This window comes from Cinclus cinclus, chromosome 3 (genome assembly GCF_963662255.1).
Source record: "Cinclus cinclus chromosome 3, bCinCin1.1, whole genome shotgun sequence".
Classification (NCBI taxonomy): Eukaryota; Metazoa; Chordata; class Aves; order Passeriformes; family Cinclidae; genus Cinclus; species Cinclus cinclus.
Genome location: NC_085048.1, coordinates 45,056,711 through 45,117,279, shown reverse-complemented (window position 1 = coordinate 45,117,279; position 60,569 = coordinate 45,056,711). Strand labels below are relative to the sequence as shown.

General features: G+C 43.4%; 1 protein-coding gene across 1 annotated transcript; it reads left to right on the top strand.

Annotated features, from left to right (window-relative positions):
* Window positions 1-8,457: 8,457 nt before the first annotated feature.
* Window positions 8,458-52,554, top strand: METTL24 (methyltransferase like 24). Its single transcript, XM_062488733.1, has 5 exons — window positions 8,458-8,757; window positions 27,886-27,984; window positions 31,757-31,896; window positions 37,543-37,771; window positions 52,240-52,554. Exons 1-5 carry the CDS (start codon window positions 8,458-8,460, stop codon window positions 52,552-52,554), a joined length of 1,083 nt encoding a protein of 360 aa, XP_062344717.1.
* Window positions 52,555-60,569: the final 8,015 nt, after the last annotated feature.

The following is a 60,569-nucleotide window of genomic DNA, read 5'->3' as shown; positions in this document are numbered from 1 at the left end:
ACTTAAGCCATTGATATATTTTCATCCTGCAATCTGGGTTAGTTATTACTGGAATTTTTGAAATTCCAGTGAGGATGGTACTGTTCCACTTGAGCTACATTTCAGATAAGGAACATTCCAAGGCTGTCAGGGGATGACTGATTATTCCTGCAGTCATCTCCCACCTTGGTAAGGCAGCAGGAGTTCCTGGTACAATCAGTACTGCCCTCCACCCTAGCTTTCCAAGAGTTCCCAGTATGATCAACCACCAGTCTCCTGTGGAAAGGCCTGAGCAGGCCAGAGGAGAGTGGGGAGGGATGAACCAACACACTCACACTTGCTTTTCTCCTTGCCAAACAAGTGCATGATTTGGCTTCAAGGAAATGAAGCCTCTCCTCTGCACAGACCTTGCAGCCTGGTGAATCAAATGATTTCTTGGTCAGTGGGATAGCTGGTCTCCTTTGAGCATTCAAAGAACTGGATTTGGGCTTCTCACATCCCATATTGCTGTGTCTACAAGAAAAGCAACCCCATTTTTATGTGTGTTTCCAATTAAAAATCTCTAAGGATATTTTTGGAATAATGGAGTTGAGGCAGCTGAACTCCAGGGAAAGACTCCAAGAAACAGCCCACTTCTCTACAGTGCTAAGGATCCTGAGAAGCACTGACTACCCTGCTTCTGAAAATCCCTCCGTAATCCTGGGTGGGCTCCTTTTTGCTGTGTGGTGAGTGTATCTGCACAGTGTCAGCACTCCAGGAATAATCACAGGACAAATTGACACAGAGATTTGCAGCAGGATAATTGCCTCAAACAGAAGGATAAATAGCTTTTTCTGGCATTTAATGGGCCTCTTAAGTGAATGGCAATAAACTCCATGCAAACAGATGTTTTCTCTCTTTTTCATCCTTTTGCATCTCATCCATAATTATGCACTAAAATGTTCTTGTCTGGGTTGCTGAGAGCAATCTTGTTGCTGTTTGTCTTTGCAGTGTAAGACTGAGCACTTCTGCACAAAGATTGAGTAAAAAGCCCTGGATTCCTAAAGGTTCCTGCCACTATATATCAGTGATAATCTTCTTTGCTTCGTGTTAAGCCTGAGGGAGGAATGAGAAGTTAAGGGGAAAATTTGTCTCTTCTAGCTGCTGCTCCAAATGTCCCAGTGTTGGGGTGTCCCCATCTTGGTACCCTGGGCTCCAGCTAGGAGGTTCCTTTGCTTGCCTGGCTTCAGGCATTGACCCAGCTACAGTTCAGGAGAAGCCATAGCTTCACCTTTGCCTTGCAGGGGAGGTAAGTGTCCTGTGAGACACTCCTCCCCACTCTGTTGACTGGACCATGAGGAGATGGCAGAGCAGGCTTTTCTCTGTTGCTGCTGGTTCTACCTCCAGCCTTGCCAACAGGAGACCAAAAGGAACTAAGCAACCCCTGCAAAAAAGCCTTTATGCTTTCAGAAACATGTACTTTATCTCCTGATAGAGTACAGAGAAACAACCTTGATCCCGAGGAAATTCAATACATTCTGGTGAAGGGACCTCCTCCTAAGAAGGAGCCTGTGAGCAAGCCAGGAGCTGGGGCACAGCCACAAGCATTAGCCCAGCTGATGTTCCTCACTGGGAGCAATGCTGGTAGAGGCGCCTGCATTGTCACAAACCCACTGCCCTTCCCAGCACATCTTGAAACATCTGACTGGCCTTTGCTTCCCACATCCATAGCTGAGGATGGAGGCAGACACGCTGCAGGGAGGCACATGGCAAAAGGATGAGCCCTGTGGTAGCACCTAACCTACATACAAACTCTTGGCTGAGGAGGTTATTCCACTTCAGATCAATACGGGTGTCCCTGCATCACTGATACTGCTCCACATGACATTGAGGGCAAACTGCTTGGAAAAGAGCCTGCGGGAAGAACACTGAGTTTTATCCTCACCGTCTGCTCCTAGACAGGCTGCTCAGCTGCAGGGGAGCTGTGGTATCTTTTCTGCTAAGGGCAGACCATTTCTCTCCTTCTTGTTAGGAGTCTATCTAAGACTTCAAAATGCAACCAGATGGAAGAGAGGACTGGCTGACCACATGGTAATAGCTCAGAAAAACAAACTTTTGGTACAGATAAAGACTGAATTTAGTGTCCAAAAAAAAAAAAAATAGATGCTTTCCAGAATGTGGGTGAAACCTTTATTAAAGGTGGATCCATATTATAAAATTGGCATGCATACTGGTCCAGAATATTTTGGAAAGCCTCTTATCCTAGGAAAGCTGCTTTTCACCCATCAGGTCTCAAGGATGCTGCCAGCCACTCCCAGATTTTATTGTTTCCTATTGCCTTTAATTATGCATAAATTGTACAGACACACCAGTATATCAAACAACATTGAAAGACAGACCATAGAAAAAGAGCACAGTGCATTAATTATGGGTCTTAATTTATTTGTGAATCTTCTACCTGAAACATTTTGCAGCTGTTCTTCTCCCTGTCAGCCCCAGTGCTTTGGCTTGCACCTCATCCCCTCTTGGAGACCCCTTTTCCATGAGTGAAAGATCTGGAAAAGAAGGAAAGACCTTCCTTGCAGATGAAGGAAGGTCTCTGTCAGTGATGTCTGCTTGATTGTTCCAGAACTGTTGCCATCCCCTACATAAACACTTTGGCATTTGTACTGTTCTATGTAAGCCCATTAAAAACATGTAATAAAAAAGCTTATATAATTTCTTAAAGCCATCATTACTACTCCAGCTGTGGTGTTTTGTCAAATTCTGACAGTTATAGATTAATCCCTATGTCAAATTATACTTCTTAATGAAAGATATTAATCCTTGTGCTTGGAGTGTAAAAATATAAGTGAAATTTATTGCATCCAAAAAAAGGCAGAGAGCTGAAGCCAGAATAACACTAAGGTAAACTTTAAAACATACAGAAAATAGGATTTTTAGTAGAAACAAGGGTAATTTCTAAGAATATATGGACATCTGCCTGGGATTACAGTATAGATACAGGGGAAATCAGATGATGAACTGATATCACAAAAATCTTTGTGCAACAGTACGTGAACTACATGTGAGCCATCACTACTTAATTCCTGTAAACTGGAATGTCTTTCTTTTATAATGGCAACACATTTTCAATTTTTATACTCATATATCTTCAATAAAATTTCCAGCCCTTATTTTAAAAAGCGGGCAGAATTTTGCTTGTTCAGAATGATTGGACAATTTAGTAAAAGGTAGACTGTAAAAGCACTGGTTTTCATCTCCAGGACTAAAACACAGCTAAACCCAAGGATTAGGGTTAAATCAATAAAGTTGAGGTCCAGGAGTAGCAGAGAGTTGCAGAGTATCTTCTCCCAAAGGGCCATCTCATTCATCTTCTCCTTCCTGCAGTGAATGTGTGTGCATAGGTACAGGTATGTATGAGTGCAAATGCACAAGGATGTGACTCACAGGTAAACCTTTAGCTATAATCCCCTCTCCAGGCCAATAATTATCAACTGTCTCTTTCATCAAATTTGGAGCACGCGGCAAGGCTGTGCTGTTCGATTCCCCCTGTAGCTGGAGGGAAAAACAGCTTCTGCCTGTGCCTCGTGCTGTGCTGCTGAACAGCAAGATCAATCTTGTGTTAAGCTGCCTAAATGGTCCACGAGTTTGAGAAGAGCTAATGGGAGACTGCATGAACATATATTTTTTCATTGTTGTCTTCAGACTTACCAGTGGCGAGCTGAGAAGCAGTTTTAATGATTCACACAGCTGAGCTTTTGCCTTGACAGCTGTTCAGATGTATATTTCTCAGCAGCGGTAAGTGGGTAATAGACCAATACAGCCAATTTACTTCTCTGTTGCTAACATTTAGAAGATAACACAAAGAGATACTTTCATGGTTTACAGTGGGATTTAAGGCATGGGAAGGAGTAAGGGCTGTACCTACCTGGCAGAGCTGTTTGCAGGCTCCACAGAGGTCTGCCACTTGGTATATAAAGAAATACTTCCAGGGTTTTGAGCTGCAATTGTAAGGAACAGAACTGAAACCAGGCTTGCACAAAAACCATCACCAAGAAGTCACCCAGGGAACTACAGATTTTTAATTCCATGTTCCTCAGGGCTATGGCAGAGCTTTTGCACATAAATGTGCAAGGCACATTAAACTGGTCCTGGACCAAAACTCTGACTGCTGCAGACTCAGGATCTGAGGCACACACATCTTCTGTGGGAAGGACACACCATGCTTGTGAAATTCTACACAGAACATCTCTGTTTTCAAGTGCACAGAACAGCGTCACTCTGATTTTTGAAGCATTAGTCAGGAGTGTAGGAGAAAGTAGAGGAAAAAAACTCTTCCTTTGCTCTGTCCTGTAGATTTTGGCAAATAGCTCATATCAGGTCCAGAGCACAGAGTCAAAAAGAGTATTTTTATTCATTTACTCATTTTATAGGAGGAATGTTTGACTTGTATTAACAGCCCTTGGAGAATCATAGGGAATCCTAGTGGCGTTTTTCCTGCCTGGGGTTTAATGTTGCACAGGGATCGGGGCAGATGTTTTAACTAACCAGAAGATAAACAGAAGCCCTGACAGTGGGTGGAGGCAGAAGATGAATGGGGTAGGCAAGGTGTTTGAACGGAAAATGGCCATAAGAGGGAGAAATATTAAATAACTGCTGCAAAGGAGAGATTTCACTACCAACAATATCCCAGGCAAGAGGTAATTTGTAAGCAGCAAAGATAGCACTGAAGCAATGAAATTTCATTTTTGTTAAACCTTTTCCTTCTCGAGGTTTAGCACTGTGCTCTTACTACAAAAGCACAGTGCTAAAATTTGCAAATCTACAAATTTGTAAATGAGAGAGGAATTTTAACAATTTAAAGACTTTTCCTGGAGAAACTGAGGAAGCTGTAGCTCTGTGGTACCTACATAAAAAGTAGATAATGTAAAACCAATATATGATTTTGGTTATCAGGACACGAAGCTCACTGTTCTCAGCAGATATTGCATGCACACATTCAGAGTTGCTGTTCCAGTTACTCCTTATGTGTCATGGTGGCAGTTTGTGCTCAGCTGGATCCAGCTTGATGAATGTTCCTCTAACACCATCCATCTTGCTTTAGGAGAGCAAGGAGGGGAGGTTATTTGCAGCCTGACTCAACAAGAGAGCATGTTTTGCAAAATATATGAAACTTTGCAGAAGCTGTATTTCCCAGCAATCACCTCAAAAAGGCTCATCCTCCTGCTGGACTGGAGTTTCATGCATTATGCTAAAATTTTAATTTGCTCTTCTTCTCAACACAGGCTTTACTCACAGACATATCTTTGCAGCCAGTTCCTGGGGGAGGAATTGATTTATAATACACTTGTTAAAATGAAGAAGTGAGACTGTTTAAGGGACTATCTTAATTCTCACTGATTCTCATGCTAAGCCTGATAAGATTTCTCATTGTCCCTGAGATTTCCTGAGATTGTTCTCTACCATTTTTTTAAATTCTCTATCTTTAGAAACCCTCTGTTGTGTTTTTAGCAGGCAGACTTACATTCATAAGAAATTGCAGGGCAGGGAGGTGGGGAGGAAGCACATGAAATTAAATTGTTTGTTAAAACACAAAAGGAAAATGAAAACACTGATTTAAATTAGTGAACTGTTCTTTATCAGGACCACTCCTATTGTGCCCACAAACTGGGGCTTATCAGCTTTGTAAGGAAGAGAATTTTTTGTACAAGGTCAGCACTTACAGGTACAATTCAGTGATGACAAGAAGAATGGCTGGATTCAAGTATTTGAGGTTTTTGCTGAAACTACACAATGAGAGAAGAACAACAAATGAAACTCTGATGCTAAAACCAAGAAAGACCTTGTGGTTTCTATTCTGCTCAGGTAGACCTCTTTTATCTGAGAATGAATTGTTCAAGCTTTTAGGAAAGCTTTGATTTCTCAAGAAATCAAATAAACTTAAGAGAGAGTTTTAAAATGTATTTCTGCACTTACTTCTGGAGTCGACCTGCCTTCAAGATTTCCTCCATAACCATACACTCACAAACTTGTATTTTAATAGGATCTTCACATACCATTATTTATTGACTAGGTGCTGATAGAATTTAAATGCTGATAGATTGAAACAATATTTGTGCTAAGAATTTAGTGAAATAATACCCCTGCATTAAATGTTCTTGAGGTATGTCTAAAACCTCTCTCTTCCCTGAGCAGCAGCATTACTTTTGTCCTCCTTATGAATGTTGCCATTTCACAGAGGACCAAAGTGGTGCCCACGAATGGAGCCAGGTACATGTCTCTTAAGTTGATGTCAGTCATGATTGATTGCAGTTGCACTCTCCCTTTGCCCTCATAAATGTGTTCCTTCCTTGCACGAGAACCAGGACTTATCCAATCCATTTATTAGCCACTTAAGTGAGGGTGGGGTGTGAGGGGGTAACAGGAAAAGTGTGTGGTTGTCAGAAATATCCACTGCCAGAGCCAACTCATTTCCCTGCGGCAAACACCTGAGGCTGTCCCATGTTGGCTGTAAGCTAATCAAAAGATAGGATAATATCAACAAATGTGTTCAGATCTATTAGGAAACTGCTCCAGATAGGGTTTGAGTTAGTTGTCATCCGTATCAGGCCCTGTTTTGACTTTATGGCAAAGCAGCCACCCCTCTGCTACAGGAAAGGCAGGTAGGACTGACACACCCTTCCGAGAGGGGCCTACATTTACGGTGTTTTAAAACAACCATAGAATTTCTTTAACCTAATTCAGGAGAGTTTGCCTGAAAAAATAGAGAACAGCAATGTTTAAATGGCAGGAATCAGCCACCTCACCTGCCAGTGCATCTGTGCTTGGAGCCGCACAGAAATTCCACTTCTCCAAACAGATCATTGCTCCCTTCCTTATCTTTCTACATGCAGCTCCTCCACCTTGCTGCCAGAAGGTCAGGTTGCTTGGCTGCTGCCATGGTCCACTTCTGCCAGTGCTCCTCCCTGACCTGCTGCCCCAGCAGCAGCCAGCTCTGGCTCTGCTGCAGGCTGTGAAGAGACAGGAGAGGTCAGAGAGGAGTAGTGCAGCCTGCTGCCCAGGAGACAATACCAGAAGGAGTTTAGTGCAGCAAGCCTCTTCCTCGCCAGCAGACAAGGCAGGGGCACTGGAAGCACAGTCCTGCTCACAGGAGACAAGAGTCACAGCCCCTCTTCCCTACTTGGCAAAGAAATCAGGAGTAGTCATGTATCCATGTCCTGCATATCCCATCTGGGAAATATTCATTACTCACTGAGCTGCAAATTGATTGCTACTGCCTGGTCCCTGTTCCCACAGAGCTTGCCTCCTGTCATTGACCCTGCTCCCCACCTGTGCTCCTCCTACAGAAAATCCCACCAACCACTGCTCCCTGCTCATGCCTTAGCCATGGGTTACTGTTGTGCCTTAGGACCAAAGCCCTCCTGAGAGCTTCATAGTTCTTCATAATGTGTCTCCATTGCAAAACAAATGCAGAGCCTCCTGTGCTCCCACTGACATGAGCAGGACACCTGTCCCCTGCACAGCTTCTCAGCTGATGTAGATCCATTCCTTCACACATGAAACCAACGAAGTGTCATGAAAGTCAGCAGAATGAGGTGACTGTCCAGGAGAGAGGCTAGGAGGCAAAGTATAAACTTAAAAGAGTTACTCATAAGCATGAGGTGTTGCAGCCAAATTAGGGTACCACAATTGATGTTTCACAAAGGCTTCTCACACCCTTCCAGAGCTCAGGACCAACATGTTTTAACAGGTCACTAACAGCCCCATCACTGGTTATTAATCATAGTAAAACTTTCCAAAGCAGGTCTATTTTTGCAGCATTCTTGCTGCTTGTCTATTGATCCAGATGTCCCTGCAGTCAACCTTGCTAGACTTAGCATATGAAGAAGTGGGTAGATGGGGGGGTTTCAAAGATATGTCAGAGGAACTAGGATTTTGGTGTTACCTTGGCTGTCCAAAATCCTTTACCCTTGACAGGCAGCTCTAACCTTACAAGAAGCCAAGTCCTTACTTACAGGGACAGGCTGTCCTTTTGTCCTTTTGACTTCGACAGAAACAATCCCTAAGTCTCCAATAAAATTTCACTACCTCGTGACATCACAATGAACATCTGAACTTAACAAGTTAGCACACTTTCATGCTACAGATACAATAGTTATCTATAGGGCTGATACAATTGTTGGACAGGGGGGTTGTGTCCTCCCTCAGGCCCGCTGACACGCACCTGTGGCTGCACAGCGGCGCGGCCCCACGTTGGTACCGGGCACTGCTCCCGCCGAGGCGCGGAGCATCCCTCGGGCCGCCTGCGGCCGAGCACCGCTGCGTCCCGCAGCCCCCGCCGGGCCGGGACGGGGCATCCCGGCCCCTCCCCGTCCGGCCCCGCTCGGGGCGGGGACTCCCAAGTTTCGGCGGCGGCGGCCGCGGGGCCGGGCCCGCCGGCGGCATGAGCCCTGCGGCGGGGCGGCAGCGCCGGGCAGGGCAGCACCCCCCGACGCCATGCCCAAGGAGCGGCCGCTCTGGCGGGGCGCCGCTTTCCGCCTCTGCCTGCTCTCCGCCGCGCTCTTCCTCTGCCTGCAGCTGGGCATCAGGCGGTCCTGGTGTCCGGAGGAGAAGTCCCGGGACGCGGCGGCGGTGGCTCGGGCGCCCGCCCCGTCGCGCGGAGCGGAGCAGCGCCCGGGCGCGGTGGCGGTGGCCGGGGGTGGCCGTCGGAGGGTCACCTACGTGCGGAGCGGGCGGCGGGGCAGCGCCGTGCCCGCCTGCTGCGCCCCGCAGCCCCCGGGCAGCCACCGCAGGAAGGTAGGGCGGGCTCGGGGAGAGCGGCCCCCGTGTCGCGACAGGCGACCCCGGCTCCCCGCGAGGGGCTGAGGGTGAGCGGGTACCCAGAGCGGAGGTGGGGCTGGTACCGGAGAAGAGGCGGCCGGGAGGGCGGTGGTGAAGCGAGGTGGTGTGGTGTGGTGTCGACTTCTTGGGAAGTGGTCAAGCGACTTTTTGAGCAGTGCTGCTCGGCTGCAGGGAAGCGGGAGCGTGCTGGAGCGGGGCTGGACAAGGTGAGAGCTCGGTCTGAGAAGGTGACGGTGACCCCGAGTCAAGGTGAGGTCCGCAGGCTGACGCATCCCCAACAGGATCAGACTTTGGCAAAGACCATGGCTCTTGGCGTCCGCATGCCATTGCATTCGCGGAAGGCCATCAGGAAATGGTTCTAAGACCTGGTCTGCGTGAGAATTGGCGAGTTCGCGAACGAGCTGGTAAATGAACCTGTAACTGGGGTCCTACGCGGCAGTGACTGTAAAGCGTTTTGGGGGAGTGAGGACCCTTATTGGGCTGTGGAGCTCAGCGAGAGCGAGGAGTGCCCGTGCTCCCTCCACGCCCAGTCCAGCTGCGCGTGTGGCCAGTAGCAGGATGCTGCCTTCTTCAGTGATCTCCGTGCCGTCCTTGGTTCTGGCAGATGCCATGCTCTCAGGAACTGCATAGAGATTCAAATAATTATTTTGTGGACTTTTCTTTGCAGCCTTTCAGGGGGAGAGAAGCCAGCTTGGAGGGCGGCGAAGGAGTAGTTTGTCTTGTACTTTGAGGTCCTTCTGTCAGGGTGCAGTAGTGATGGTCTGTGCAGAGATGTGCAGGTTCTCAAAGAACCTGGAATGATTATGAGGAGGAGCACATGGGGTTTTCCAAGAGATAAGACCACCTTTGTGGTCAAAGTAAATAACTGTTTCTGATCTTTGCCCCAACAAGAATAAAACCCATTTTTCTGTGGAATTTCTAAAGTTTATCCTTACTGTCTTGATGAAAAGACTACTTGCTAACATCCAAACCACCATCGGACCAGATGTCCTGTGATCTCTCACAGGTCATACATATGGTCTCAACTGCAAATCTGCTTTCTTTTCTTCACCTATTCCACCCCAATAATTCATTTTTAGTTCACAAGAAGATGGACAGTGATCTCATACATAGATTGACTACTAGGTTTGGCTCATCTTCTGTGGGAAACTGTGATGCAAAAAATAAACTGCTACTTTCTGCCTCTGGTTTCCTGAAAGGTTTAGAAGAAATTAGATAATCCTTCACCATGCTTCCTTCACCACCGGCAGCGATGAGAACAACTTTGCACATAGTTGTTCAGAATAATAACTGTGTTCTTTTGTGCTGTGGTATTAATATCACTTTGAGGTACCTAGGTCTTGCGTCAATTTTTGTGACTTTTGTTGTTGATGCTCTGTTACTTGGCATTATTCTAAAGCACAACTTTTAAGTGATTCTAATTATGGAAGAATTTCAGCATTAATGGAGTTTAAAAAAGCCTGTAATCCTCTGGATTCAGAGAGTTTCTTGAAAATATGCCAAGAATGGCATTAAAAAAAACAAGAGGCAAAAGTAAAACACATCCTAATTTAATTAATGATTTTTGAGGAAATCCTAGTGGGGAAGTAGAAGAGAGGCTGCTCATTTTACCTGAGAACTGGCAGCACCTTGTGGTGTTGGAGAGCTTGAGGCTCTGGAAAGATCAAGTGTGTTTTGGTGCATCTCCAGATAAGTGTGTGAAAGAAACGTCACTGCTGTGGTTTGTGGTTGTTTGGCATATTGCTGCTGAGGTCTCATTTGAATCCTTCCAGTTAAGTCAAGGGAAAAATATTAGTATGTATAATAGAGGGTGGAGTTGTTGCCAGGTTAGGTTTGAGACCATTAAGTGCCTTCTCTGTTCTGCTATTTGACTTGAAAATATTGCTTCAGGCTAAGAAAAATCTACTTAAAGACAGGGTTTTGGGGATAGCAGGACTGGACTTTGAAATAGAGTTGTTAAATAAAAATATAGGGTAAAAATCAATGGTAAGATAAAATGAAAGTGGTCTGAGGTGTGCCATTTTTTCATGAGAAGAATCACAATAGCTAAAAAGAAAATTAATGGGCCAGCTGCTCAAATTGGTGCTTGGTAGCTTCTACCAGCAGCTCTGGAGAAAGGCATCAGAGTGCAACAGCTGCCAGTGTGCTGTACTGCTGAATGTAAATGCTGCCTGGAGGAGAGGGACAGGATCCTTGCACAGATTTGTGCTGTATCGGGTTGGGATTGCTTCTTGCTGTGGCTTTTATGTGTTTTCAGTGTCTTCTGTCCATCCATAAATTATTGTCAGTTAATTTCTGAAGCCTGCTGAGGCTTTTGGGTATAGGAGTTTTTTCTCTCCTGCTGTTTATGGGGATGGACTATGTTGGGATGTGCGAGCCAGCAGGATAGCAGCAAGGGAAAATCAGTAAGGCCAGACTTTGCTCCATTTTCCAAGCGCCTCTAGGTTATAACTCAGTCACACTTACATCACTGAATTAATGCAGAAGACTGTTGAACAGAGTGTTTCCATAGATGTAGTTGAATATCCTACTTTGTGGCTGTATAAAAAAAAATTGCAAAAGCACACAAGGAAATTATTTGGTGCCTGTTTTGAATCACTTTAAAGTTTCCTGAAGCAGGGTTGTGTTATTTATTTCCCAAGCACAACTGCAGTCATCAACCAACATCAACACCACCAAAAGGAAGGGAAAAAAAAGACACAGGATGGGAAAGATGAAGACTTGTCCATAAATGATCCCTAACTCTGCAGGAAAATGCCTGTGCTTTTCCTGACCACTGGTGAGGCTCTGTCAGCAGAGACCACAGCTGTGCAGCAGATGGGAGAGTTTCACCACCAAAGTTTCAAGCGCCTGTACCTTAAGATGCATATATTAAAAATGTTAACTGAAAGTGGCAGGGAATGAAGTAATTTAGCTATGTGATGTCTGTGGGAACTGCTGGAACTGCCTGCTGTGGTGCTTTTAGGGAGCTGTGCTGCTCCCAGCTGTTTTGCTCCTGGTTGAGCCTACCAAAGAGCAGATCCTGCTGCTCTTGCTGACAAATAACAAGCAAGATTTGACATATGATGGTCATCTGAATAATCAGAAGGGTTTTGATGTGCTGCAAGAAAAAAGCAAATGGAAGTTCATGATTCCACTTATATCTGGTGGATTTCATAATCCCACTTAAAGCTGCATTGTTGCTAGTAAAATTATGTTTGTAAACTGTGATTCTAAGCTCTGGTTGTTTTAAGCACTGACCTGGTAACATAAGCAGCAGATAAAAACTCCAGCTATCTGGAAACACAGATTCTTCCAGGTGTACCTGCTCCTGCAATAGGTATTAGCAGGGCGTGCACCCACAGAGTGCTGTGGACATGTGAGGTGTATTTTAAAAGGTTATTCCAGGGTGCCATGGCAAAATGGAAAAAAAAAAAATTGCATTTGGAATCTGAAGTAACAGCAAATTCCTGTCGCAATAATTGCAATAACAAGGTTCTTTGGCTCTTGTACACTGAATTTAGGAGGAGCCCTCTTTAAGAGTCTGGTTGAGAAAATATGGAAATCCTTGCCTTCTGGGCAGATTTATTTCCATGGAGGTGGGGAGTGTGCTATGCTGCCAAACTTAACCTGATGTTATTTTGGATGCTCTTTCATGTCGTATCTCGTAATATGAAAGTATTTACCTTCAGTGATTAAAAGCAAAGAATGAGACTTTGCTGCTGGGCCCATGTGTGCTTTGCCTGGGATTATAACATATTTTGAAACATGATGTGTTATTGCCTAAAACCAAAAACTCTTTTGAGATTTTTTTTAGGTGTTACTTTCACTTGCATACATTTGTCTTTTGGTTCTCTATAAATGCAGACTAATTGTCTTTTGCCGTTTCTTGTTGGATGGAAGATTGTGGTTTTCTTTAAGTAGGAACTATTTCCAAGAGGTTACTGCTACTCTGCAATGATGACTGATAAGAGTCTCATCTTTAACTGTCTGCAAATTATTTTGGAGTGATATCTTTAAAATTATCTGTGGTAAAACATGTTTGGCACTTAGTAATACAGCAGGCTCATAATAACCTCATTTGATTTAGCATTACACTATTGCTAAGATTTTACTTAAATTTACATTTGGGTTTTAGCTTTAGAATGACAATGCCATTTACATTTGTGTCAGTATTTTAAAAATGTCTCAGATGTTTTCATTGCCTAATTGCATGCATAGTCTTTTCAAGCTGGCTTCACATCTTTAAAAGTACAGTAAGTTTTGAGTACCACTTTTATAGGAAGTTACTCTGACTCTTCCTGAGGAAGAGCCAAAATTCTTAGAGAAAACTTGGTTATTCTGGAGTTAAATTGATCCGTCTGTCTTTCTGAAGTTAAGTTTATACATCTGTCTTTCTACATCCCATGGTGTAATAGCTCGTCTATTTTGGACTGGGATTTAACTTTTATTAAGTTTATTAATTCTGTGTGCCTGGAGCAATGGTTTAACATTACACCAGAGTTTGACACGACAGAGCTTTGGGAGCTGTGCAGGGAGTCCCATCAGTCTCCATTTGCAGGAGCAGAGTTCCCCTGACTGAGCCAAACCAAAGGAGCCACGTGGGTCAAAGTGGTCTCTTGGATCTCCAAAGATTATTCTGGCCTCTCCACCTGTGTCCCAGCATGATGAGCTTTGCGTGGTGCAGTGCTGCTCCCTGAGTGCTGGGTTGAGGAGGGAATAACATCCTGGCTTTGATGGATGTGAGTGGCACGTGGGACACTGCTGCAGAGGAATGCAAAGCTGAGGAGCTGGATATTGGTTATTCCTTGGAGTGTGCTACTTCTGTGCTACCTTCTTTAATAACAGGTAGACAAACTGAAAAGAGTTTCATTCAGAGGAAAAAGGTGTTATGAAGAAAGATTGTTGCAGGAAGGCAAGCTTGCAGGGAAAGCCTGAAGTAGTGGTACTTCTTTTGTATAGGGAAAAGTAGGTTTTGAGGGAATGTGCCAAGATTCTTCAAACTAAAAAAATTAAGTTTTTTTGAAGGGCATAATGACCGATTGTTCCCTAGGTCCCCTGGAAATAGAACAAGATGTAACTGGCTTCATTTCAAGGCAAGATATTAGGAAAATCTTTTAACTCTGCAGTTGGTAAGGAATGGAAAGACTCCTTAGAATAATGTGAACTGTGGGTATCCACACAGAGAAGGTCTAGGAATGTTTTTCATTGTGCTTCAGGGCAACCTTCTGAGGTCACTCTGGCTAGATTGCCTGCTCTGCAATTAGAGAAGCAATCTGGCAGATACAATGTGATTAGCCAAACTGGAATTTAGTCTGAACAATGATTTCACGTCAGTGGAATAGAAAGAGGTAATGGGGTCTTTTAAGACTATAACAAGCAATCTTTGCCCTGGCTTAATACCTCACTAGAGAGACCAGACCCACCATAATTGTTCTATATGATGACTTAGTGGACCCCAGAGGAAGGGACACTAGTTGACAACTTTTTCCCACCAGCACTTGAAGGTGTCTCAGCAAATATAAACCAACCCAAAATTGCTTATCTAGTAACATTAGCACAAGATAGGAGCTTGGGGCTTCAATCTTTTAGTACTTGGGGAACAGCCTTGGTCTGTTTTTGCTCAAATATTCAGGCTAAGAGCACAGACTGAGTGAGGTTATTGTCTTTGGAAGAAAAGAATAAAGTTTTATTGAAAGCAGTTTTCATCAACTGATAACCAAATCTGGGAAGTATCAGCCAGCTCTGCCTGTAAATAGGGGCAGCTGAGGTCCCAGAAAGTACCCAGACACAAGAATCCTTCTCCAAGTAGTCAAGCAATGGCAATACTGGGCTTTTCTTGTATTTTAACTGCAAATGAAATGTGTTTATAATATACCATAAAGAGGAAATGGTAATGTTTTTTCTGACAATGATGTCACTTGTAAGCTTGTGAAGTAAATGATTACTGAGAATAACCTTGATTCTTACATACTTTTTCAATTACCTGAAGTAGTTCTTCCTCCATGAATTTTTGAGAAGCAGATGGAGGATATTATTCTTCAGAAAGTCATTACAGTGTTATGAGACTTTATATCAAATACCATAGATTTCTTCAAAAATCTTTCAAATACCTGCTTAAGGCTTTCTTTTGGCAGATAAAGAAGACAAGTTTTTCTTAGTAGCTGTGGCACAGATGAAAACAAATCTAGGTGTCTAAGGGACACAAGGATCGAGGTGTTAATTTATTCTGCAGATGCCTTGCTTTGTGGTGGCCATTACAGTTGTGCCATCATTTCCTTGAACCCAGGGAGATAGTTCACAGGCCTTGTACAAAATGTGAATCCTTTATGACTGCTGTAGCAGATCAGGAAAAAAAGAAAAAGCATTCCTGTTTGCTGTCTTCAGCTCAAACTCTTTCATGGGACTGCTGTGGGGGCCAAGTCACCTGAACTGCCCAGTAGCAGTGGCACAGTTAGTGCCAAAAATCATATTTTGTCACATTTTATATTTTGAAATAAGAAGTGAGGACAGTTTTGAGGATACGCAGCTTTCCTTGCTCAAGCAGCTCTTAAGGTAGCCAATCTTTCTTCATTCTTTTCTAAAATTTCCTTCTGTGGAGAGAGAAGAGTCCATAAAGAGACATTTGGACAGGTAAGAATTCTCCTGGCTAGCACTAGGGTTTTTACTTTACATTTCCAACCTTTATCTACCTTCTTATGAGACAAGTGTTTAACTTCATCCCTAGTAAGGTTTTCATCCCAATTGGTTCAGTCAGTTCACATCAACATCTACTCAGCCAGCCAGGCAGTAAACAGAGACGTGTCTGCTCGGGGGCTGCACGGTAGGTGCCAGCATGCCAGATCTCTCTCTCATGCCACTTTCACTGAGCTGTGGCCACAGTTCAGACCAAGGTGCAGCTGGGGGATCTTTGGTGTGAGCCTAGAGCAAAACTTCAGCAACCCCTGACAAGGGATGCAGTACTGAAAGCCTGTGGTGCAGAACAAAACCCTCTCACAGCTGCTGACAGCATGACAAGAGCATCATCACTTCTTACAAAACAGATGTGGAATTTGGAGGTTTAGGTAGCATTTGGGAGGGACCTCCAGCCTTTGCTCAAGCAGTCTGGTTTGGTTGTGGTAGATCAGGCTGTCCTGCAGCCTGGCAGTGATGGCTGCCACTTGTGGCACGGATTAGATAAAAGATTTGACACATAAGTGAGAAAGTTTGTGTGAACCACCACTAATCTTCGGTGGCTTCCACAACACAGCCCACTCTTATCGCTCATTCTAAAATTAACTTTGAGCTGAGTTTGTCTTGGACGGCTGTTCAGTGCTCCAGAGCTGTGTGCAGTGGATGCGAGTCATTTAATCAACTTGAGTGTTTTTGTACCAGAAGATATACACCAAGATAGTTTTGTGCTTGATGAAACCTTGGCCAGATCCCTTGCATGTTTTTAAGTCTAAGATCAAGTGACTTGCAGTTCAGTGGAACAACTAAAAGAGGGGAAAAAAGGTGTGATTCAATTTTTCATTCATTTGTGGTATATAGTATATGTATCATGCAATCTGTATGCATACGCTCACCCTAATGCTGGGCTTTGTTTAGTGTTTTGCCTACAAAAGTGACAGGGTGATGCACTGCTCTATTTTGAGTTAGCCAGTCTCTCAAGGTAATAGAAACCATGTGCACAAATGGACAGATGCCTAGGGTAACAGATGTTAGCCACAAAACTCCCTCTCATGGCAACAACTGGGTCAATTTCAGCAGGAGATGGAAGAAATGTTCCCAGCTGTTTATGCTAAGTGGAAGGGCTTGGATTTTCAATGACATGTTGTTCCCCCATCTGATCTTCTCCTCCATCTTCAGTGGTCTTGCTTTTGAATGTGCCATCAAGTTCAGGTGCCCCCAGGAAAGGCTCTGGCTGCAAATGCTCATGAACTGCACTGTCAGAGAACGGGTGGATGGGGTCCTTGCTGATCCCTTGAAAAGCATACGTCCTGGGTATGGTTGTAGTGGAACCCCTCGGTGATTATTTTGCTCTCTTATTGATTTTTTGTAACATTTGAAAACTAGTGCTGTAATTTATGTCCACACTGACACATGTATAAATAAAATAAATAAACCTTTCATTGTGTCTTTGTGTAATGATAAATGTAGTAGTTCCAGCATCTGTTGGAAGACAGAAATCTTGCTTCTCACCAAAGTCTTCTCCATTTGCTTTGCAGACTGGAACAAAATGGCTTTGCAGAGTTCTACAAAAGTCAGAACAGAATCGTTGTGACTTTGTAAATCCCAAATCTGGGGTACTTGTGAGAAACATCATTCCTGCTGTCACCTCTCCCCATCATGCAATGGGGACTTCTCTTGTCTCTGGCAACGTAGGACCAGGACGACTTCGCAGTGTGACATTGGTTTTTGAAGTCTCTTAGGACTGTCAGGTCAAGCCAACTGATTGAGCTTTTATATGGAGGACCTCTGGGTTTGCATGCTTCTGGAAGAAAGAGCTAACCAACAGCTCATTTAACAAGTGACCTGTTGTAACCCACTGAAATGTACTCTGGGTTCCACTTTCTGGTGGATTTCAGATGCAACTTCAGGTACAGTACTGTGAGTTCTTCTGGAAGAGACACAATTCTAGGTTCTTTCCAGGACTGACTTTGTGGCTTCTGCAAACTGAAAGAATTGAATCCTCTGCCCTTCTTGGCATGTGGAAGACAAATTTGTGGGCCTTGAGAGCTTAGCTTAGCTTGTAGGCAAAGCCTACAAGACCCTGATAGGCAACATGTCTGTCTTAGGGATACTGCTAAAAATATCTTCTTGCTATTAGTGTTGATGAGGTAGGGCCACTTTTTGAGTGTCAGATAATCAGCTGGGAGCTTCAAAGTCAGTGCCCTTTTTTAGCATCCTCTTTCATATTTTACAAAGACATACTGTTTGAAATGCTTGGGGAAGAGATGGTAATGCCTATAGAGATGGCATTTAATATTACAAAATATCTGCCACTTAGAAGCCTAAAAATGATATGTATCAGTTCCAAATATTTCCTGCTCCCTGCAGAGTGGACAGCAGTAGTGAAGGAGTGAGATTTATCCAATAGATAAGCACCACAGGGTAGGAGCTGTCTGAAAAAACCACAAAATTTTTAGTACTGGTGCCCTGTTTCTTTTTGGGATTTCCTCATGGTTGTTCTGCAGCACTGAAACTTTCAAAGAAATGAACTCTGTTTCATGCTGAATAGGGTGAAGCAACAACACTGTGTTCCTTTTCCTTCCCTCTTTTGAGAAAATTAAACAAGAAGCAATTATATGTCAATTGGTTGCTGCTGAGCTGATGTGTTTCTTCTTCGTTAAATGTCTTGATTAATGGTTTGATCTTGCAATTATTATTCATTATGAAAACCGTGGGAATTCTGGGTGCATCATGAGTTCAGGGTCAAACCATGTAGTTTTTCAGTACTTTATCTGTATAACGCTCAGAATTAGTGATAAAACATTGGAAAATATCCTTGATTAGAGGGGATGTTACATATTTGCCCAAGCCCATCCTCCATGGGATTCTGATGCTTTGTTCTATATTTTTCTCGAACAAAAGATATTTCAAATTTGTGTGGTTTGAAATGAACTTGACTTTCTTCTCTATAGATTGGAAAATAAATGTACCATTTTGTACTTAAAATCCTAACAATTTGTATGCCAGCTGTTGTTCCCTTTCTAGACAGAGGGAACTACTTGCCCAACACACTGTTTTATTTTATTTGGAAGACTTTTACATAGCTCTAGACTAAGGGCACTAATCCATAACCATATTTTAAAAAAGAAAGGGAATGTGTTTAAAGCTAGAATACGTGTCATTCTGTGAAACTCCATTATGTAATGCTTTTATTAAATAAGTAGTTAAAGAAGAAAAAAGTGAAGTTTGGCTTTTTGAGTCTTCCCTGGCTACCCAATTCGGCCAAGTGAACTGATGGTGGGTTGAAGGAGCAGTACCCTCGGTACCTGTTGTAAATACTGTCTATCTTACCTTAGGGTTTTACCCTCTGAAATCTAAATACCTGTAGAAGTTACTCAGCCTTTTGGTTTACCCATGGATAAGAGTTGATATTTGCTTGCTTTATGAGATTATAGACGTGTAGTGACAAATACTGCCCTCTCCTGCTCCCTGGGCACTGAGGGTTGTCCTGGTACTTATCCAGGAGGGGAAGATGAAGAGGAAGGGGTTTTCTGGTGCTTCCTATCTCCCTTTAGTCTAGAAGTTGTAGTAGACCATTTCTGTTTAGACATTTGCCTTCCACTTGGATGAGAGAGAAGACTGCACAAGTGTGAAATGCTCTTATTTGTTTGAAAGCACTGGTTTTACTCTAAAGCACCTTCTTTTTCACCAGTTCTTAGCCTCAGGCAGAGGCTCTGAAGTCAGTGGATGGGCTGCCAGAGGCATCCCTATATGTAAATCACAGAATGCTGGAACTTGCACAAAATAAACTCAGCTTATCTGGCTAGCTGAGTATTTACTGATGAATTCTGCTTGTTGCATTCTGTGGTTTAAATATTGCAGTGAAGTCAACTTAGAGGTAAATAGCTTTTTCCACCCTGTTGTATGGATTATGACATCTCCCTATTTCTCAGCCGGAGTACTTCAACTAAAGCAGTTATGAATACAGGCTGAAACCACGGTCTTGCCTCTGCTTAGCAGAAACTGAATTTGACAAGCAGTGACCAGTAGTTGCTCTGTTTCTGGCTGTTATCCTTAAGTGTTGGCAAAGGCATACGGGCACTCGAAGGAATTCAGCTGATTGAGCTGCTTAAGCAGTTTTGAGAATTTGCTTCCATAAATTTTAATCTGTTCTGGCTCCTGGTTTTATCTCCATTAGATATATTATCATGCTGTCAGCCTCTGGATAGTGCTGGAATGCTGCTGCCCAATTTATTTATTTTATTTTAGAACCACAGCAAAGAAATCTCACTTGGCTATTCTCAAAGCTGTATGTCTCTTAGAGTAAAATAAATCTCTCTTCTAATAAATGTGTCTCCCATATGTTGCTGGGATTCCCAGTGGCAGAGCTGTTAGTCTCTGGTGACCTTTGAATATCTGAGGAGAGGTTCCCCAGTGCAGCACTGCCCTTTCCAACCCTGCAGCCCCCAGATACTTTGGCTGCAGTGGATTTATTCCTCAGAGGTAGTGAGGAATGGTAGTTATGCTGTGTAAATTATGAATTAGATGTAATGCTTTCTGAATTCATAAGTACCCACAAATTAATATTTTGGCAAGTGTTCTGAAACCCTGCTTCCTGTAAGTCCCAAACCTGCACTCTGAGTGATGGTGAATTTACAGGCTTGTCCACAGTGCTAATGTAAACCTGGCAAGTGAGTTCCCAACACCTTTTCCTGGGGAATTCAGGGTTACTATTTGAATTAATTGGAGCATTAGTTCACCTAATGTAGTTCCTCTACAGATCTGACTTCCTCATGTTAATTTTGGAAGCTTCTCTTTATTTCACCAAATCCATGTCTTGATTCTTAAAGTGATGTAAATTCTGTCACTTGAAGTCAATGGCGGGCATGCTTTTCTTCTGTGCATGCTTGTCTTATGAGACAATTACCTAGGGGAAAACACACAAACCTGAAAGTATAGTTGGAGAGAGCTTGAGTGTGGGTTTTGTAAGTGAAACGCAGAACCTCCCAGGGCATTGAAGTTGTTGGTGTTTTTCATGGAGATTGCTAGTGCAGCTTGCCTGCAGGTAAGGGCAGCAGTTCCCCCCAGAGCAGTAATTTCTATGCGTGTGGGAAATGAGAAGCAAAAGGAGCAGAAAATAAACATCAGTATTAACAGAAGGAAAGCAGAGGTGAAATGCTTGGTGATTGCTGCCTTTTTCAGGGGTTGTTATGTATTCATGTTCAGACTGATTTGCTCTTCAAGAGTGAAGACTCTTGGTTTCAATTACCATGCAATGAGTCAAAGCTTTTCTAATGAGAATTGAAGTCAGAAAATAGTTTTCTTCATTTCAATGTGAAACTTTGCCTTTTTTCCATTTCCCTGCTAAGTATAGGAGTTTTACTTACTGGTGCAAACTGCAGCCTTGTGAAGCAAGTGCTGATAAACTACCTTCAAGTGGAGCCCTCTGGGTGATGTTTGGAGTTTCCTGAGTTGACTCTTGCAGCACTCACATCCTGCTCCCAGGCAGACAAATGTGTGCTGCGCTGCAGAGACTTGAAAAAGATGATGCACAGAGAGTGAGGAGCTAGAGGAGACTTAAGTGCATCCTAGACATTCCCTCCTCCATAAAATAAAACACACACAAACATAGAATTCTCCATATATGAATCATGTTGGAAACCCATTTAAATTTAAGACACACACTCATTAATGCAGAAAGCACTTTTATCACGGGACTGGTTTCCATAGGCAGGATTTACTTCCCTGAGCAGCCTTCCTGCATGGGGAAACCAGACTGTATGTATGACATGTTGCTTGCTTATCTTGACACAAAGCTGTTTTTCCTCAGCCTATTTTTCCAACACCAAATCTTTGGATAAGATCATGGGGTGGATCCTCCTGGAAGACACATTAAAGCATGCTGAGGACAGGGAGTTGTTTAGGCACAGCCAACATGGCTGCCTCTGAATTGGAAAGGTATTGATTTGATGGATGGACTGATAGATGGATAAGGAGTTGGTTATAGTCAGTGGCTCAGTATCTAAATGACAGAGCAGTACTGAGTGGTGTCCATCAAGGGTCTGTACTGGGGGTTTATTCTGGGCAACCTGACCTAATGGAATGTGTGCCCCATGGAAGTGGGTTATACCTGATGAGATTTGAAGGTGCTTTCCAACCCTGACCATTCTGTGATTCTGTAACACACTGCAGATTTTTTACTCTGGAGTTTGCCTGTGGGAGGGACTCCCTTTGTGGCCTGCTCTTTGCACTGCACCAATGTGGTGCATGCAGAGAACAGAGCAACAAGGTATGGAGAAGGCTGTGTGCATGTGTGCAGTAATGTCAGAGATGTCTCTGTCTTAGATAAACTCAGAAAAGTAGAAATGTGGAGAAATAGATTTCCTGTATTAATATTTTTTCCCAGTTCATCATGGACTTTGTCCAATGTGTAGAGGCTTCACTGTTGGAGTAGAAATTCTCAGTTTAGGTGGCTGCAGGACTAGGTGTCAGCTGCTTTTCCCTGTAATTCCCTCAGTGCCTGGTGCCTCACGGGGAGCCCACTGCTTTTCTCTTGATACAGGCACACACATACAGAAGAGGAGTGTATTAGCAAGTTTTGCACTATGGTTTCTTAAGCAAAAACCTCATATGTTTAAGAAAGCCAAACTGCAAAGAAAAAAAATAAAATAATAGTAATATGAAAGAGAAAAGAAAGAAACAATTCAGACATATAGGGGTGGAATATCTATAAAGCCAGTTGTGTTGGAAATTAATTCACTCAAAGCTTTAAATATGAGTCAGTCACTTTGTAAGCCTGTGTTTCAAATTGCAGCTTACTGACCCTGTGTGTGTCCCTGCTACTCCTAAATTAATGATGTAAGGTAGCCCGTTATTACAAGTGTGTCTTGTGAGCCCTGGTGGTGCTGGTTACATTTAGCTAAAGGGGACTGTATGAATTGACCTTTCTCAAGAAGGTCTGTGCCAAGGTTGAAGGTGTAGTTGTTCTTTCCTACTGATACCTCTGCTTTGAGGTGGAGTTTTTTTACTTGTGCCACATACTACTGCTCCAAACATAAAACATTTGGAATTATTCAACCCTGCTGAAGAATGAAGTGCAGCTAAATGTACCTTCAGGCTCACAGCTAAAGGGTAGGCTCAGCCCTCTAAAATGCATGTTTCTCTGCAGCATGGTGTGCGTGAATGTCTGGTCTGGGGTTTCCCTTCTATTGAGGGTCTGTGGTGTAAGAGTTCCTGAGCCCATCCTTCAGGCTTCCTTTGCAGATCATGAAGAGACATGGACTTTTCCAGTGCTTGACTCACCTTACATATTTTATATCTACTCTCTAGTGAGATGAATCATTCCCTGAAAGATCCTGCCTGCCTTGTCTGTCCTGTCAAATAACTTAGCTCCTCAACCCACTGTGGGAGCTTCGTTGATGGCTGTCTGCATTCACCAGTATTTCTTCCCTCCTGGCTGTCCCTGGGAGTCACCCAGCTAATTGCCTCTGAGATGAAACGTGGGTGTTCACGAGGGATTCTTTGCTGCTGGAGCTGCTCTGTGCTGTCAGCAAGAGGAGCAGTGTGCCAGGTTTGTCTGCCTCCATCCTCAGCAGCCCTCCCACTCCCTTTAGCAGGTTCCGCGCTGGTCGCGTGTCCCTTGCGAGGCGTTGGCGTGTCCTGCAAAGCCAGGGCTTGTGTGGGCTGCAGCACACAGCTTTCACTGTTTAGGGTACTTTGGAATTGAGGGAAAAGCCCCCAACAGTAGGACCACAACAAGCTAATGTGCTTAAGGCCACAGGTGCTTGAGAGGGACCACCAATTTACGTCCAAGCTCTGTAAATCGTATCTGAGGACAATCTGTTTGCACAAGGGCAAGCCTTCAGGAATGCAGTCTTAATAAATTTGCCATGCAGATGTCTGATATTATGCAATCTGAACCTGAATCCCATGTGTTGCCTTTCAAATTGGTAAAACCTCTGCAAAATTTCACCCATGAGCAGGTTCTGTTCTGCTGACTGTGGTCGTATACAGGGTGCAGACGGAATAATTGGAGATGAAGATGTGTATGTCATTTGTTTCTATGGCTAGCAAATATTTATGGTTCTTGATGGAATGTATTGCCACAAATAATTTCCACTCACATTTGGTCCTGCCTCAGATGTAAAAAATTTAATTGTTACATGACTTAATTGGAGGATTTGCTTAAGACATCTGTGTATATATTGACAAGTCCTTTGTCTCTTCTTCGGACTCAATTGACTGCTTGGCAGGGCAATGGGATTCCTGAATTTTTGTTTACAAAAATGGCTAATATGTTTCTGAATTTTAATTGGCTGATAAAATGGAAAGAGATTAAAAGGGGGAGAAAACATCTACTGAGTTTAAAAAGATGGAAATACAAAAAACGTACTAGCTCCCTTTCACATGTAAGCAGAAGGGAAGGAAAGAGCTGGGCTTTTTGAATTAGTGCACTAAAACTAGGATTGGTCTGGAAAGAATTTAATGATTTGTGTGTAAGTTCAGGCTGGAAAAACCAAACATTTGGCAGACCTACAATTTTAGACCTGCTGGTTTGTGAGCCCTTTGCACATTTTGATATAAATTTTATCCTATGATTTCAGATTTTTAGGACAGATTTTAAATGACAGTCCTTTAAAAGTGTATCACATATATACTCCAGTTTATTAAAGGATTATCAAATGACTATCACAGATGGCTATGAGGGGAGAAAAAATCTAGGAAAATGTGGTCTCCAGAGAGAAGTCTCTGAGGATTATTGTCAGATTGGTCTGAAGGAAACATCAGTCCTTATCCTTAAGTGTGAGGTACCTGGAAGAAAAAAAAGACCTTCAATGCGTCCTACTTTTCCTAACACAGCAATAGCATTGCTTTAGGATTTTCTTTTCTCTGTGGTTATCTCATGTGGTGAAAATTTAGACACCACTCTGAACAGCAGTTTCAGAATATCCATTACCCTTCAAGAGAAGCTGAAGTTAGTGTCTGACCAGTGCTTGTGATAAAGTCTTGCTGAAGATTGATTTTTCTTACAATACTAATTTCAGTTATTGTGTCTATAAGTAAAGCTATATACAGAGGGATACTTTAAAATATCAAGTATGATTTTTTTAAGTGGCATTGTAACTTTCCAGGTATTGTCATCTTTTTATATTGTGGAATATGGGTATGTTGATGTTTGGGAAGAGCAGTCATGGTGTCTGGTTGGATGAGTCCTTACCCTAGGGACAGAGCACACCCATGGTGATAGGCAAAAATGCAGATTGTCTGAACCCATTTCCTGGCTTCTCCTGGGCAGCCTTGGGAGGTCTGTCTGAATTTCATACCCAGAGCTGTATAATCTGGGCTGCAATAGCTCCTCTGCTCCTCTTGCTGTGAAGTCCTCTGTGAAAGGAGCTGCTCCTCATCTTGTTTGTTCAGCAGCTACAGGGACCTGCTCTCAGTCATTCTAGAGATTTCCACAATACAGGTGGGAAAATCCAAATCATGATGCCACAGCAAGGTTCGCTCTGGGTAAACAAAATTGTGAAGTCATGAGAGGGGAAAACTCCCCAAATAAGTATTATTTTTTATCAGGGATAAACCTGATTTTCACAAAATATCTGTTGAGTTTATTTGAGAGGGCTTACACGGAAACACTCTGAACCAGGCTGAAAATTACCTGGAAAACTATAAACAAAGGCTATCAATTTGCCTATGGAACAGCTCCTTCAGGAGGATATTTTGTGTTCCTGAACGTACCCAAAAGTCATCACTGACATTTGTGAGTTACCCTCTAGGGGGGTGCACCCTCTCTGAGAGATGTGTTGGATTTTCATCCCCATCATCTGTGAATCTTATGGTAAGGCAGCTCCTGAGGTACCCTGTAGGGGTGTTAGGAGGTGTTAGGAATACAGGACATTCTGGTGTGTTCATTAGTGAATGGAAGTAGGCTGCTGCTTCCCAAGGAGCCAGGGACCAAGTGTGAGGTTTGAGAAGCTATTATTCAAAAGCATTCCCGTTAAACAGGAGCCTCGGGTCTGATCTCTGTCACAAAATTTATGTAGTGCTCCTCAATTTAAAGAACTATACAAAAGCTTGATCTCTTTCTGTATTTTCCTTCCCCCCCTATTTTTTAGTGAAACTGCTTTAGTAAGTCACTGGGGTTTTTATTTCATTTTCATGTGTTTATCAATAGTCTGGAGTCAGTGGGAGGGCAGTTTATCATCTTTAATATTTTGAGAACCCAAGTGTAAGCTGCAGTGGCTCTTGGACATTGCACTCTGCTGAGGAAGAACCTCATTCAAGTGGTTCATTATAGAGATTTTTTTTCTTCCCTGTCAACTCTGTGCAGAAGGAATTCTTGCTGAATAGTCCACAATGGCCACCCTGCAATTCCTCTATTTAATGAGCTACTTCTCACACAAGTAGATTTCAGAATAACTGGTCACAGATGTGTAGGTATCTGGGTGGTTGGTGGGGTGGTTTTTTTTTGGTTTGGGTTGTTTTTTGTTGTTTGGGTTTTTTTTTTTTTCCTTTTTATTTTTCCCCTGAAAATGGTTGTCAGTCTTCATTTTCATTTCAGCTTTCAAGCCTGTTGAAACAGCAGCATTCCTGTCATTGCAAACGTTATTCAGCCGTGTGAACTGTGACTCATTCTGAAAGATTACACGCATTTCCCTCCCTGGTGTGCACCTATCCTCCTGCTGTTCACTGTTTGCAGGCTGCCTGCTGCAGGCAGAGGTCAGGGGGACATGCTGCTGCAGAGCTGGCTTGCTAGCTTGCTTCCAGGCTCATGCTGTGCAGAGTATAGGAGTCCAAGTTTGCTGCAGGCAGGAAGTTTCAGGGTGAGAAATTCTACTTTTGTCTGCTTCTGGGGAAGAAAAAAAAAAATCTCAATATTCTTTCCAGCATGTCATTACAGTAAAAAAAAAAAAAAAAAAAAGGTAACAAAAAAACCCCCAACCCAAAGCCCACAACAACCTGAAAAATAACCCCTAAAGGAACAATAAACCTCATACAGACCTCCTGGCTGACATTTACTGTAGACTGTGTTTACTTAGGCTGCAAAAATATCAATTCATGATACCAGCTCAAGGCAAACGCCATCTGGTCTGGTGGTCCTCTTTAATAACCTTCCTTTTCTAATTTTACCTTCTCTTTCCTGCATTCCTCTCTGGCATCAGAGGATCCCTGCTGTCACCATGCTGGCTCTTCTCCTGGTGCCACAGACCAGTCCTCTCTGGGGGCTCAGTGCCTCACCTCATTGATCTTCCTCCATCCTCTCCAGCCAATTGCTATCTCCTACCTGTTTTCCAGGGCTTTGTGTGACATACAGTCCTGTGGGAATCCCAATTGGGTTTCTGGTTGAATTTTATTGAATGCCAGCATGAGCCTTTGAGGGAGAAATCCCATCCTGTCCATTATGGAAACTCAGTTAACTGAGGATGATTAAAGAGAAGCTTGATACTACCTGCCCAGCTGTAGAAGTAAGTTATGGCACCTGAAGATGAAAAGCCGTGAGAAATCAATCTTGATTTAGTACAACTTAACAGCGTGCTTGTATTTTTATCTACTTGAGGGCAAGAGATGACAAGTCTAAACTTCCCGGCGTGACAGAGGGCAGAATTTGGAGAAGGTGGCGCAGATGGGAGCACAGAGCCCTGTTGCTCTGCAAGCACGTGTCTGAAAGACCTTTTATGTCCCACTCTATGTGGGAAGTGTTTCTGGAAAAGCTGACAGGATCCCTGAGGTTCAGAGCTGAGGGAGCACAGAATGCACCCACCAAAGCTGCTTCCTTGGGGCTATGTAAATGAGGAGTGGTAGGGCTACAGGCAGCCACACATATTTTTTCAGGGAAACAAAGAATTCTGGTGTATCTGTCAGGCAAGCGTGGGAGATGAAGAGGACTTTTCTCAAAGCCCACAGGAAGCTTGTTTTAAAAAAATATCTAGATCTTAAAAAGAAAACAGGTTGCTTGCAGGGGTTTCCTTTGGTGATTAGTGTTTGCAATCCAAGTTCTTGTTTCAGTGGACATGCAAGCAGAGATACCTGACAGACAGGAAATTAAAATGATTATCACTGTTTTCAGTTGTTTTGCTGTCAGATTTGGTTATTTAGATCTTTGTTTTCTTCATGCATTTCTCACAGCTTACTTGGGTGTCCTAGAATAAATGGGCTAACACATTGGGTTTAACCTGGATAACATACAATAATAAAGAATGGGTTATCCTGGATGAGGAGCACTTTATTTCTCAATTACCTGCATTTGCTTTCAAAGGTGATCATTATAAATCATAGTTAGTTGGTTTTTTCATTGTAATTGAAAGCCTGCTTTATTCTGAAATGTTTTTCATGTGTAGACAAGCCCCCAGGAAACTTTTAGTTTGAAATTAAATCTCCTTGGTTTATTAGTCCTTGTGATTTATGTTTGCACTGCCTTTAAGGTGTTTTTTTTTGTTTTGCTTTGTTTTACAGACTGCAAGATGGCACATTGAACTACAACCATGGGCAAGTCCAACCCCTTCCCTCAATTATGAGGCCTCAAGGTTCCTAAAGTACATTAGCACTTCTCAGGTAGGTTTTTTATTTCAGTCTCCATTTAGAAAACACTCTGCCTGGCACAGATTGTTCCCTTGTATCTAAGGAATTAACCTCACACCAAACTTTTTTGAAACTGATTTATTTCTAAAGTTGCTTAACCTAGCACTGATAGTAAACATGAATATAAAGGTCAAAATACAGGTCAGAAAGAATGCATTATTTCCATGTTATTTATTTCCAAATGGGTTTGTGTCCTGACAGAAGTATGGTATGACTGAAATTCTAGATGCGGTGTTTCTCTCTCTCCCCTCTCTCCCTCTCAGATGGAAAAATACAGAGCACTCTGTATCAAGAGAGTGTATTCAACCACTCCACTTCTTAGTAATAATATGATAACCAGGCTCATTTGACTTCAAAAGGAGGCAGTTGAGGTTCACTGTAAAATGTGAACAAGGCATCAGACCCTAACTTGGACAAGTTGTTTCAATGATACCAATAGAATCTTGATATTTTCTGTACAAAAAAATGATGGCCATAGAAATTGGTGGGTTTATGTGCTTTTTACAATATAGCATTTCCAAATCCAGATTGTGTTGATGGATACTTCCAGCATTCAGAACACATGGAAATTGGACCATCATGTCTTAACAGAGGCATCACTTATGCACAAGAGAATTTGCATGTGCAATAGAAAAATGGAAAAGGTGCTGGATGATCAGAATTCCAACAGGGCAGCTGCTTTTGGTACCCAGGTCTGTCAGCAATTGTATACAGAGATGACTGCATCATTACTTACACTGAGGAACAGCAAAAAGCCCCAGCTGCCAACATCGCTGAAATGTCATTCACGTATGAAATTCTTTGTTACTGCAGTGCTTTCAAGGCTGAGATTAATTTGAAACACCTCTAAAAAAGAAGATAACAGGGTGTCCATGTATTTGCCAGCTTGTGGGTACCCCTGGATAAATTCTAAATAAAATGACATTTCTGCTGCTACTCATGCCAGCACTGAGAGGGCAGGAGGCAAGATGATATGTGTGGGGACAGCAAGAGATGTGTGTAGAACTGCTTGTTTTGTTGTACAGAAGTTTAGACTGTGGCAGACATATTAAGTTTGGAAACATCCTTCATCTCAGTGACTTAATATACAGTGGCAGATGCTGCTAAACTCCACTAGTTGGGTCAAAGCCTACAAGGACATCAATTAACAGAGAGTTTATTGCTTTTGACACACTCAGCAAGAAGTTTCATTACTGAAGTAACTGACCCTGGTTGGGGGAATAAGCATAAGTGAAAACAAAAAATGAGAAACCCTGTTCCTGACCTGGCAGATGGTACAAGATGAATTAACACCATGACTGGTATGAGCACTTCTGAAAATGGCATCCTGCTTATGTAGATAAGCATGGGATATAATTTTCCTTGTTTGCTGAGCGTCTGCTAATTGCTGTGCCTAAGTTCAGCCCCATGCCATGAGCGTAGAACAGCTCAAACTTCTGGAGCAGGAAGGAGCAATGTCAGCAGGGTCAAGGTGTGGCCAGAAAAAGCATTTTCAGTGGTGGTATTTCATGATCAGGAGAAGCATCTTTCTTGTGCTGTTTTTTGTATGATAGTAGTGATCAGAAGCCCTGAACAAGATGTGAGCTCAGTGCATCAGAAAACCATGCAACAGAGTGATGATGGTGCTAAAGGCAGGTTCAGGGTTTGATTTTTGCTTGGGTTTTATTTTTTTAATTATTTTTAGTTGCTGTTGTTGTTGTTGTTGTTTGGGGGATTTTTTTTAAATATAGCAAGAGCTATTCAGTAGCAAGAGCTGTTAAAATTGCTTCAAACTCTGACTATTGTAATTGCTCATAATGCCATGACTCAATTAAGTGGCAGCACTGCAGAATCTTAGTTTTCTGTAGAGAGTACATTATTCTTCTGTGTCTTAAATTAGTGCTTATTATTGCAGTGCCATTTATTCCTTGATTGTTATGTGACTAAAGGGAAATGGGTAGTGAGGTGCAGTGCAAATCATTGCTTAAAACTTTGTGAATCCTGGGAACAGTATGAAGAGATGCTGTATTTGCTTTTATGAATTTTCCATGGGAATTATGAGCCAAGCAGGAGCAGGGAGGTGGTGATGCAGTGTGCAGCTCTTTGAATGTAAAGCTCCAGGTAACGATCTTTCAGAGCATACACATCTTAAATAATGAGAGTTTTATTTACGTATTATAAGGTACATGGTGGAGTGTGCCTGCCACATTAAAGGCTGGGTTCCAGGTTTTACTCTCACCTCTGTGTAAAATGGTTTCATTTCTGTGGTTCCAGGTGGGACCAGAGCTGTGCTTTTTAGTTTGTCTGAGAACCAAGCCTCTGCAGTCTGCTGTAGAGGAAGGAAAGGAGCAAGATGAGAACAGTCTGTGCAGGACTGATATTTAACCTGTCTTTGTCCTTTCCACCATTTCAGTTGTTGCCTTTCTGACAATGTCAGCTCCCATTCCTGCAGCTGGGGCTGGTACTGGTCCCAAAGAACAACTTTTCATCATGATGGCTCAGCTTTGTTCCTGCAGCTCTTCTCAGTCTTTGCTTTTTTACCTGCGTGGTAGCAACCTGTGCCCTGCAACCCCTGATTTTGATGTCTGGGCTGCATGGCTTGAGAAGCCCTTCAAGAACAAACTGTGGATGCTGATGCTGATGCTGGTGCAGAGAAATGCAGCCTTTCCTGGGCAGAATTAGCCACAGCTTTGGTGCTTCCAATTCTGCTCCCCCCTGCCTCCTTGTCACTGCTATGGTGAGAGCTGTATGAATTGCACCAGCTCTCCATTGACTGCACTGCTCTGGCTCCTGTGTTCTGGAAAGGGTGCAGCACACTCCAGCTCTGTACCTGCTTTTCCAGAGTGGACTTGGAGGAAGAAGGTGTAGTGGAATGTGGTGACCTGAGGGTGAAATGCTGGCCTGAGCTGCTGGGTGGACAGGCAGAGCTGGTGCTGCAGGCAGGGGCTCCTCTTTAGGGTGTCACTCACAGGGCCATGGCTTTGCTGGCTTGGTCACTGTGGTTTGGCTGTTACAGGCTGCTGCTCAGCTGCTGGCGAAGCTGACTTCACCCCTCAGTGACTTTTGACACATCCAGGTTTCTGATGAAACCAGTGGCTTTTCAGTCTTTGCTTTCTTGGTCTGTACAAGGGATTTGACTTATGGCGTTCCTCCCTGCAGGCTCCATCTCTTCTTTTGCAGGGTTTTTCTCCTGGCTTTAGACTCTAGATGTCCAAGCCAGCTCAGCATAGACACACATGCTATGATTCCTCTGTTTAGTCACACACTTGCTTAAATCTCTTTGTGGTTGGAGAGGGCATGTGTTGGGGTAATGGTTAAATCCTTTCTGGAACGGAGATCCAGGACACTCTGAGCAGGGTACACGTTGCAGAGACACTGCAACTTTGTAATTACAGTCTTGATTTTAACATTATTCAGGATGCAGAATCCGCTCCAAGGTTTGAAAAGAAAAAAAAAATTAAATGAATGCTGAAACATCTTTTCCTTGTGGAAAAAAATGAATTTGGGTGTAGTACTAATGCTTAATTATTTGCTTTTCAAACTGCATTGCTCTCTGGGGAATTATGTAAGCCTTAAATTTCACCAAGCGGAACAGACAAACAAGGAAAAAAAAATCATCAAATCTTTGTAGCCGTGTATCTGATCGACAGAAAGACTTAGATGAAGCCGATGAACATTTTTCTTTTTTCCACTTCTCCCCCTGAAGGCAAATTAAAAACAAATTAAAAGTTCTCTCTTAAAATGAAATGCCCTTTGATTTCAACAGATTACATGTGAACACATGAACCTGAACAGCTTGAAAGGGTACTCCGAAAGCACAAAAAAGCCCTGGTCAGTCTGTCTTGATGAGAGGTTTAGCCTCATCCATCGAATCAGAAGCAAGCAATGCCGACTCTATTCACTTGGGTAAGTGGTCTTTTCAAAAGATAATAGTTTCATGGTGAGTAGCTTCAAAAAGCCCTATAAATACAACACAGGCTGCAGCAAGGTTATCTTCTAAAATATAAACTTTGTTCAGGTCTCTTTATCATGTGTTGATGTGCTTCTGTGAACTTTATTTTTAGGGAAAAAAACCTTTCTCCGTGAGGGTCTTTATTTGCCTTCCTAATATTGGTATGAAAACAAATTGCTTGGTGGTGAGTTCTGAGTGGTAGTTCATATAGAGGAAGATGGAGATCAAAAAGAGAAGCTGAGAAGCCTGCAGCATCTTCCTGGAACAGAGATGACTTGCATATCTGCCAGGGATTTCAGCAGCATTCTTTATGAAACTCCATTAACTACCTCTGGGTGAACACTTCAGGGGTGACATGTGCCAAAGTGATAAAGGCAGCTGTGGCTTTACTTTTAAATGTTTGCAGTGTTTATGATGTTTACAGCACTTGAGAGTGAAGTTTTCATTCTTCACAGAACAAATGCTTTCAGAAGTAGCAAAACCACACATGCAGCCTGTTTCTCTGCTAATAAAACATTCTGTTTCCCGGGAGGGTGGGGGAGGTCAGTCCTCAGAGAGTGCATCAGGCCATCAGCACACAGGTGCAGTAGGAGAGCAGTCGCTGGCATCTGGAGCTCATTTCACACAGATCATCTCGTAGAGCTGCTTAGTAAAACTGTACTTGCTGTCCTGGGAGGCAGCTTTAGGTTAGAGGTGTATTGAAAGGCTTTGTCTTGCTTGAACCAGTGCAGTTTATTCCTGTGATTTTTGCTGCTGTAGGTTTACAAAAGGTGGATAGCAAGGAGCCACGCTGGGGTGGCATTTCTCAGCCATTACTGCATGGCAGGTAACACCTGCAGTGAGTGTGGCAGGGAGGCAGTGTGCCCCCTAGTCAAAGGGAGTGGTCTTGGTAAATTTGGGTGGGTTTATATTTTGATTGAGTTTATTTGAGCTGTAAAGATCCAGATTTTCTAAGAGGGAGGTGGTCTCAGGTTTTGTTCAGCCACCCTGCTCTGTGGTAGAACAAAGACATGCCCCTTAGAGGCAAATCACATATACAGAGAGAAGATTTCTCTTGGCTACTGTTGTTTCTTATTTTTTGAGTGTTCTCTGCAATGCATTTCAAATTATACTTACCTGGAATTAATGCAAGATAGAGGCTTACGGGATTTTTTTTCTTCTCAGCTTTTCATAAACCTATAAAAGTTAGGAGAGATGCTGTGTTACCCCCATGCTCAGTACCAGACTGTCTGACTGTAGTACTGAGTTATTGCCTGAGGGCCCTTCTAGTAGTCAGTAGGGAGAGGCAAGCACATTCAGGTGGAAAATCAGCTAAGCTAAATAGCATTCTGGAGCTAGGTATAGCTTTCCTTTGATTATAGTGGAAGTCTGGGACAAGGTGGCTGCTGATTTTAGATTTGGGAAAGTACTCAAAGTTCAGTGGAATTAACCTAGACCTTGCCTTTCAAGCTGCATGATCATTAATATTAGACCTGAACTCCTGTGTTGATGTCCTTTTTCCCTGTTGTTAAAGATCATGTGTGAGTTGAGAACGGTATTTTTGTTGAATTGTCCAGTAGGCACAACACAGAGTTGGTTTAATCTGTGCTAGGAAGTGCAAATTAAACACAAAGCTGACCAGTACTGAGATATTTTGCTGGTGGTTTTGAGCAAATCTGAGCTAGTGTGTGTGTGTACCAGTGTTTTATATGTGGTACTGTTCTGTGTATGGTCCAGGGAGCATGAGCGCCAGATTTTCTGCAGTGATGGAACACTAGGGCTTAGCAGAGATTGAAATTGAGGTCGGCACTCCCATCAATCATCAGATACACACATGCAGTAGGTAACCAACCAGGATGCATCACATGAAACAGCTAAAAAATAAAAGGGAAATACTTGAGGTTATGGAGAAGCACTCTTAAATCCACCAGTTTATTTCTGCAGCCTTTGGAGCTTGTTACTGCATAATTCTTTCCCTCAGACTCATTTCCTTTAGTTTATGACAGACAGAAAAGTAATTTTGTTCTAAGGCAAAAATCCCCTTCAAACATTTTTGTCATCTCATATGTTGCATAAAGAGCAAATGGGGAGCAGCTGCTTCCAATGAAGAGCATTCTCTGCGGAGAGGATGGATGGAGGACAAATGTGAAAGTTCAGTGGGAATGTTACTGGGAATCCTGAATTAAATCCATCTAGCATTAAAACTTGAATAAAACATGCTGCTTAGGCTTTTCCTCCTTGAATGCTATAGAAGAGGTTATTTGTGAATGGGAACGAGCAGTGTCTGGAACATCTGGGGATCTTTTTAGATTAGTATTAGTTGCTTCCACTACTGGGAGGCAGCAATGTTTTTGCTTGGGGGACAGGATTTCCCAGTGTGATACATAATTGCAATATGCATTAGTGAGCTCTAGTTATTAGTGCTAAATCTGCTTAGATTAAACTAAGTCAGTTACAAACACTGCAGGCAGGCACTCAAGCTGGGATAACATAAATAAATAGGATTTCAGAAACTTAGCAGCAGAGGTTTAAAGAGTCTTGTTGCAATACAGTATAAATGCCATTTCAGGTGCATCCTAAAGTGTATGTAGGAGCTTTAGGATTCATACAGGTGGTCCTTCGTTTTTTCCTGAGCTGCAGAGCTCAGTTATCTTCCTTTGAAAGAGAGGGGGAACAGAGAAAAGGGAAGCTGGACCTTAACTTGCATGTGTTTACAGCTCTTTCTTGTGGTTGCTGTGGGAGCTGGAGTACCTGCAGTTTTCAGGCCGGGTCAGCTACAGGTGGCCACTGGAGCTGTGCTGGAGCAGACAAAGCAGCTTTTGTGCCACTCGGTGCTCGCTGTGCTGCCGGGTGATGCACGGTGTGATGCTTCATCCCGTGTCTATTCTGAGTGCAGGGCTCTGTGCACTGTGACCCTCTGTGAACCCTGGGAGCAGGGAGCAGCCAAGGGACACTGCTCCCCGCTGTGCTGTGCCGTGTCCGGGTCAGCGTCGCTGCCCTGCTGCCGGGGGAGAGCAGTGCCAGCGAGCCCTTCCCTTCCCTTCCCTTCCCTTCCCTTCCCTTCCCTTCCCTTCCCTTCCCTTCCCTTCCCTTCCCTTCCCTTCCCTTCCCTTCCCTTCCCTTCCCTTCCCTTCCCTTCCCTTCCCTTCCCTTCCCTTCCCTTCCCTTCCCTTCCCTTCCCTTCCCTTCCCTTCCCTTCCCTTCCCTTCCCTTCCCTTCCCTTCCCTTCCTCACACACAGCTGGGGACAGAAGGTGCTGTGTGTGCTGCTGGCAGTGCCCCTGATCTGTCCCCACCACAGGGCACTCTGTCACCGAGCTCCCTTCTCCCTCACGGGGAAAACAGGTCAGCTTCTTCGGCATGCTCTATTTTGCTGTTGATGGAAGCAGCAGCTGCTCTCTCCTAAGGATGAGGAAAGGCCTTGCCAGTCTTCTGTGACCTTCCTGTTAAAATCATGATCCCTTTTGAAGTCTCACATCTTTCTTTAATTAACTATACCTTTCTTAGGAGAGCTAATTTCTTTATCTTTATCATACTGCATTATCCCTTTGCATGATCACAGGTGGGCCAGGCATTTTTTGAACCATTTCCTTTGGAGAAGACCTTCTTTTCTCTGCTATATATTTGTTGTTACTGAGTCTCTCTTCAAGCATAAATTTGAGCTGTTAACTAGAGTAACAGAAGATACATCATGCCTGTCTTAACTTTCATCTGTATTTTTTTTTCCTGTTTTCCACTACTGTGAAGCTCCCTTTGCAGTCCACATGAGCAGCAATCTGTTTGGAGGCAGCCTGAAGTTTGTCTGCACCAAAAGCATCTGGCCCTCTGGATTGTACCAGCTGGCATGGTTAGAAGTGTGTCACAGACAGATGTGGCCATCGGTGGCTGGTGGGCTCACCACTAATGCTCTAACTGTACCCAACAATTCCCATGCTGTTCTTTTTTAGCCAGCGTCTCATTCCTAAGGGATTACACTGGTCTTTGTCCATCACTGTCCCTTCTGTAGAAAGCCACATGCAAACAAACGTGTCGATTCACTTGGTTAACTTCTGAACTTTTTTCCTAATGTGTGTTGAATGTATTAAAAGAAAACTCTTTTCCTCCCACACAGCTGTATGGGTTGGAATCCTGTGAATTAGGGTTGCTATTAAAAACACGCTAGGCTATTTTTGCACACCCTGTTTCCTCCTGTTTTCCCAGGGAAAGGGAGGATGGTTGAGGAGAAGACAACTTCCTAGGGTGTTGTTACAGTGTGTTTAGCCAGTATTACAACAAGTTTCTTATTGTATTGGTAACTTCCGAAACAAATGCTCTTCCACATGTTATTTCATGAGTTGAATTAATTTTATCTTATCCATATGTCATCTGTGTAGAACATTTAGTGCTGGCCTAATGTTGTACCGTAGTGTGTGACGTGATTTAAAATGTGTCATGTTTCACATATTGATGCAAATATCCAAAATTATTTCAGAGCCACACCATTGCTTAGGATAACTGTGGTGTAGTGCAGCATGTGCTCTGTTAATACATCTAAGAGTCATGGTCTGTGCACAACACATAAATGCTATGCTGTTAGTACAGAGTGAATAATCTCAGTTGTACAATTTTCAGTAAAACTGATTTTAAAAAAATCTGAATTCTTTTCTCAGTGCTACATGTATGTATACCAAACAGCTTAATTTTGTTTAAGTTTAATATTAAGTGCATGATTTGAATTGCATTTGGAATAAGCTTGGAGGAGTAGGAATGAAGAGAACATCCTGTTTTATGGAGTAGGAAAGACCTGTGGCTCAGATGTGTGATTGCAATGGTAAATACCAGGGTTTTTTTGTTTTAGTGCACCCTGTGTGAAACACTGGAGTGCAAGAGGTGGGAATATGTCACAACCTTTTAAAACACATCTTCTCACAGAGGCAGGGACTGAGACTGCTGTACAGTGGGGTTATTGATTTTTCTTCTTCTTTGAGGTCTTCACCCCAAATTAGTAGCAATCTTTCTCTCGTCTATGTAACAACTGTGCTACTGTTGTAAAGTGCTTATTTTTAAATATGCTTTTTTTTTAATCTGTGTCTTCCTGTTCACAGAGAAAGAGAGGTGTTTTGTTCTTGTATCTTATCCATACTGGTGGTCACTGTGGGTCACGTTTGTAAAAAGGTGACAGATATGCTGTGAAACATGCCAGATTTTTACAAAGTAGTATTGCATAAATTTAAAATGTGTTTTCTCCTCTGCTTGTGGCTTGGTTATTGGAAGTTTGTGCAGCAGGGACTAAGGAAACCATTGCAAACTTCTCAAGAAAAAAACAAATTGAAAATAGAGAAATATATATAAGCATAAAATATTAATATGAATAATGACAGCACAAATGTTTTAATGTCTAATTTAGTTTAGTACAATTTTTTTCAACTTCTGAGTTAAGGAAAAGCTCTTTGGGAAAGTTACCAGCCTGCCTAAAAGTGGTTTAGTTCTTGCCTAGAAAGGAGTCATTAGTTCTAATATTGCTTTGAGCTTGAATTTTCTTCAGACTTAGTTCATCTTCAGAACATCCTACTCACTAGTAGTTCTTTTTGCTGCATTAATAGTTACATTTTTTTTTTTTTTTTTTTTTTGTCTTTTCCATAGGCTAGGCAACGATGACACCCAGTTTGAGCTCAGCATGGCCAACAGTGGATGTGAGGTGCATCGTTTCGACCCCAGCATCAAGTCAGCACACATTCAGGAGGGCCGGCACCTCTGGTACCATCGCCTCTCCATTGACTGGAGGGATCCCAACCCAGCCATTGCAGCTCATAAACTTCACAGCAACACAAAGAAGCTGGGCACAGTATTGAATGAATTTGGACATCAGAAGGTAAGGAAGGACTTGGGTGTCAGGTTTCTGGCTGCAGGGTTAGGTGTTGGGAAAGCTCCACATCTCCCTTCTTGCTGCCTGAGGGGACCATGCACTCTTCCAGGTCTTCTCCTGATAATGGGTTTTTCTTCAGCAGTACTTGTAATGCATTTCTTGTAAGTGTGCCTTTTCTGTCTTGCTTTCTCTGTGTGCTGAAAGCAGCTACAATGATTTTAAATCCCATACCATATATCAAATACTTTCTTTCTCCTTTTACTGTCTTTTCCCTTGAACTATCTGGTCACATTGGGTGCTAGCAGATTTAGTCCTGTGAAAGTACTGCTCTTTGCCTGAGTATGAAAACTAAACTACTCACACAGACAAGTTTATAAAGAGAAAACAATATTTGCAACAGTAATTAGAAGAGAAGATGTAATGGATGGTTTGTTTGCATTTTCAAGGTCACTGTTCCTAATTACAGTCCTCAAAAACAAAAACATCCTGTTTTGAAATTGGCAGCAATCTGTGGGGTGTTTTTTTAGCATTTCCCAGTTTGTTTTTAAGGAGCTATAAAGACATCAGGAATCTTCAAATCTCAAATAAATGTTGCCATAATACATTTCAGGAAGTTCTTAGGTTGCTTTTAAGAGAGTTTTTCCTTCAGGGGATATACAAATATGAATTCAAATGCTAATATACTTCATTGCCTGCAGTTAGTTCTGCTTTTCTTTGTTTTTTAAGAAATAGGCAGCCTGGGCTAAGGAGGAGCTCTTCTGTAGGATTTACAAAGCAAGCAGTGCAATGTTTGGTTTGTTATTTAAAAATGCAAGATGTCCTTTTGGTTCACGTTTTACTTCTTAAAAATGTTTTCTTTTGGTTCAGCTCTACTGACTGGAACATTTTGAAGATAAGAGCAGAAGAAAGGAGCCTTTTCCTTCTTCTTTCTAATCATACTGTTACTGTACTAGGCTGTGCTTTAGTGAAACATATGGGTAGACAGAGAGATGGCTTTTCTTTGATGTGTGCCTTGCATTATTTTGATTTTAAAAGAATTAGTCACAGGAAAAAATTATTGACCCAATCCAGAAAAAGTGTACAAGTCTTGTGATACACCAGACTTACTGAGGTCAGTGTCAGGTTATCATGGTAGAACAGAGTGGTTGTAACACCTTCTGTGAATGAGAAGGATGTAGGGATGAATTTTGAGTGTGAAACTTTCTGAAAACAGTGGGCTGGATGGCAGCCAAGGAACATAATGCACACATAACACATGCAACCAGGCTTTCCTCTAGCTGCATACATATGACATGGGATTTGGTTAAGTGTTTTGGTGCATTGTGAGCAGTGTATAATGCCTCTTGCTCTGGTAGTGTCTGAGGAGCTCCTTTGTGCAAAGCTATGGCTTAGTGAGTTAAGTTGGGAGCTGACTTTCTCCCAGTGGGGATAAAGGTGTTACACACTCTAAGACTTTCTGATGTTTTATATTTGTGAAATACCTGAATGGGCTGACTGCACTCACATTTTTCTGTTTAGGTTTTCTTTCAGTTAGAAGGAAGGCAGCCTGAGAAGTTGTATATTGCATAGAGACACCATTATTCTGGTGAATGTTGAGTGGAGTGTTCCCCCAACTGAATAAATAAGTTAATTCAAAACAGTTTCACAGAATATTTTCCAAAATACTTTTTTTCAATTAGAAAATTAAAACATGCTCTCTGTCCTATTTTTAATTTAAAAAAACCCTTCCCCCTACCCTCAATATTGTTCCGTTCCCACTTCAAGGCAGGAATTCCAGGCAGCTGCATTTGAAGTTAATGCCTCATTTTATCCATGCTTTTATTCTTTAAGATTTGGGACTTGATCCAAGATTCTACAAGTGACTGAAACTATTTCCACTGACGTTAGAAAATCAGGCTGATGAAGACTACACAGACAAGATCTCCTGTAGTTCTTGCTGTTGTAGTCTTGAAAAGAAAACTTGCAGTTTGGGGGTTTTGTGTGCAAGAGAATCAAAAGAACTTGGGTGGCCTCGTTTGCACCCTGACTCAGATGAGAGCACACCTGCTATTCTACAGGCAATACTGGGACCTCATCCACACCAGGGAAACCCATCCTGATATTTTGGCAAGAAACACAGACACTTTTTTGGAGTCAGAGTGGATGTGAGAAAAGATTAGAAGAACTTGATCTTTCTACCTGGCTATGTGGCAAAGCAGTCCTGGGTTCTCTGAGGAGTGTAAATAGCCTGGAGGCAGAGGACTTATCTAGTACTATATTAGGATGTGGCTCACAAAGGAAACATGTAGTCAGAGTATTTTTGGGAACTCTTAGAGTGTGAAATCTCTTAAGCCCTGGAATAATCTCCAAAGGATGTCATGGGAGCCTTATTTCCTGATATACAGATCTAAACTGAAAATTTACTGGTGTATCTTCTGAGAAGAGCAATATTTCATCAGCTACAGGAAAGCATAAAGATGTAAAAATCGATCTTGCTCATCTTCCCTTCTCCTTCCCCCCTGCCCTCAACTTTTTTGCTGAACATGCACACTCTGTAGTGCACTCTCGATGAGCAGTGGGGAAAAAAGGGAGAAAGCCATTGAGGGACCATGATTCTTATGGCAGTGGAGTTCAGCTTTATGAAAGCTTTCACTTTTCTATTCTCTAGCCACCTTTGGGGGTGAGGATGCTACAGTGCTGGTGTTTCCCATGGGTTAGTGATAGATGAATGGAGAGGTTCCTTCCTAGGGAATTGTTGGAAAATTCAAGTCAGAAGAGAACTTGAATGGCTTTTGGTTCAGCCCTCTGCTCAAAGCAAGGGCAGCTGTGAAGTCAGACCAGGTTGTTCAAGGCTTTGTCCACTCTTGAAAAACACTTGAGTTTCCTCCAGAACAGAGACTGCCCAGCTTCTGTGGGTCAGCTGTTGTTCTGCTGGACCGTTCTCTTAATGAAAATGTTTCTCATTATGTCCAGTCTGAACATCCCTGATTTCCATTTGCGCCTGCTGGCTCTTGTCCTACTTCTATGCACTGCTTAACCCTTAACCAGAAATTCAAACCTACTCAAACCTACTAACTGTATTCTGTATTTCAAAGATTGTGCTGTGAAGCACAATTAAAAACTTTCAACAGAAAGGCCCTGAGCAGCAGAAAAAAGCAGGAGTTCATTCTGTCCCAAATGGGCATGTGTGGTCACACATGCGAATTCATATTTCAGTGGTAGTTTTCTTCCCTCTGGAGCTCTGCATGACAAGTCTCTTGTCATACCCTCAGTAAATGCTATGAGTTTGCATTCCTTGGCAGTATGGCTCACCAGTGGATGAAATTGTTTCTTGTAAAACAAATTAATCTGGAAAGGAGAATGTGAGAATGCAGAGTAAAACCTTAATTTAATCACAAAGTGCTCATAGCTGTAACTTCCAGGGGACAGCAGAGCTGCATTCAACTCCTGCCATTCAAGTTATCTCAAACAAATTGTGTGAGACCAAACTGTGTCATTCTTTGTTATGAAAATAAATGCAAATCAATCTTTACATCTTGATATTGATTTGAAAGCCTTAATTTACTCTCTCTCTTCATGAAGATTTTTTTTTTCTGTAACAACTTGGGTAATTTTGCTTCATTTTATTGAATAGGCTTCAATTTAGGATTTCAAAAGGAAAAACCTCCTTTCCTTCACCTGTTATTTAATACTCAACACAACTTTAAAGCACTATACTCTGAAGTAATTTTGATTAATAACATCATTTCCTCATAGGCAAGTAATTTATCACTTGCTCTTCTCCTCAGGTAGAATGTATAGAATGTATTTCATGCTGCACTTTAAGTTTTGTGAAGGCTGATGTGAAAGGACAAGTATTAAAGGAAATATTAACTGTTTCTGCTTAAAATCAGCTCTTTTGTTAGTACATAAATAGATATAAAATAGAAGTCCAGAGAAAATCTGTAACAGCTTAGTTGTGCATGGTGATTTTATAAAAAAAAAACCAAAACCAAAACAACAACAACAAAAACAAAAACAAACAAAAAAACCCCAAAAAAACACAAAAAAACCAAAAAAAAAACCAAAAAAACCCTCTTCAGGTTGGGAAATGCCGATGTTCAAGTTTTGTAGCAATGAAATCCATGAAATTACTCTTTACTTTTTGTACCTTAGGGCTGTAGGGGCTAGAACAGGCTTTTGAATTCTTGACCCTGACTAGACAAAATCTTTTAACTTTGGTTATCCCTTGCAAGGCTAGACTTAGGTATTGCCCAGGGAGCCTGGGCATTGCTTAGTGTGAGATGTATTCACTGAGAGGCTGCTGTGCCCTAGTTCAGTGTGTGGGTACCACCAGTGTTTGCACACTCAGCTCATCTTAACTCACAGCAGGACCTCAGTACCAGCTGGTGAGCACTGGCAGAACAGACCTGATGTGGAATCCTGAGCTCAAGATGAGAAGCCAGGGGCTCAGAAGCCCAGGAGCACTTGCAGGGACATGAGTCCTTGTCTCTGGTGCTGCTGCAGCTGGGGAACAGCCCCCATCACCCTGCTGGAGTAGGGGGCACAAGTTCAGATCTGCTCTATTACATGTGGCTTAGTGTCAGAAAGAACAAATGAGACCAGGTCTTTTGAAATGTTGCATCACAAATCCTAAAGCAAATGTTTGGGATTCTGAATTCTTGAAAGGGCTTAATATTTTTCTTTGATTTTTACGCTTATTTGGGGCTTTTCCAAAATCTCAATTCTAGAAGGAAAAAACCCACCCTTCATCTGATTTTTAGCTTCATTATTTTCACATCCAATTTTTCTTGTGCAATCAGTGGTCTTTAAGCTCAAGTGCCCCTTTTTCTGCAGCTGTTATTTACCATCCACATATAGCAGTGAAGAACAGCTTTTGCTTTTGTATGGTTATCATACTGGCCTTTCTAAGATTTCTTCAGCATGAGAGATCCTGTGTTTCCTGTAGCATCTTATTTGTGTTGTGCTGCCCCTCCTGCAGCTGGAGTATCAGCAATCAGTACTATTCAGAAGTCCCAATGGTGTCTCTGCTAAGGCTCAGGCTGTGACTGCCTTCTTCCTGGAAATGTCCTTCCCTGGAAATGTCTACACTGTTACTGCTTATCGTCTTGTTTTCTTATTTGCGACTCATCAGACTATCTCTTTGTTATGTCAGTTTCTGAATGGCACAGTAGAAAGAGTTTTGTTCCAGAACACTGATTTTTTTTCGAAGTGTAAATGGCTGGTCATGACTTATTTGCAGAAGGAGTAACTCTGCGCAGCGAAGTCCCATTTTAGTACTGCACCCTTTTGAACCAGGCAGATGCAATACCATAGCATTTAGAGCTTGTAGCCTAAATAAATGACCTGCCACAGGACAGAGGAGCATGAACCCCACCTCCATTAACTTAAATTTCTACATTTGCGATAGTTGTTGAGGTCCTTATGGACTCAAGCTAAACTGTTATGGTGCAGTTTATCTCATTCAAAGGCAGATGTTGCTGCAGTTTGAGCACTAACTGGTGCCACGTGGGAGCCTTTTGTTTGGGAGTCTCTCAGAGAGCTGGCAAATCTTACTCCCCTTGCTGAAAAGAGGTAGTCAAGCTGGTGCAGATGTTTCCAGCAGCAGTTGGAAATGCTGCCTTCTGTAGCCTTGTGAGAGTTGCCTCTGAGTAATCTACAAGCTCATGGCACACAGTGTTTCTTTCCTGCATGTATGTAATTTTTCATTTCAGGGATAATGAAATCAAGGTGGTGATAGTTCTATATTTGCTTAGCAGCTGGGGCTGCTGCTGCCTAAAGTATTTTAATTGTAAGTAGATTGAAAATTTTGGCTGCAACTAAAAACGGGCTTGACAACCTCATGTTTCTGGAAGCAAAGATCTTGGGATAGTGATTTACTGCTCCCCACCTCTTGCTCTCAGTGTTGTGTGTACAAAGTGTCTCATGCACTTTCCTTTACAGAGTTTTCCCTTGGTCTCTTACGTCTCCTTTTGCCTCATTTAAATTCTTTCCACTGGGAACACTTTTCAAGACATTGCTAAGAGCACTGGTATTTCTAGAGAGCAACCTGAAGGTGCTGTTTAGTATGCAATTGTCAGGCATGGAGGAGAGATCTTTTTAATGATACCATTGGCTGAATATGGTGCAATCCATACCCTTTTATTCCCCTAGGAAAAGGCCTAGTGCAATGCCTGAATTGTAATGAAGGTGTTGAAGTATTGCACTGTTGAAGCAGAACTTATTCAGGTCATCTTTCAAAAAAAGAAATAAAGGCATTTCCAAAGCATATTATTGTCTGCTAAAAGTTAGAAGGGAAGAACAATTCTTTTTAGGGTTTAATTTTCTTTTGTTGTTGTTATTGTTGTTGCTTTTTTTGTGGTTGTTAAGACCCTTCAGAAAAAAAAAAAATCACGTAATAAAAATCTGCTTTCCCCCAGCTTTGCTAGAGGGCTGTGCAAGCTGTACTCAATTCCACCCCCCTATTTTACTATTTCAGTGTCTTAGATTTGTGTTCAGAGGAGCATGGCACTCGCTGCAGGCACCATGGAGTCAGCATTGCTGTGCTGCTGCTGTAAGAAGCCAGTCAGTCCTGGCTCCCTCCTCCTGCCAAACCTGGAGCTTGGCAGGGGCCTGGGGAGCCTGCCCTCTTCTCAAGGTGGTACCTGGCGCAGGACACCTGCTGAGCTCAGACCTGTATGCACCCTCCCCAGCTCCTCCTTAAGTCACTAACCCTGGCTTAAACACAGTAATGTGAATCTTACGGTTTTAATTTGGCCGAGGTACTGAATATCTGATCAGGGTGGTGGTCCATGACATGGCATGGGTTTTATGAGAATTGAGAACAACCCCTTTCTATGACCATCCTGGTTTTTCTCCGCTACCCATCTTTCTCACAACTTCCCAGTGTTGACATTAACAAGTACTTCAGATAAATGCCCTATCCAGAGCCTCTAGGAGCTTTCTAAAAAAAGTGTACTTTTTTTCTCTCCCCGCATTTGTCTCTGCTCCTGTCATGGTTTACAAGTTCTTGTCATTGGAATCAGCCATATCTTGTTTAAATTCTTTCACCTCAGCGTCCGGATCCTTTCTGGTCTCTCTTTCTGTCTGACAGTAGTTTAAGGTTCCATTCTCAAAAATTTGGAAACCAGAGGTTGAAGGCTTAGCAGCTCTTCCTGCCCTTCCTGAATGCCTGTCCTGGATGATATCTGAGTTGTGCAAGCATTTTGTGATGGCTTTTATTCATGTTTTCGGGAATGTGCATGCACCTTTCTTCCTGTTATGGTTGCAAGCAAATAGCAGGGCGGACAAGCAGTGAAGCAGAAGGGAAGCAGGTTGGCACCTTGGACCAGAAATGGAATTAAACAAATAGATCCCCATGGAGGGGTGTATTCTCAAAGGATTTTATTGCCCTGGCAAATGCAGATGGGAATCAAGTCCTCCACCAGATTTAACTGGAGCTACGTGGATATACCAGGGCTGCTGATTCTCATCCTCCAAGAGATGTTCTTTAAAGTGTGGTGGACATTTTTTGAAGGTGGGACACTGATTTCTTTCTTCAGTTACTTACATTTTGAAGCCCCCCATGGGCACTTTGTTAATAAACCATAGAAGGTCTTGCAGCCAAAGTGCTGTTTACTCTGATTGACTGTTTTAAGGTAGCCTGAGCCCTCTGTCCCTTGCACTGTACACGCACCCCTGCAGGCCTTGCTCCTCAGGGCTTTGGAATCAATTGTTCCTTCACCATTTGCCTTCTATTGCAACCTCCTGCACTGACAGCCCCCTTCTCCTGCTGCAATGTGCTTGTGCTGCTGCTGCTGCCTTTCACTTTTAGCAAGACCAGGATAATGTGGCTTTATGCAAGCATGGAGCTGTGTCCCATCATCCACAATTGGTGCTGGGGCAGCACAAACAGACTGCAAATGTTTGTTCCCCTCTAATGAAGAGGCTTGAGGGTCTAGCATACACCATTTATTCTTTTGAGTAAATATCCGTTCCCACAGGCATCCAGCAGCGTCTGGCAGAGAAGATCAAAGGAACAGAAAGGAAAGGGCTTCCCCACTTTGTGGGGAGTGGGCAGCAGGACATCTCCTGCAGGATTAGATGGCTGAATGTGTGTTTTGCAAAGCTGTGCTTAGTCAGGGCTGCACACAGAGCGGCTGCGCTCCCAGCTTAGCTGCTGGAGGAGCACATACAGTGTTTAAAATGTCTGTTTGCAGCATGTGCATTGGCAAGCAGAGCTTTTGCAGCTGATCAGGCTGTTAAATAATTTAAAGTCAGGGTTTCTGCAGATCCCTTGTGGGATTTTTCCTACTTGGGCAATCTAGACATTGGATTGAAGCACCAGGTGAGGGGGTCTGGGTTGTTTTCATCTTGTGGTGTACAACATGAGAGCCATGCACACTGGAAAAGGTAACAGGGTACAAATGAGAGCTGGGGCACAGTGTTTCTGAGCAGAGGTGCACACTTGTGAGCTGCTCCACTCAGAGCAGAAGAGGAGGTCACTGTTTGAGGGCTAATGTCCTCATAGTGACTTTCCACCATTTCCTCTGAGGAAGCATCACTTTGAGTCTTCAGCCAGTGGTGAGGTTCCTGTCACCTGCTCTGGAGACTTGACTCAGTTTAAAGAAATGGGAAACAAAGGTCTTTGATGCTCAGTTTTTCTTGTGAGGGGAAGGTCATTTACCTCAGCCATATCCACGTGCAGTGTGTGCCTGCTCCATGCAGAGGGTTTGTAAATCATATTCTCTGGGTCACTGTACAGGAGCCTCAGTCTTGCTGGGTAGCAAGCTAGACAAGGTGTTTGGCTTTAAGATCATTATAGAGTAGAGCTAGCTAAACCCATCAAACCTGTCTGAAAATCAGCTCAGGCTTGGGCACCTATATTGTCGTATGACCAGAAGATGATTATCAAGTGACCTGCTGTCTCTGACTAGTCCAGTGCCCAGCATAAAATAGGAAAGATGCCAAGAACTGGTCCCATGACAAAGAGCAGTGTTTGTGGTGGCAGAAGGCTGCAGGTGAAAACCTGTGACCTCCTGACCAAATGCAGCCAGGGAGAAAGGATTCCAGGCTATGCTGATGTTGTAAATCATCTGGGGGTTGTTTGTCCAATGTCCATTGGTGAAGTGTAATTAAAGGGAGCCTTCTGCCAGCTAAAAGGCCTCTTCTTACCTGCCTGTCCATTGGAGTAAGAGGCATTGCTTAACTGGTCCAGGGAACTGGACTGGAGGGGGTCTGTGTATTTTTTACTCCATAATGGGTCCTCAGAGAGAAATTGCTTCCAGATGGAGAGTGTATATTGGAAATGTCAGCGCATCAGAGACCAAGGGAAGAGCTGTGGAATTAAAGTGCCAGGTTAACCCGACCTGGGCTCTGGGGCTGTGGGAAGGAGACACTTGGGGCACCAGAATGTATCTTTACTGGGAACAGTTCCCCGTGGGAGAGCATGGGCAAAGTGCTCGTAGTGCTCCTGAGCACGCAGCTGGGATTGGTGCCTCCTGCATGTGCTGGGTGGGCTTTCTAGATGGGTCCATTTCCATTTGTCTGGGGCCATTACTGCATCTGGCAAGCTGTTCCTGTACCGATAGTTGGCTGTGAGAAAGTTAAATAAGTTTTTTAAAATATGATTTTGAAACATTTTCTGTGATTTAAGTGGTAAACATAGAATTAATATCCTACTCCTGCTGTGTAATGGGTTCATGGAAGTACATCACCAGGGCTGGGAGAATAGACTGTCACTTGCAAGGCTGTGGAGAATCAGTAGTGAGAGCAGTGGAATGCAGCTCACTGCAGATTTTCTGTTTCAGAGATGTGTATATTGTATGAGTAACTTCAACTGGACAGTTGCCCTTTACTGTAAAAAAAAAAAAAAAAGACCAAAGACTCTGTAAGCACTCAACTGTACAAATCAGCTTTGTGACTTTCATGCCTTAAGCAGATTCTTGAAGATGTGCCCGATCTGCCACACTGGGAGCGAATAATCTCAAATGGCACATTTGTTCCAGAGCCAATTTGAAGCTGGCTGTACAGACCACCACAGAGAGGTGTAAATGTGAGCAGGAAGGAAGGGAAGTAATTTGAAAGAGAAGTGCTGCCGGCTGGCTGGAGCTGTACATCACTGGTCAGTGGTGATTGACTTTCCTCCTGATTTCAGTATCCATGTTGCTCTGGCCAGACCCTCAGCAGTCCTGGTCTCCCCAGTAGATGGCTCAGAGAGAGACAGGATGTTTCCCCTTCCCACTGCTCACGGGGAGGATGGGAATAGACATTTAGAGGCTGCTGGGAGTGTAATTTGCCATTAGGCTATGTGGCATCCTGGCTGCCATCAATTACAGCCTTCACTCAGAATAAAAGGGAATGAAAGGGGCTTTACATCTATGCCATCTCCCGCTGGTGAGGACGGGCTGTGGATGCATTTTGAGAGGAAAGAAAATGAGGAAAATATCATCCTGAAAATCTGCATGTGGCAAAAGGATAAGAGGGAAGTTACAGCTAAACAAAACCCAAGAACCTGTTGTTACCACACTATCAAAATGTAAATTAAACAGCTTTTGCTAGAGTTTTGTTTTCTGAGAAAGGAGAATTGTATTTAGGTAGAGAGGGGAAAAACTGATGAATGAACCAGCAGACTTTTTCTTGCTGTACAGCCAATGTCAAAATGGTAACCTGGTCTCACAGGGAGCCAGAGCAGAGGAATATTTTTCTCTTGAACTGTGAGAGCAGCCCTGCAGTTCAGGAGGCTGGGGTGGTTCTGAGCTCTGTCCCTGTGCCTGAAAGCTGTAGCCAGCTCTCCTCTCCTCTCCCTCCTCCCAAGCTTACACTGCAGACCTGCTCCCACAGAACTGGAGACATCCTCTGTACCTGACCTGCATTTTCTGGTTTTGCCTTTCCTGGCTTCCACTTCCACATGCTGAGCTCATGCTGGAAGTAATACAGCTAAATTGCTTCCTCCAGCTACTCACTCTCAATTGACTCTTCTCCATGGGGAGCTTTAAATGATGCCCACGGGGCAGCACAGAGCCTGAAATCCCCTTAACCCTGGTATTTCAAAAGCGATCAAGGCGAACAGAGCTCAGATCTCTCTGCTTTAGGAAATGATGCACACTTGTAACAAGTCATTACCCTAAAAAGAAGAAATGAGCCTTCATACAGTATCTGTTGACCTTCACTAAGTAAAACACATTTTTTTCTGCTGTTTTATATGCTTGGTTGTGCATGAGCATGGCCCCCTTTTTAATTTTTTTTACTCCAAGTGTAAGGGGTACAATGCTGCAGTGCTTTTTCAAGGGAGCTGAACTGAGAAACATTCTAAAATCCACATTTTTTTACTTTTCTGTGATAACCTAGTTAGTTCATGGAGGATAAGAGGATTTGTGGAAGATAAGAGGAACCAGCCTTTGTGAGTGCTTGAAATTCGCTGCCATACTTTACCTCCAGGCACTGTAGATCTTTGCCCTCCAGGATTTACTCACAGCAGAAGACTCCAGCTGTGCTCCCGGGTGAATTAGGGCTCTGAAATTATAGATTTGTTCACTAATCCTTTCACTGGCATTTTGGATCAAGGCACCTGGAAGGTGGTAGTGCATTTCTCATCAGTAGCGCACTGCTTATCACTGATGGTAAATATCTCCTGAGCTGTCTAATCATCACAAAACTTGCATTTGGTGTTAGCAGGATGCTTGTAATTTGCTCAGATGCACCAAAACAGAGCTGTTCTGCCATTCATTTTACACTATCCATGGCATGCAATGGAGACTCTGGGCAGAGAGGGACACCTTGCCTGGAAGACAGCCACAAAAGTTGGTGGGTTGAGACAGGTACCTTCCTCCCTCCACGTTTCTGAGCACTGCTGGGCACTAAGAGCAGTAAGGAGCCTTTGGTTTGTGTATGCAGCACATCTCCAGCAGCCTTGTGTTTCTTTCCCGATCATTTCATTATGTGTTCAAGCTGTTATTGTGGTAACTCATTTTCTCCTATTGAAACACTGGTTAGCAGCCACTTTTCACATCAGTTTTGCAAATACAGCACAGAGCATGCAGATTGCCTGCTGAGCAGCCAGAGCAGCAGTTAGTGTCACAAAAGAACAACAAACAAACAAACCTGAAGGACTGGAAACGTTACCATGGGAAAAAGATGTCCTACTGATGCCATAAAGTAAGATCATGGGAAAACAAAACCAAACAAAGCCTAAGAAACATTTCTTCCCCTATCCATCCACCCCCTCCCCCCAATAAAAAAAAAGGGTTTGAATAATTTGTCTGCTTTCAAAGTTACATAAATCTCCCAGAGATAAAAATCTGTGGTTTCTTAAGTGCAGCAGTGTGGTCCTGTGGCAATTGCACCCGAGTGGAACCAACTGCCTGCAAAACTGCATTACAGGTAGAGATATGAGTTGGTATTTGCAAAATAAATAACCAATTTAAATGTATGAAGGAAAACAAGTGAGCTCACCCATGGTGTAGCTCTCAGCTGAAATGTCATGAGCTGCATCATTTACATTCAGCCTCCCCTTGAACCCAAAGGAGCGAGCTCTGTGTTCAACTGTTTCACTGAGCCATGCATGGACAGACTGACAGGCTCTTTGTTAGACAGGCAAGTTAGGAAATACCAGAGCTAAGGTTGTATGTGCAACCTTCCTTTCTGCTCCCAATGTGAACATACCACAATACGGGCTTTAATTCCACAATCCCTCGGTCATTTTCCACTGGCCCCCTGCCTCCTACAGTGTGAAGGAGGCACAATGCCTCCTTAATGAGTGGATGAGAGGTGGCTTGGCTTATTATGATTCGCTCTGTGACCATGGGCCTCATTCAAGTCCTGCTCTGAAAATGTGGTGTTTTGTTTCCAGCCATCTTACAGCTTGTTCCACCCAAGTCGCTCAACCCCTGCACTGTGTTCAGTGATTAACACCCTTGTTTTACACACGGAGACCAGAATGGGCAAGTGTCCAGCACCTACTGATTCCTGCCATACCATGCCCATCCATAGAGCTGGGGCACAGCCCCTGAGGAGGGCTGGAGTAGCTGTGAGCTCTGCATCCCAGCATCTCAGCCCCCGGCATCTCCAGTCAGCCATCCATGGAACAAGGGAAGGTAGACGTGGCCACCCCTTGCCACGGCCCTGTGGTCTCTTGGCCGTGGCCCATGCAAAGCGCAGCTCTGGTGGTGCTGGAGATGTGCTCACAGCACAACCCCTGCCCTGTGCCCGGGGCTGAGGGGTCTGTAAACCCCACACATGGGGCATAGCATGCATGACACCAGTCCTGGGATGGGGCAGCTTAGGAGAAAAGTTGCCTTGGAAGTGCTTTTACATTACCTCCCCAAATTTCTCATCTATACCTGCATAGGTGCCTTTTTTGATACTGCCACAAATGGTTAAAGTAAGACTGCCAGAGAGAATCTGGGGGATTTTGTTGGATTTTTGGTTTTTGTTGGTGGTGTTTTTGTTGTTTGATTTTTTTTCTTGGTTTGAGTTTTGGGTTTTGAGTATTTTTCTTTTTTTTTTGTTTCTTTTTTTTAAAAGAATTTTTGATTAACTTAAAGTCTAGAGTTTTTCACTTCAAACCTATCTTGAGTCTGAGCAGATGGGCAGAAGCATCAGCTCACAGGCAAACCCTACTCTTTTGGTGTAGGACTTTCCCTTGCTGGGCTCTGGGAAAGAAGCTGAGCTCTGCAGCTTGTGACCACTGTTGCACTGTGGTCATTGCTTTCTGCCAGGTGTCAAACAGTGAGGAAATATTCATTTTATGTTAAAGTGTCAGCTCACCTCCCCCAGCTAATCTCCAAACAAAGTTAGCCTTTGTGCAGTTGTGCTGGGCTTTGAGAAGTTGGATTGCTGAATATCTCACTGCAAAATTAAATAATGGTCTAAAACTAGAACATGGCACTTTTCCATTGGATCTATTACTCCTTTCAAACACTTTCATGTCTTCTTTTCTGCTATGCCTTTTTCTTTTGAGGAGCTGCCCTTGAAATCCTGAAGACTCTTTGCATAGTTATCCTTTGTTTTGGTCCTCCTCTCTCAGCATCTGTAGTGATACCTGCAAAAGCTTCAGCCAGCAGCTTGGGCAAGGGCAGCTGATCACCTGAGCTGCTCACACTGTTCATTTTTTGCTTTGGTCTTCTCTTGCACTTGTGTGATGCACATAGCATATGGCTCACAAGCACCCTACTCAACTATGGTGGAGGTAATCACTGTTAGTGGCTTTGGGTCTGTCATTTGGTTCTGTTTCTTTTTTTCATAGCTGTGATGCCACCCAGGAATTGTGAGGGAATCAGTAAAATGCTTTGGTTACAGGAGGAGCTTTTCAACCATGAGTTCAAGGCAGGAGGAAAAGGGCTGTGAACAATCAAGCATGAAACATCGTGTACTGCCTGTGTTAGTCCTCTGAGACTTTTTGATTTATTTTTGAATACAAAATTAATAATTATGTGTATTGAAAAATGGTCAACCTCAGATGTTACTATAGCTGCAAAGTTGCTCGTTTTCATGTTGTAACGGTGCTTTTGTTGCAGATTGACGTCCTCAAGGCAGACGTGGAGAGTGCTGAGTGGAAAATTTTGGAAAACCTGATCCTGGAAGATGTTGTTGAGCAGATAGGACAGCTGGTCTTTGAGGTGCACATCCACTGGCCGGGGTTTGAGGTCAGTGGCAATGACAGCACCGTGGTGCGGTACTGGTACAGTCTGCTCCGAGAACTGGAGCTGAAGGACTTCAGGCTTTTCCATACCTACAAAGACTTATCAAAACCACAGATGTTTCTGAAAAAGGAAGACTTCAACGCCAGTAGCTGTTACACACTGAGCTGGGTAAATACAAGATGGAAATAGCAGAAAGGAATTTATGATGTGTGATTGTGAGCCATCTGGCCCTGTAGCGTTATTGAAGAGGATTTTGGCGTCACTGGCTAAAGTTGCTAAATATGCACACAGTGACTGCTAACAAAATGAACTGGCTTTTATATGTTGTCAAAAGAACCGGCACTAGGAGAAGATACACGATGCGGATTTGTGTAGCAATATATTTGCCAGGGGGTACATTGTCCCAGAGGACAGAGGTTTCTCTAAGGGTCTGCCTGGGGGGAGCTAAGAGCACAGCTTTTCCAGGCTGCTCCATGCTTGAGCATGCCAGCAAGGAGGGCATCCTTCTGGGGCTGCCCTGGGAAGCTTTGCTGGCTGAGCTGAGCTGAGCTGAGCTGAGCTTTGCTCCCTTGGGCAGGAGGGTGCTTGAGATGAGGTGTCTTTTTAAGAAAGTGTCAAGCTTTACTTCTCTGTAAAGTGATCATCTTTGATTTGCACCTTTTTTTACTTTGGCCTTGTTTCCTGTGGAACAAGGTAAGAACACTATGTTCTTGAACCCACTGGCAAATTTCAGCTGAATTTGGCAGAGACAGAAATCACCACCAAACTAAATGCCTACCTATTTCTTTGAGCAGCTTCCGAGCGCCCTGATTTAGTTTTATTAAGCTAGTCTGGCTGCAGAAAGTGACTCCCACGCTTCTGACACAGGAGACAGTGGGACAGAGACACTCAACTGCTGGATAAGCTGCTGCCAGCGCTCCCCTTCCTCACCCACAAGAGCCTTCAACTGCAGAAGACAGGGCTTCCCAAGTTCATCTGCTCAAAGAGCAGCTTGACTGAAATTGCTGCAGCAATGGCTGCAGCAGGTGAGACATATGTAAGAGACCAAAGTGCAACCTGGTCTTTTTTGTTTGTTTTGGGGTTTAGCTGAACATTTCCTGGTGCCTTTTCCAGTGCTGTGCCTCACCACCTTGCCTCTCCCTGGCATAAAGAGGCCAGACCCTGGATCGGCACTGATGCTGGCAGAGGTGGTAGCCCAGGCAGGTGTCCTGGACTGCAGTTGTGCTGGGGCTCTGCAGGCTGGAATGTGGATTGTCTGTAGCGCCCCTGGGAGCCTTTGACATTCCCCAGAGAGCTAAGGAATGGGAAACGCTAAATATATATATATATATAGCAGGTTGGACTTTTTCTTATCTTTAGATGAATTTTGACATTAAACTTTGCATTAAAATACAAGATGTTACCACTTTCGTGTCTGTGGTATGGGGACTTTTTAACTGCCTTTGGTTTCCAGCTTTGACAGCTCTACAGCTTCCTCAAGGGAATGGTGGAGGGGAGATGCTGATCTCCTCTCTCCAGTGACCGGACATGAAAAAATGGAATGAAACTGTGTCAGGGGAAGTTCTGATGGGGTATGAGGAAAAGGTCCTTTACCCAGAAGGTGGTCAGTCACTGGAACAGGCTTCCCAGGGAAGTGGTCATGGCACCAAGCCTGACAGAGCCCAGGGAATCTCTGCATGACTCTCTTAGTAACCTGGTTTAGTTTTAGGTCCTGTGAGGAGCAGCAAGATGGTCATGATGTTGCTTACTGGGTCCCTTCCAACTCGAGATATTCTATAAAAGTAGCTCCTGTCCCTGCTCCTGCACATCCCACCTGGACCAGGGTTTTGCACACACCCAGAGCAGGGCACTGGTGTGCCATGTCCTCAGCTCTAAATCAAAATCAAGGTGACCAGATGCAGATATGTTGTATTCCCCATGTTCAAGATTTTGGGCAAAGCACTTTTCTCAGGGCTGAGCTACCTATTGCCATCCCTGAAACAAGTAATGCACAATCTCTGAAAAATGAGGAAGAAATACCTTCTTTGTGACAGTCAGCCTTGCTACAACCTTCATACATTAAGTACTGAAGCTGTTTAACGATGCAGAGCCATGAGGAGATTCATCAGAATGCAGGAGGCTGCCAGGGTTTCCTAAACTAATATCTGGAGTGTTGGAATGGCCACACTCACTGCACCACAGAATGGCTCAACTCCCATTTTTCAAGTAATGGGGTGGCAAAAGTCCAGCTGCAAGTCCTGTTTTATTAGTAAAGTATAAAAATATGGGCTCTAGTACTGTACAGGTTTTTCCTCTTAACTAGTCTTAAAGTAAGTAACCTAGTAGTGCATTATCATATGTTTAAAAAACCAATAGATAGAGGTTAAAAAATAAATTACATGACCTCTCTCAGATGTTAAAATTCAGAACGGATGCACATCTTCCATCATTTATTTCCCTGAAGTAAAAATGGTGATATGCAACTTACAAAAGTGGAGTAAAGGTCCATCCTGGTTCTTTGGCTGGTAACGGAGTTTAATAAACCCTCAGCTAATCTCTTGCTTGGGATTGCCAGGTAGTGTCAGGAATGCTTCAGGCTACAGCAAATACATCTTTGGCAAAAAAAGATTCCAATAACTATGGTAATTTTAAAGAAAACCTTATCTCTAATACAGGGTAGATAAAAGCCATTTATTCTGGAGGCAGCTATGTGATATTATAGGAAAAAATGAACAGTGGTTATTTAATGCACTCTCTATGCTTTTCTACTTCACATCTCTTAGAGCAGAGTTACAGCCATCCTTTCTGAGGTCTTGCTTTTATGCCCTTACTCCTTCTCTTTCACTGAGCTCTTTTACCTGAAGGACAGACCTTTTATATTAATTCAGTTCTTGTCTCCTAATGACCAAGATGCTGGGTACGGGTACATGCCCAGGGACACAGGACAGTGCTGGCTGACTGCTGCAGTGGACAGGCTGGTGCTGAGGGATGTCATGTGGGGTCTGTGTCTACCCATTGCCATACCCAGGCACAATTGCCCCTGACCTGCTCAGAGATCATCTCCATGCAGTAACCACATGGCAGTTTTGCACTCCACAACTCTTCCCAGATCATACCTGCACAGAAATCACCACAGCTTCCTCCTTCTTGAAGGGCTAGGTACAGAGGACACCATTAAAACCAGTGTGGATAGGGCATTCTGCCCTTGTAGCCACAGTCTGGAGACTGGGAACTATATGGCCATGGAGGAAGTCAGACTCAGCCCCAGATCTGCTCAGCATCACCTTAATAAGTATTGCCCAGCTCTGCTGTCCCACCATTCTGCTGGCCTGCTGTCCCCTGGTGCACTGGGCATCTCCCCACACTCCCTGCAGGCACGTGCATCAGGTCTCCAGAGCAGCCAGTCCATTGTTTCCAGCCCAGGAGCCTCCTTCCTGCCCAGTCCTCAGGCCATTTATGGTGGCCACAGCCAGTGCCAACCCCATCTACCAAAGACATGATGACAGGTCTTGCTCCTGATGTGGAACCATTTTTGCATCAGTTGAACAACTCCACCAGGAGATGTTTCAGGTTGGTCTAAAGCGGATCTTTGCAGAAATGACCCAGGGGTAGTGGCAATTCTAATTGTACAAATCCTTTTGTGGGGGTAAGGGCATTTCTCTTTCAGACAGGCTCACGGTGATTTACAATGACTGATTTATTTACCACAGTGAATCAGAACTTACAGGTGCTGTGCCTAACCTGGTGAAGATAAAGAGAGGCAACAGGTGTGAATCCCCTCAAGCTACCCCAGCTGATACTGCAACATGAGCTTTCCATGGTGAGCCCATGGCAGCACAGACCAAAATTTGTTTGAACACTAATACACTCTTCCAGGAAAGCTGGGACCATTCTGAATGTCACGCTGGCTTCCTTGGAGGTTCCAAAATTTGTGTAAACATAGGTCTGACCTCCTGCTGCACTCCAAAACCTGTCATTTATTGCGTGTACTTCTGGCCCTAGGCTTTGATCCCATTGTGACTTGTGAAGGGTTGTTCTCTGATCACCTCTCAGCTGTGAAAAAACAAAGAAAGCATAAAGGGAGCATATGTCTGGCCTTTCTTGGCAGATGCCAAGAAGACATATCACCCAGTAGAACACCTGAAAAAATGGAACTCATTCTCTCTGGTGAATAATTCAACAGCTGAGACCATCTGGTTCATTACAAAACTTTGATTTCATGAGCTTCATTAGCCACTCCCTTGTCCTTGAAAGGATACTCAGGGTTATTCAGCAGGAAATCACTCTTGATTTTTTTCCTTCTTGTTAACAAATGTGACATTTAATTGCAGTCAGTAGAGACCTGGTTTAGTGGCAGTGGAAGTTCGGAGCTGACCTACATTCAGTGACAGATTTATACCTGCCCCCCTTCAGTGGCTTTCAGGGGTGGCATCTGCAGAGCAAGCTGGGCTCTTGAAGGGATCCACCTGTAGTAATGAATGGATCTCTGCCCTTAAATAGAAGTCCCTGTTCATGGTGCAGTTTGACTCATGTAAAGAGTTTTACGTGGTTCAGAAGGAGACCTTTGCAGAGACAGCCTGTGTTACGTCCCTTATCTCAACAGGCAGCACTTTGCACAGGGAAAACAGGAGCCCACTCTGCACTGCCTAGAAGTGATGACTCAAATGTGAATACCAGTGCATATCCCTGCTCTTTTTGGTGGATAACCAGCACAGATCTTTAAGTGGTTTTCTGAAGGAAAGTGCAGTGGTATGCACACTACAAAACTTCTGCAAGTAATGACAATCAGTGTCTCAGCTGGTATTTCCCCTCTCTATGTTTGAAATTCCATTTCTGAATCAATCACAAACAATGTGAATCCCACCCTTGCACCCACCTGCAGATATCTGGAGTGGAGCCAGCACCCAGGGTGCCACTGCCCTTGCAGGGAGGTGGGGACGGGTGCCTGACTGGTGTCAGACCTCTGAGGCAGCAGCAGCAGCTGCGCCCTAGGAGGACCTAGGGCTCTCCACTGATGCCTGCCAGGAGCAACCAAGACACAGGGACTAGGTTTTCACCAGAGTACCCCATTCTGACCTCTCAAGCTGAGTTACCAGGCAGGAGAGGCCCTGAAATTATTTCCAACTTCTTCTTTTGAAAGAAAAATTGCTCCAAGAAACAAGAGAATTCAGGATCCGAATAAATATCCCATAATGTTATTCCACTCATTTAATATTGGAGGAATAGTGACAAAAAGCAAACAAAACTCACTTGTTCTGCTGCCCAAAAGTACTCCCAGAGCATCAGCATCAGGGCAGAGAAAGGAGCTTGGTGCAAGGAAGCTCTTCTGACAAAACTCAGCAAGGTTTCGGAAACTCCAGGGAATGGGCCTTCTTTCTTCTTCCTGTAGATGTCTGGCCTGACAAATGATTTCAGGATCTTAGTTCCCTTTTTATCTCCAAAGCATATTGGAAGGGATTATTGTTTGAGAGAGTACATGAGGAGGAGCTGAAAGAGTCAGACTGTAGGGGGGGTGCCAAAGCAAAATATTAACAACAGCCGTGGGCAAAGCCCTGGGGGTGGTTGGGGAAATCAGCCTGGAACAAGGTAAGGTGGGAGATGAAATTGTTGCAACTCTTCTAGGACAGGGAATTTTTATTTTTTTTCCTTCTTAATATCGTTTTGCAAGAGTTTAAACTCCACCAAAAAAAGAGAAAAGTCTAATTACACAATTAAAGAGTTTAGCTGGGGAATAGGAGCAAGACATCAACTGTGGAGCAATTATGCTGGGAGAATGGGAAAGATTTGCAGCTCCCAGAACTATGTCTGGGTAACTGTCAGTGGTCTTGAAGCTCCATAAAGTTCCTATTACTGAAATGACTCCCCAGAGGATTTGTGTTGCTGTCTTCCTTTCCCAAACCAGAGAAGCAGGCTCAGTTAGCACTGACATTTTTCAGATTAACCAAAAATACCCCAAGGCCTAATGAGAACATCTTACTCTATTGACCAACACAGCAATGCTCCATTTGAGCAGTCCCCCAGTGGCATGAAGCATGGCAGGGCTAAAGGAGGCTCAGAAAGGCCCAGTGCATTTTACACATTTTATTCTGCCATACAAGATAACAAATGGGCCTGAGGACGTACTTCCAGTATGCCTGGTGAATTTACAGGTCCATGGCCCACTGAAAGTTATTGCAGCTTGTTTCTGAAAGCTTTAAATTCTGCAAGCAGCTTCTGTAAACATAACCCTGCCACAAGCAGTTTTCTCTGAGTGCTGCAAGACAGCCATGGTGTCTATTTAGCTTATCAGCCAGCCTAACAGAAAAGACATATTTTACTGCAAAATATGAGGCTTAAAATTTTGAGTGTATCCTAGTGAAATCAACCTACAGTAGCAAGTCCCTTAAGCAGTCTCCAGAGGAACAACCTCCCTGGCAACTGATTTTTTCTGGTGTATAGGTTATACTGTTTATAAAGTCTTCCAAGCAGAACTCCCCTCCTTCCTCCGCTCTCTGCATGTTCCCCTTGGTGCAGACTGCTTGTCACATAGAGTCTTCCTAGCAAACGGGAGCAAGATTTTGTAATATCCAGCTGGTAGAAAGAAGGAAAGAAAGTACATTGTGTTACTGGGCTCCCAGAGCTGCAAGGCTCCCTGTTTAAATCAGCTGTTAAAGACCACAGCATTAAACAGCATACTGAACACCTGTGTGCTGCTAAAAATTGGATTTTTACAAAACAATCTTGGACTTTTCTGGATGTACAGTAATTTTGGTGTTTGTTCTTCATAATGAGGGCAAAGACTGAGCAGCCCCATCTTACTAGGGACAATTATAAACTCTGAGCAAGACAGATGCCAAGACCATCTGCTTCAAAACAGCCAGCCTCCTTACCAGAAAGATGCACGAAGATATGTGGGCTATTTCCCTCTCTTGCATATGAAAAAAGTCCAAGAAAAAGCTGGCAAAAGGTCAAAGGAACTATCAGTTTTCCCAAACAGAACTCCAAGAATGATGCAGATAGTTGATTGACCTGTAAAACTTCTGCTGTAAAAGCAATCGGTAGTAATAAAAGGAGCAACATATTGACATGTCATTTCTGAAAGTTACAGGTGCATGATCTAGGGGAACAAAATAATGATGCGATCTCGAAATGCACTCTTCTCTTTTCTCCCAATGCTGCCTTTTCCCTGGATCTGTGTTCTCACAGGCCAAGTTTGGTGTAGAGGTCTCAGCCTAGACTTGCTCTGACCAACACCTATAATAGACCAGTTTCTGGTCAAACATGAAATTGGGATGAGAAGGATATGATTTGAATTGATTAGCCCAGAAAGAAATCTCCTCCCAGGTAGCTGCTGGAAAAACAAGTCTGGACTCAGCACCTCACTCACATGCATATCTATCCTTGTTCACAGCAAACTAGCTGACAATGGGAGCTTTGCAGTTTGCAACAAGTGGGAATTATCCTCCTGAAAATTCCCCCTGAAGGCTTCAATGCAGATATGAGAAATTCCACAAAAGATTAATGCGGTGACCGACTGTGAGGGACAAAGGATTTTACCTGAAAGTTTCCAGGGCAATTTTGATTCTGGGCTTGCTGCAAACGTTTAATCCCAATTCATCAACTCCAGCAGAACTGATGGAAGCATTTCTTATTTTTTTTGCCTCCAAAGACAACACCCAGTATATGACTACAAGAGTTTATACACTTGTTTTTGTGTTTTGCATATACTATATTACAAGTATATATCTAAAGTTCAGCCTGGTGGGTGACACATGGAAAAACACAGTACCAACCATAAAGCCAAAGTTTTTGTGTGTTAAGTTTTAAATGGTTTTAAGCCATTTGGGAAAAGGTGTTTCTGATGTGAAAGTCAGTGTGTGTTCCTGTGGGAATATTTTTTATCAGCTCTATTCCTCTTTTCCATATTTCCCTGTCCGTATAAACTGTTAACAGTCAGGGCACACTGCCACGTATCAGCTTGGGAAATGTATTTGAAGGAGAAAATCCGTTCCAAATTACTCCAGCCCACTTTCTCTTGAAGCAGCACCTGGCACACAACACACTTCAGAGCTCAACTCCCAGCTCAGGAATCAAACCTTCCTTGTGAAAAGCACATCAGAAATTCATCCTCTGCAAGACAGCAGCAGCTCTTTCCCACCCACATCCTGAAAAGCAGGGAAGCAGGAACAGCCTGTCCTCTCAGTCTTCAGGACATGCTGGACCAGCTCTTTCCTCTCTCTCCAGGC

Bases quoted from the DNA above. Each gene is read 5' to 3' on its own strand.
- METTL24 (XM_062488733.1), top strand. From the start codon at position 8,458: ATGCCCAAGGAGCGGCCGCTCTGGCGGGGCGCCGCTTTCCGCCTCTGC. The intron at 27,985-31,756 runs GTAGGTTTTTTA...TGATTTCAACAG, and splicing joins AGTACATTAGCACTTCTCAG to ATTACATGTGAACACATGAA. The intron at 31,897-37,542 runs GTAAGTGGTCTT...TCTTTTCCATAG, and splicing joins TGCCGACTCTATTCACTTGG to GCTAGGCAACGATGACACCC.